The sequence below is a fragment of the Mustela putorius genome, unplaced genomic scaffold (genome assembly GCF_011764305.1).
Source record: "Mustela putorius furo isolate JIRA1106 unplaced genomic scaffold, ASM1176430v1.1 tig00000738_pilon_pilon_pilon, whole genome shotgun sequence".
NCBI classification, from domain to species: Eukaryota; Metazoa; Chordata; class Mammalia; order Carnivora; family Mustelidae; genus Mustela; species Mustela putorius.
The window spans coordinates 7325136-7392965 of NW_025421463.1; the positions used below are offsets into that span (position 1 = coordinate 7325136).

The 67830-nt window shown below is 56.1% G+C and overlaps 2 protein-coding genes and 1 long non-coding RNA gene across 7 annotated transcripts in view; all 3 read left to right on the top strand.

The window, feature by feature from the left end:
- The first annotated feature begins 4712 nt into the window (after positions 1 to 4712).
- Positions 4713 to 30758, top strand: CARD10 (caspase recruitment domain family member 10). 4 transcript variants are annotated; one of them, XM_045083899.1, is made up of 21 exons: positions 4713 to 4817; positions 5776 to 6027; positions 6874 to 7011; positions 8838 to 9163; positions 12735 to 12932; positions 13918 to 14073; positions 14729 to 14854; positions 15893 to 16084; positions 17266 to 17400; positions 17917 to 18032; positions 18890 to 18918; positions 19397 to 19520; positions 24574 to 24733; positions 25167 to 25278; positions 25727 to 25970; positions 26154 to 26223; positions 27469 to 27571; positions 28603 to 28761; positions 28870 to 28985; positions 29470 to 29585; positions 29764 to 30758. In XM_045083899.1, exons 2-21 carry the CDS (start codon positions 5793 to 5795, stop codon positions 29996 to 29998), a joined length of 3090 nt encoding a protein of 1029 aa, XP_044939834.1. In that variant the 5' UTR covers positions 4713 to 4817; positions 5776 to 5792; the 3' UTR covers positions 29999 to 30758. The 4 variants fall into 4 exon arrangements, with proteins under 4 accessions (XP_044939834.1, XP_044939835.1, XP_044939832.1 ...); XM_045083900.1 differs by lacking the exon at positions 4713 to 4817 and adding an exon at positions 5007 to 5120; XM_045083897.1 differs by lacking the exon at positions 4713 to 4817 and adding an exon at positions 5373 to 5599.
- A 2764-nt stretch (positions 30759 to 33522) lies between these two features.
- Positions 33523 to 49016, top strand: MFNG (MFNG O-fucosylpeptide 3-beta-N-acetylglucosaminyltransferase). Of its 2 annotated transcripts, none has more exons than XM_045083901.1 (8): positions 33523 to 34023; positions 39119 to 39167; positions 39535 to 39637; positions 40042 to 40195; positions 43074 to 43159; positions 44965 to 45130; positions 46907 to 46992; positions 48792 to 49016. In XM_045083901.1, exons 1-8 carry the CDS (start codon positions 33769 to 33771, stop codon positions 48946 to 48948), a joined length of 1056 nt encoding a protein of 351 aa, XP_044939836.1. In that variant the 5' UTR covers positions 33523 to 33768; the 3' UTR covers positions 48949 to 49016. The 2 variants fall into 2 exon arrangements, with proteins under 2 accessions (XP_044939836.1, XP_004743237.1); XM_004743180.3 differs by having other exon boundaries at positions 33524 to 34023; positions 48079 to 49016.
- A 13483-nt stretch (positions 49017 to 62499) lies between these two features.
- LOC106004899 overlaps positions 62500 to 67830 on the top strand; it is a 13885-nt gene continuing 8554 nt past the window's right edge. The window contains exon 1 of the long non-coding RNA XR_001177966.2: positions 62500 to 62940. This is a non-coding gene — a long non-coding RNA (uncharacterized LOC106004899). The remainder of the gene's footprint in view (positions 62941 to 67830) is intronic.

Sequence of the window (67830 nt, forward strand, 5' to 3'; positions counted from 1 at the left end):
GCTTTGTTGGAGTTTATGACACTTACGTTTTGTGGGTTTTTCCCCCCCATTCTAACTTCTTCCCTTGTTTCGTTTTAATTCTATAGTGAGATGGATTTCGTGCTCGCCCTGGTCCCCACGGCTTCCCCATTTCTGAGATCATTACTCTAGGGTCTTCTCCTACGTGGCTCCTTGTCCTTGCCGGCAACCTTTCCAAGAAAGCCTCAGACATGCCTAATGTTTATTATTTTTCATCTTATCATACAGAATCACCCCCATAAAAGTAGCGATACATAACACAGGGTCAACCAAGTCCAACATAGACACCGCGTTCCCTAGCGCTCGCTTTCACTTCATTTGTCTTAGAAACGGGAGGAAGACCGAGCTCGAAAAAGTGGTTTCCACTTCACCTCCAAGAGGCTGGCTTAAATTAAACTGATCTCAGCATGTGCCGCGGAGGGTGTGGAGCAGGAGGGTACCGTGGTGCTGGCATGGGGAAGGCTGACTGCCTGGCAGATCACCAAGGCCCCGCAGGGACCCACCCCCTGATCGGGCCAGCTCCCTCTTGGAGGATGAATCCAACAGAAATGCCCGATGTGTTTATCAGAAGTGCTCCCTGGGACCCCTGGGTGGCTCAGTCAGTTAAGCCGCTGCCTTTGGCTCAGGTCATGATCCCAGAGTCCTGGGATCAAGTCCCACATTGGGCTCCTTGCTCAGTGGGGAGCCTGCTCTCTCGGCCTGCTTGTGCTCTCTCTCTCTCTGACAAATAAATAAATAAAATCTTAAAAAAAAAAAAAAAAAAGAAGTGCTCTCACATGTTCACAGCAGTGGTGAACTCCAACAGGAACTCCCCGATGCCCACCCCACAGGGCTGGTCACGTAACAGAACAACACTCAGGACGGAGAATGGGCAGACTACAGGCACAGGTACTCCCGTGAAAGACCCCAGAGACCAAAGGGCACCTGCTGTGTGGGTCCCTTCACGGGAAGAGCACAATTGCTGAAACTCAATCCATGGGGATCCAGGATGGGAGAGTCACTGCCTCTGGAGGGGGTCTTGACTAGGCGTGGAGAACGGTCGCCCGGGTGTGCGCATATGTAGAAATCAGTTGAGCTCTCGCTTAAGATCTGTGCAACTTCCTGTGTTTTAGACAGGGGTAAAAATGTTTGCGGAGCCTTAAAGAAAGGCTTGGGGCACAAGGTCACCCTCCCCCACGCCTCAGAGACTGAATCTGCGGAGTACGGGCTTCCTGGCTAACACCTTGATCCAGCCCCAGCCGTCTGCTGGGACGGAATAAGTCTCCCCAACATGTCTGGCGGAACTCTGTCACTCCTCCATCCAGAGGCGCCGTCTATGCCCTGTCCCCCGTCCCTGCCAAACCTGGGCGAGCTTGTGACTGCTTTGACCAGTGGAGGGTGACCAAAGTGACCCTGGCTGACTTCCAGGGCCAGATCATAAAGTGGGATGGCTTCCCCTGACTCTCTTTTTGACGTGTGTTTTTGAAACCGCCGTGTGGGAAGCTGGCTGTCCCGCTGCCACCACGCCCTGGAGATAGACCGTGCCATGAGCCCACGGAAAGAGAGAGGGGCCAGAGGAGCTGCGGCTGTCTAGCCTGCGCCTCCCTTTCACGTGTCCCAACGGATGCCATGGGAACAGAGACCAGCTACTCCACTGCCAAGTCACAAAGCCAAATAAAGTGGTGGTGGTTGTTTCATGGTGCTGCTTGGGCTGAGTTGATATGCACCAACAGGCAACCAGAACACCTCCTAACTTCCTTCCCCAGGGCTCCCTCCAGGCCCTCTCTGCTTGCCTCCTGCCAGCTGCGCCCAGGTACATTCAGTTCCCTCCTGCGGGAGCGGGCCAGGTCCCCCTGTCTGCAAGCAGAAATCTCTTCCAATATCCCAGGCTCAGCTTCCGCCCTGCCTCCTCCAGGAAGCCTTCCTGTCTGCAGTTGGGCAGTGCCCACAAGCAAGCTGATGGTGATAATGGGGGAGGCAGGAAGTATTTGGGAAATCTCTGTACCTTCCAGTCAGTTTTATTGGGAACCTAAAACTGCTCTAAAAAATAAAAGCCTATTAAAAAAAAGAAAAAAGCAAGCTGACTCCAAAAGTAGATTATGTCTGCGTTAAATTTCCAGATTTCTGACTTCCCAGGTGGGTGCCCTTGGGCAACTTACTTAGCCTCAGTCTTCTCATCCATGGAATGGGGTGGTAGTAGTGGCTAATTCCCAGGTCTGTGGTGAGGATTAATCTGTGGATAGCCCTCAGAATGACCCCAGCATACAGGAAGCATTTCCACAGTGTTGGTGAGCCTTATTATTGCCCCAAGCCCTGGGGTCCTGTCAGTTCTGAGCTCTGGGAGCTTACTTGGTTTGTGAGATGCATGGGACCCTAATACGTATTATTCATTCGCTCATTCATTTACTCGCCGTTTATTACTGCTGTACCCGCTGTGTGTCAGGCACCGAGCTAGGCTCTGCAGATGCCGGGATGCGGGCGTGGACACCACATTTGCCCTTAGGGGCTTGCATTCTATTAGGGTTGGATGTGGACAGATGCACTGAAGAACTGACAGATTTTCACAAGAGCCCCAAAGGGCAAAAGAAGGAGGGGGAGCCAAGAGAAGTAACGGGAGGGTCTCCTTTCTGCAAAACAGACAAGGAAACTGCTCTGAGGGGGGAACCTATGAGCAGAGAATTAAAGGGTAGACAGGAGCCAGTCACGAGGAAAAGGGAGGGAGGAACATTCCAGATAGACTAGGGCAGAGGTTCCTTTGGGGTCCAAGTGTGCCGGCACTGAAGCCAGGACGAATGTGGAGGTAGGGTGGCCAGGACCGGGGTAGAACCTGCTGGTCGTGGGCCTTCCCAGCAGACAGAGCCCTTGTGGATTCCAGCAGCCGGTAGTAGGCTGAACACCTATTACGTGCCAGGCACTGCGTGTGTTAACTCATTTCATCTCAGAATAGTCCTATCTGATTAGTACTCTTTTTTTTTTTAAAGATTTTATTTGTTTATTTGACAGATAGAGATTGCAAGTAGGCAGTGAGGCAGGCAGAGAGAGAAGAGGAAGCAGGCTCCCTGCTGAGCAGTGAGCCTGATGTGTGGCTCGATCCCAGAACCCCGGGATCATGACCCGAGCGGAAGGCAGAGGCTTTAACCCACTGAGCCACCCAGGCGCCCCCGATTGGTACTCTTATCCTTCCCATTTCACAGATAAAGAGACTGAGGCACCTGGAGAGGGCTTTGAATGCAGGCAGTCTGGTTCCAGAGCCTGTGCCAGGTCACAGTTGCACATTTTGTTCAGACTGGCCCCACTGCATGGGTGGGGGAGACTAAGTCAAGAGAGGAGTTTCCAGCTCCCCGAAGTCCAGTACCGATTGAGGGGCAGAGTAGGGATTTCAACCTGGTTTCCTTGTCCACACCAAGACTGCTCATTCTCACAAGAGGGTAGTTGAAGTCAACAGTTTCCTGGTTGGGGGTGGGCGGTCAGCCCGTGGCCTCACCGGAGCTTCGGCTTCCTCACTTGTCCTTGAAGAGTGGCTGGCGTCCCCCCTGGGCTTGTGTGAGAGGTAATGAGTCCAGAATCCAGCACAGGGTCAGAACTCCCTCTGCAAAGCCAGTGGGGTGATTAGTCACCATCCTTCTGGGCAGGACCGCCCACTCACCTCATCTCTACCCCTGGGGGGTTCTGAGTCATGGAGACTTGGTGAGTGGGACCGATGGCTTGGAATGGTGCGAGTTTGAGCAAGTGAGAGGAATGAAGGACACTTTGGGAATGTAAAGTGAGATTTCCTACCCCGGGGCCTTTGCACTGTCTGTTCCTTCTGCAGGACCGCCCTTCGCTGTCTTGCCTCTTCCTGAGTTTTAGTTTTTAATGTCCCTGGGCAGAGTTGAGGATTCCCTACTCTTAGGGCCGCAAGCAATTTGCTCTAAGGTGGCTGGTTCTGGGCACGGAGCAGTGTTGCTCCAAGAGACTGGGAAGGCAACCATGCTGGCAGGCGGCAGGGAGCTCATATAGGGCAGGGCAGACCCCCAACCCTCCAGGCTTAGCACGACACCAACAATATCGCCCATGTGGCTCTGCGTGTTTTAGCTATTTTCTCATCTGGAAAATGGGGCTAATAGGAGAAGCCCCACGAACCCTAACAAATGGGTTTGTTGATTTAAGGAGCTATATATTCTGGAAAACGATTGTACATAATATGTCACATACATAATAAGCGCTCAAAACTGTTTGCTATTGTTGTCATTTTGGCCAACTCAGTGCCAAGCACTTTAGTGAAGTCATTTAACGGGTTTATTGTCTCCACTCTTAGGCCCGCCCAGACTGATGACCTCACTGGAGGGGCAGGGCTAGGATTTGGCCCCACCTGATCCCCCCCTCCCAGCAGACACCATCGGCAATTTCTAATGCGCAGAGAGATAAGTATCGCCTGTGCCAGTAGATATGGGTATAGACTTTATCATGGTAAGTGACCATGAGTTTCCCAAGGGGGAAGAGGGGAGAGTATGGACGCAGCGTTTCTCAAACTTACTTGGCTTTGACCACAGAACTATTCCCAAGCATTTCTGGATTCAGCTGCTCCTCTGGAGGAACCCCTTTGTGAAGCATGGGGCCCCTGGCCCCATGTTCTTCAATGAGAATTTATGTAAGGTGGGAGTTAGTAGTGGTGGCCTTACAGTTCAGGCTCCCATCTCTGAGGCGGTGACCTCTGTCCTTTTTTGCCCATCCAGAGGCTGCCCTGAAACTTGAGGGAAGTTGACAGAGTTGGAAGTCTATTTGGGAACACCGAGGTCCAAGAGGACAAGCACTTGCCCAGTCGCCCAGATCAGGAGCAGGTCAGAGGCGTGGCTGGGATCAGGATCGAGTGTTCTCGGGCGGTGCTCCCACACCGAGGGCGCCAGTGGCCCCACAACCCAGCTGGGCCATGGACGTGCTTTAGATGTGGGCGGCCGCTGGGGTTCTGTAAGCACGGGAGCCTTCGCCCCACGCTTCCCGGTCAGATCACGGAGCAGATAGGACCGAAACTGGGTGTGGGGCTCTGCACAGAGCCGCTGCGCTGTGTGCGTCGTCGAGCGGGATCCCGGTGCCGTGGGAGCTCCGTGTGAGGACGCCGAGTGCCGGCGGGACGCGCGTGCCGGGTGCGCTGCGTGCGGGCGGGACGCGGGCCCGTGCGGCCGCGGTGCAGACTGCGGCGCTGGGGGCAGCCGACGCCGGGTGCCGAGTGGCGGCGGGGTTGGCAGGGGGGAGGTGAGTCCCGGCGCGGGCCGGGGAGAGCGTGCGTGGCCCGCCCCCGCCCCGCCCGGAGGCCGCGCAGGTGTGGGCGGGCCGCCTGGACCCCGCGGGGGCCGGGGCCCGGAGCGCCGGCGGGAAACAGGAAGCGGGGGGGAGGCGCGCGGCCGGAGGGCCGAGAGGCAGGGCGTGCGGGCGGACGTGCGGGTGGCTGGCGGGGCCGGACGTTCGGCCCGGGCCGGGGCGGCGATGTGGGGGGGCCCGGGCAGCCCCCGCGGCCGCGGGGACGGAGGCGGAGCCCGGGGCGCCGCGGACACCGCCCCCCTGCGCCGGCGGAGCCGCCGCCCGAGCGCGGACCCGGGAGCCCGCGGCGGCTGCGGCGTGCGGGGTGAGTCCCGGGGGGCGCGGGGCGCGAGGGCCCGGCGAGGAGGGTGAGGCGCGGGGCGGGGGCTCCGGCGACGACAGGCGGCGGGTCCCGCGGGCGCCGTCCGGAGGAGGGGATCGGCCGGCCCACCCCCGCCCCTGGGCGACCCGCCTGACCCCGCGCGCGCCTCTGGCCCGCAGAGCCCGAGGACGCGGCCATGCCAGGCGGGGCCGAGGCTGGGGAGGCCGAGGAGGAGGCTGGGGCCGGCTCCGGGTCCGAGGCGGAGGAGGACGCTCTGTGGGAGCGAATCGAGGGCGTCCGGCACCGGCTGACTCGCGCCCTGAACCCGGCCAAGCTGACGCCCTATCTGCGCCAGTGCCGGGTCATCGACGAGCAGGACGAGGAGGAGGTGCTGAGCACCTACCGTTTCCCGTGCCGTGTCAACCGCACCGGTGAGCCTCGGGGGGCGCGCGGGGTCGGGCCTTACCGGGGCTGAGCGCCGCGCACGGAGCCTTGGCGCTCGAGGCCCGGGGTTCTGGTGCCCACCATCCCGCCTCTCGCTGAACCACCGTTGTGATCCAGCGGGTGTGTGGTGCCCACTCGGACATCTGGGGTTTATCTCTCTTGGACTTTCCTCCCACTTCCTGGGCCCACTTTAGAGCCGGGAGGTGGATGTGGTTGCGGGTGCCGGCTAGATCTGGGACCTCCTGCCATCCTTCCTGAGCTCTTTGATCTCCTGGGTCCTCTCTGCCCTCTTCCTCTGTGTGGCACACATTTCCTTGGAGAGCCGCTTTTCCTTAAGTGCTCAGAGCCATCAGACTTGGTGAGGGTGCCCTCTCCCACAGGGTGTGTCTTTGAACTAGAGCGAGCTGGCAGAGGGATGAGGGTTTAGTGGTGGAATTTCAGGCATTGACCGCTGGGAGAAATAATAGTATTTTCCTTTGTGTTTGGGGTAGAGGGGGCTCTATGTGTGCCACTGAAAAGGCAGGGAGTATTTGCTGGCCCCAGATCTGTGTGTGTGTGGGGGGGGAGCAGGCTGGGGGTTGGGGAGCCCTAGAGCTCCTAGGGCAAGTGCCCTAGCAGGAGGGTCCTGGCTTTCCTGGCTGTGGCAGATAGGCACTGCCCACTGATGTGTTGAGACAAGCCCCTGTGTGTGTCACTGGCTCAAAAGTCTGGGCAAATAAAAAGTCTGAGGAATGTGGGCTCTGGAGTATGGCGTGGGAAAGGGGGAGGAAGTAGCTAGGTCCTGGGGAAAGCCCTGAACTTGACCCTGGGGCACTCCCCCTGCCCCTCCCCAGGGCGCCTAATGGACATCTTGCGCTGCCGTGGCAAGAGGGGTTATGAGGCCTTCTTGGAATCGCTGGAGTTCTACTACCCTGAACACTTCACGCTGCTCACAGGCCAGGAACCTGCCCAGCGCTGCTCCATGATCCTTGGTGAGTCCCCAGTAGGTGCTGGCCTCGGGCAACCATGCAGAGGTTCCTTACCCCAGCCCTGTCGTGGAGGCGCTTCCATAATCCCTGTTGAACAGATGGCGAAACAGAGGCATGGAGAGACTGAAAGCAGTTTGCCCAATTTAGTCTGAGTTCAGAGCCTGCACACTTAACATGGCCCTTTCCCCCTAAAACTGTTTTCGGACGCGCGTGTGTCAGGCCTACAAGGGTTTACAGTTTCCTGTGTAAGTAATTCTGACACTCTGGGTGACTTTAAAAGATCTTTACTTCTTCCTTCAGCTCTGTTCTGCTGGTGACAGTTTGGTGAGTCTCTTTTTTCTTTGCATTTGCACACACACAAACATACACACTCACAGGTGTAACTACTTGAGTTACTCCGTTTTTCACTTTTCCTGAAAACTGATTTTAGTAATTCTAGCACATCTGGTGCATTTATTTGAAATGACTGGAGATGTTCCTTAGTGAAGGGCCGTAAGTCATTCAACGAACCCTCTGTTCATGGAAATCCAGGTTGTTTCTCATTTTGTAACATTTACCGGTGATGCTGGGAACATCTTTGTATGTGTATGTTTGTGCAAATGGGTGTCTTGGGAGGAGAGGTTCTGGGAAGTAAGATTTCTCAAAGACTATACGTATTTGAAGTGTTAAATCAGCGTTCATCCCATCAACAGGGTATGAGTGCCCATTTTGCTGTACCCTCGTGAATCCTGGGGATCATTTAAAAATGTTTTTTATAGTTTCCTATGTCAAAAATACCTTATTTTAAATTTGTACTCTTATTGAGAGATGTAGTTTACGGCTTAGGAGTGAGTAAACTTTGGGCAAATGACTTGACCTTCCTGGGCTTCAGTTTTTTTGTCTTTCAAGTGGTTGTAATAACAGTACCCTATGCTCTTGTCATGAGGTTAAGTAAATTATTATATTTACTTAGTACAAAGAAGGAAGCCAAATGTTCATAGCTACTGTTACTAAAATTATAATTGTCATTATTATTGTTGGTGAGTTGTAGTGTCCTTTTCTTTGTTTATTAACCAACTTTGTTTTGAAACTTGCTCATTAGTTTTTGTCCATATGTTTAGTTGGTTTCTTTTCTTTTTGATTTGTAGGAGCTCTTTGTATATGTGGCTCCAAATCCTTTGTTATATTTGTCATATTTTCTCCTGCTATGCTTTTTACATTTGAACTTTTTTTGTTTGAACTTTCATTGTTTAGAAGTTTACAAAATTTTTATATGGATTTGTCTGTTTTTTTTTTTCTCTTATAGCTCTTATTGATTTGTAGGAGCTGTTTACATATTGTGGCTTTGAGTCATTTGTTATGTTTGTTACACTTTCTCCTGTTCTGCTTATCTTTTAACTTTTTGTTACATCTTTTCTTACATGGTTCAGAAGTTAAACTTTTTTTTTTTTAAAGATTTTATTTATTTATTTGACAGAGAGAAATCACAAGTAGACAGAGAGGCAGGCAGAGAGAGAGAGAGGGAAGCAGGCTCCCTGCCGAGCAGAGAGCCCGATGCGGGACTCGATCCGAGGACCCTGAGATCATGACCTGAGCCAAAGGCAGCTGCTTAACCCACTGAGCCACCCAGGCGCCCCTAAAATTTTTTTTATATGGGTTTGTTCATCTTTTTTCTTATAGGTTCTAGATTTTGTACTTTGATTAGGAAGGCCTTCTCCACTCCAGAATGATAAAACTGCATTCCAAAATTTCCACCTAGTGTTTTTATGGTCTGGGTTTTTCTGTGTGGGCCCCTGTCCCCCTGGATTTTACCTGCTTGACCTGACGTTTCTCTCCCCTGTCCCTGGCAGATGAGGAGGGGCCGGAAGGCCTGACCCAGTTCCTGATGACAGAGGTGCGCCGGCTGCGGGAGGCTCGTAAGAGCCAGCTGCAGCGGGAGCAGCAATTGCAGGCTCGGGGCCGGGTGCTGGAGGAGGAGCGGGCAGGACTGGAGCAGCGGCTGCGGGAGCAGCAGCAGACGCAGGAGCGCTGCCAGAGGCTGCGGGAGGACTGGGAGGCGGGCAGCCTGGAGCTGCTGCGGCTCAAGGACGAGAACTACATGATTGCCATGCGCCTGGCACAGCTCAGCGAGGAGAAGAACTCTGCTGTGCTGCGCAGCCGGGACTTGCAGCTGGCGGTAGGCCCCGGGGAGGGGAGTGGGGTAGAGTGGGGAAGCTGGGGAAAGACCACCTTTGCAAAAACTGACCTTTCCTGTGGTAGCCGGCCTGTGTCCCGTGAGCCACTGTCTGCCAGCCCTCAGACCATGGCACAGGTCCCTTCTGTGTCCTGTGCCTCAGTTTCCTCATCTGTAACATGGGAATGTTGGTAGCACTGATTTTATTGAGTTATGATGGTGGTTCTCAGTGGAGGGTGACTTTGCTCACCCCCAGCAACATTTGGCAGCGTCTGGAGACGTGTTCCGTCATCACAGCGAGAGCGTGCCCTTGGCCTCTTGTGGGTGGAGCTCCGGGGTGCTGCCGAGCAGCATGTAGTGGACGGGACAACCCCCACAGCCACACATTACCTAGCTCAAGATGTCACTAAGCGCCGAGGGGAAGCAGCAGCCTTGGTTAGTGCGGATTCCAGGAATTTAAGACCCAGAGTTTGAGACACACAATGGCCTGGCACCATTGGCTAAGCTCACACCAGTGTTGTCGACCGCTGTGGTTCAGTGCGGCTGTGTGCCACTCCCCCAGGTTATACACGCCGTGTCGTGCTGTCCTGCTGAGGCACCAAGCACCAGATTTCATTCTGAAACATAGGCACCAGGGCTGGGATTGTGGGGGCGCTGGCTCGAGGTCCCAGAGCTGGGAAGTGACACACCCTGGCTTGGCACCCGAGCTGGCCTCTGCCCGGTGACGCTCTTCTGCCTGCTGCCGTCCAGGGGCCATCTCACCTGCTCCCTCCTGGCGGCAAATGCACCTGTGCCTTGTCTAGGCTGAGAAGCCGAGCCTTGCCTCTGTGGCGCTTTTACTGGGACTTAGCACGGGGCTAAAGCTGGTGTGTTACTGCTGCAGAGACTCGTCCCAAGGGTGTAGTAAGCAAATGCTAGTCCAGGATTTAGTAGTGCCAGTGGCTCTCTCCAGCGATACGGTATGGGGTCTACCAGCGGGGGGATAGGGGGATGCTGATGGTGTGATTTGAAGCCCCCTGTTGCTGGGGTGCTGCGTGTGTGGCGGGTTCCCCAGGACGATGGGTGGCATGCATGATGCTGTAAGTGCCAGAGCCTGTGGCCGCGCGTGCTGGTGGGTTGATGTTTGGGGAGGAGTGAATCCTGATCGGGGCATTGAGGCCACTCGTTGAAGAGTTGCCGGGTGTGCGTGTAGGTGGTCGATGCGAGGGTGTGAGGGGACAGACTGCTCAGTGTTTGGCCTGCGATGGGGCTGCCTGAGGCCTGCAGAATGGCTGCAGATGGAGCCAAGGGTGGCCCCGACAAGGCTTCCCTCCCTGTGCCTTAGTTGCCGTTTCGTCCTTGCGGGAGGTTGCGGAAGAGGCTGCTAGACCCGCGGTGCCATGCCTCCCGTCTCATGCACGGTTCTCTGTGTCTGCCCAGCACCAGCTCTCCCGGACTTCTACAGCAGCTCCACCGGGCCAGGCTGGGGCTGGGGGCACCCTGGGAACGCCCCTGATTCTGGTTGAGGAAACAGGCCCAGAGAGGTTGGTTGGAGCACTTTCCCCTGGTTCTAAGAGTGAAGGATTTCTGACTTTGCTGTCAGCTGCCACTGGGGGTGGCGGAGGGTCCCCCATTCTTCACCGTGTCTGCTTTTCCTGGAATGGGTGCGGGGGTTTGCTGTGAGGATTTCCTGGAAGAAAGGGGTCTGCTACTCAGAGCGGATCGGGGGGCGGCCACCGGCCCGGGGAGGGGCATGGCTTATTTCGTCTTTGGCTTGGGTGTAGTTGTGAGTTGGGGCCCTGGAAGTGGCAGCTGTGTGTGTGTATGTATGTATGTGTGTGTGTGTGTGTGTGTGTGAGTGTGTTTACAGCTGTCTGGGGTCTCCAGGGGTGGGGTAAGGGGATGAAGAAGAGGTGTTGGGGGTGTCTCTGTGTATCTCCGGATTAGCAGCGCATTTGTTTGTAGGTCCCCCCCCTTGGGCGGGGTCATCTGCCCCTGGGCGGTTAGTGACTGCTTTCCTCTACTTTAGGGGCTAGAGGGCAAGGAATGAACTTCGATCAGTAGATAGGATTTTCTTTGAAGGCAGCCTGCGTCAATTTGCCTTAACTTTCTGGAGCTTTCCTGCCACGAAGTTGAGAGAGGTGTCTCAGGTGGAAATGAACAGAACAGCCAACAGCGCCTGTCTTGGCCGCTTGGGTCCCCTCCCGCCACGGGCAGGTGTGTGGTGGCTGTGATTTAATACTGTGTTTTATAAGGTGCAAATTTAATGAGCTCTTATTTCTGAGCAACATAAACTCCAGGCCCAAACGCTGTAATTTTGTGCTCAGTGAGTGTGTACGTCCACGTTTCCTGGTGTTTGGGCGGGGGCGGGGGGAGACTCCCAAGTGGCCTGTCCTCTGAGCTCATCGGGGGCGCCTGCTGGCCGCGGGGCAGGCCCGGAGGGCCGTGGTGTGTGGTTGTGATTCGCTGGAGAGGGTGTGACTACACTTGCCCTTGTAACTAGCCGCTGTCTTTCTCTGGCAGTTCACAAAGCATGTTTTGTGAGGGGAAAGGAATGTGAGAGTCATGAATTTCTTTCTGAGTCCTTTGTGGAGGAGGAGTGGAGCTGCCTGACCCAGCATCCAGACCCACGTGCGTGTGTGTGTGCGCGTGTGTGTATGTGCGCGTGTGTGCGTGTATGCGGCCATGCCCGGCTCTGAGGGGTGCGGGGCTACCCGCCATTTCCTGGAGAGCGCAGGGCCCTCCTAGGACACCAGACGTCCGCGCGCCTGTGCCAAGTGCCGGAGGTCCTTGCGTCCTTATCCCGACAGTGACTTCATTTTGTGGCCTGGCACCTGCTGCTGCCCTTGTCACTGCCCAGACACCTCAGATCCCACCTGGGAAGTAGCTCTGGCTGAGTGCTCTCCTCACCCAGCAGGCAGGCCAGGCCCGCATGTCGCCATTGGCCAGGCCACTGTGCGGCTGCCCACCCATCCTCTTGGGCCGGCTTCCGACTGTGCACACTCAGCTGGTGATAGGTTGGGGTTCTGGGGTTTTAGCAAAGACTGTGAAGATAGCCACTGTCCCATCCCTGGCAGTCCAAAAGCCAGCCTGTGACTGTTTGAAGGCGTCTACCTGTCGACCGTGTTGTTGCATTTTTGCAGTGACTTCAGGAGCGAGGGTGTGGAGCAGGAGCATGGAAGGGGGCGCCCATCTAATGGGTGAGGAGACTGAGGCACAGAGGGGGCTATGACTTGCCCAAGGTCATGGTGAAGTAGAGGCAGAGCTAGGCCCAGACCCTGGCTCTCCCTGTGCCTGGTGTAGCCTGGCTCCTCTGTCGCATGGGGCCCTGGGGCTGGATCACCTGTGCTCCAGCTGTGGGACAGGAGAGCCTGTTTGGGGGGGGGGGGTCGCTACACCTGCCCCCGAGTCCTTGAAGCGTGGTCATTGCCCAGCCTGTCCCTTCTCCATAGACCCGCCCAGGGAGGGCTCCTCCTGCTCAGGGAACCCGGATGGCAGTGGGAGCGGAGAGGGCGCTCTCTCTCCCCGTGGCCTTGCTGGTGGCCCTTCCCTGGGCCGTGTCCCTCCTGGGGCTGATCCGAGTGTTGGGCCGCAGGTAGATCAGCTGAAGCTGCAGGTGAGCCGGCTGGAGGAGGAGTGCGCCCTGCTGCGGAGGGCCAGGGGGCCGCCCCCCGGGGCTGAGGACAAGGAGAAGGACAAGGAGCCGGACGGCGTGGAACTGGTGTCCGAGCTGCGGGCCGAGAACCAGCGGCTGGCTGCGTCCCTGCGGGAGCTTCAGGAAGGCCTGCAGCAGGTGCGAGGGGCGGGAGGGTCGGACCACGGGGCCCGGAGGGTGAGGATTCCAGAGTGGGGGCCCTGAGTGGAGGGTCCTTAGTGCTCGGCTCTCCCTGGGTGTTTGCTCTGGGGTCTGGGAGTGGCCCCGGGAAGTGTCCAAACATCCCAAAACGGTGCACCTGATTTCGTGTGTGAGCATTTTTCTGGGGATTGGCCTGCAGCTTTCCTCAGATTGGTAGAGTCTGTGATCCTGGAAAGGATCAGACTCCAGAGGTCTGGGTGACTCTGGGACTTGCTTGGGAGCCAGGCCTCTCTTGTCTTTCAAGGTTGGGGTGCCCAGGGGCGGCTGGGTGGCTCAGTGGGTTAAAGCCTCTGCCTTCGGCTCGGGTCATGATCCCAGGGTCCTGGGATCGAGCCCCTCATTGGGCTCTCTGCTCCGTGGAGAGCCTGCTTCCTCCTCTCTCTCTGCCTGCCTCTCTGCCTACTTGTGATCTCTCTTTGTCAAATAAATAAATACAATGTTTAAAAAAAAAAGGTTGGGGTGCCTGGTTGGGGTGTGGATCTGGGGGCTGTATCTCAGGCCCATGTCTACCTGCCTGGGCCAGGCTCAGCCCCTGTGAAGACCCCTTGTCAGTGGGCTGGGGACAGACTTTGAAAATAGGGCCCATCTGCTGCCTTGGGCTGTGGGTGGGGGCTGGAGCAAGAGCGAACGGGCCTGGTTCTTGTTCAGGAATAAAATCCGGGCCAACTTGTGTAAGCACGCCCTCATACACTTACTTCATTTCCATCCCAGATGTTCCCTGGAGGGTGTGCAGGGCTTTGGGCCGCACCCATTCTGCAGACGGGGGAAGTGGAGGTCCAGAGAGGTCAAGGCTCTTGGCCAAGGTGGCAGAGCGAGTGGGGCGGGGCTGAGGGCGGAGGGCTGTGTGTCCCCCTCTCTCCTGTCCCAGTCATGGTGGGCCCTGCACGAGAGGCTGAGGCGGCCTCTGAACTGTGACCCTCAGGAAGCGAGCAGGCTGGGGGCCCCGGGCTCAGAGCGTATCCTCCTGGACATCCTGGAGCATGACTGGCGGGAGGCTCAGGACAGCAGGCAGGAGCTGTGCCAGAAGCTGGATGCTGTCCAGGGGGAGCTGCAGTGGGCCGAGGAGCTGCGGGACAAGGTAATGTTGCCCTCGTGCCCTCCCCCACCACCCTGCCTTGTCTCGGCCTTGTCCCCTCGGTCCTCCTTGCTCACAGCCTGGCTCCTGGGCAGGGGAGGGGGCTGGGCCTCAGCGCTGGGCTGCAGCCCACCTTCTCTGAGTGTCCGCTGTGTGCCAGGCACCTGGGCTAAGAAACGTGCATTCGTTTGTTCTCGAATGTTGAGAACAGCCGCCAACAAAACAAAGGTTTCTGGCCCTGTAGAGGGCAAATCCCAGCAGGGGAGACCCACAGTCCTCTGTGTGCATGATCCCGAGTCCGTTACTGTACGCCGCAGAGGGTCAGCGCCGCCGCAGAGGGTCAGCGCCGGGCAAGAAGCCGCGCGGCAGGGCAGATCCCTGTTTAGATGGGATGCGGCCAGGGTTGGGGGGGGGGGGGGGGGGGAGACTTCGTTGTTGGGATTCTCCCTGTTTGACAGGGTACGCCACTGGGGCCCGGGGAGGGGAAATCAGTCTGCGGGCCAGGCCACCCAGCGGGGGAGGTGGGCTCTTGTGCTTGAGGCTCTGATCTCTCTCCCTGGACCCGCTGGGCACCTGCCGGTGAGCTCAGGAGGTGAGCTGGGGCTGGTCTCCGCCCTGAGGTCTGACGGGGCCCGCCCCACCCCGCCCCACCCCGCAGTACCTGCAGGAGATGGAGGACCTGCGGCTGAAGCACCGCACGCTGCAGAAGGACTGCGACCTGTACAAGCACCGCATGGCCACGGTCCTGGCCCAGCTGGAGGAGCTCGAGAAGGAGCGGGACCAGGTGGGGCCGGCCGCTGGTTCTCGTGGGGGGGGGGCGGTGAGGGGGGGAGGAAGGCAGAGAAGTGGGGCTGGGGTTGAAGCTGGAGACTTTCCCGGGGCAGGGCAAGGAGGCTCGCAGAAGCACAGACTCTCGCCCATAAGCCCTCAAGAGCCATCAGCCCTGGCCCCTGAACACAGCTGCCTCACCCGAGCTCCCTGTTCAGGAGAGCTGGTCCCGCACTCGTCGTTTTCGACCCCTTGTTCCGTTTGTGTCAAAGACGAGGCCCACATGGGGAGGCGTTGGAAATGTTTGCCAGGGAAGAAATTCCCGAGAAAATCCTGGGCCCTGGATCCCATGGCCTTCATCTCCCGAGGCCACAGGGAGGCTCTCTCCTCCTGGCCCCGCTCCTTCCTTGTGGAGGGCTCCCCACGTAGGGCAGGGCGCAGGGCAGGTTTTGTCCTTACCCCAAGTTTTGAATCCCACTGGAGGAGTTGAAGTCTGCATTAGAAGGAGCCTGGGGCCCCCTGGTGGGCGTGGTGAAAGTACAGGTGCCCCCCTACCCCACCCTGTGGTCTGGAGCCGGCCCAGGACCTTGCACCCCTCTGGTGCCCCCACTCCCTCTGAGGCATTGGGGGGCAGGGTACGGCCATGGTTCAGCTCCCAGGGATCCCAGTCTTCACGGTGGGGACAAGTGCTTTGGGTGCGGGGTGCTGGGTTTGAATCCCAACTCATCCACTAGCCCAGATGCTGTGAGTAAAGCCCGGGGCACGTGGTGGGTTTCCTCGAAGACGCTGAAGTTGCCCTTGGGAGACAGTAAGAGCCCAGACTCGGCCCCTCCACCGCCTAGTTTGAACCCCAGTTCTGTCCCTTCTGGGTGGGCTGGTCTGGAAAGTGAGAATAAAGACAACGTCCACCTTGGAAAGTTCGTGGGAAGGTTAAGCAAGCTGATCTTTAGCCCCGGGCTTACTGTATATTAGCTGCTGGTCTTGTCCCCCATCTCCCGCCACCCTCCCCGTGGGCGAGTGCGGCCCCTTCACTCTCCCCGCCCGCTCTCCCTAGGCCATCCAGAGCCGTGACCGGATCCAGCTGCAGTACTCCCAGAGCCTCATCGAGAAGGACCAGTACCGCAAGCAGGTGCGGGGCCTGGAGGCTGAGCGGGACGAGCTGCTGACCTCGCTCACCAGCCTGGAGGGCGCCAAGGCCCTGCTGGAGGCACAACTGCAGCGGGTCCAGGGTGGCCCCTGCCTCAAGGTGAGCAGGGTCAGGCTACGGGGGTGCTGGTGGGAAAGCTGGGGTCCTGGCTGGAGTTCTTGGCCGGGTTGGGAACATGCGGGACCTGATGGGAGACCTCAGCCCTGGGGGTGGGCCTCCACAGGACCCCAGTGGGAACCCTTGGCTGAGCTCGGGAGGAAATATGTGAGTTTCTGGCTGGGGCCCTCCGCCTGGGGCCCTAGCCGTCTGGGTCAAGAACTTGCTGGTCTGGGAGGGAGCTCTTGGGCAGGACAGAGAATATGCAGGTCTGGTGGAGCTTTCTGCGGGGTTGGGTGTGGGTTGGTACATCAGGGAGTGGGAAAGGGGTATGTGTGTCTCCAAGTCTCTGGGGTTGTTCCCGGGGCACTAGGAATAGTGGAGTTTGTTTTTGTGTACACTTGGAGAAGTACAGCTTCATGAGGGCCTGAAAGCCCTTCAGAGACCAGCTAGGCCAAGTCCCTCATTGTATGGGGCTCAGAGGGTATGAGGGCTTGCCCAAGGTCACACAGCCAGCCAGTACCCTTTCAACCAGATACTAGTCCTCAGACCTTTGTCGCAGCTCTGCCATTTCCTGTCTTGGGTTTGCTTAAAGATGTTCCCTTGGCCTTGTGTTTAATGCATGGAGCCTGGAGGAATAGAACAAAGGAAGCATAGATCTGTCCCTTCTTACTTAAAATTCTCAGTGGCTTTTTTGCTTCGGGAAAAACAGAGCCCCTTATCAGACCCTAGAGACCTGAAATGTGGGCCCCTTCCTCCTCTACCCTTGTTCTCTGGGTCACATCGCTTCATTTCTGGATGGTGTCACAGTCCTGCCCCAGGGCCTTTGTGCGTACCATTCCCTCTGCCTAGACAATCCTCCTCAACTTTATTAGCTTAACATCTACTTACCCTTGAGTCCTCAGTTCAAACCACACTTTCTCTGGAGGCATTTCATTACCCCCAGGTAGGGTGGGCCCTTTGAATGCCTTCCTCACCCTGGGCACCTTCTTTCCCTGCTCTCTTGGCAGTTTGGGGTTATTTCCTTAGTCAGCCTGCTTGTTTACAGTCTGTCTGTGAGCTCCCACGAGGGCAGGGATCCAGCTGTCTCATTCTCTGCTGTGTCCCTGTTCCCAGCATTCAGTAAATGACTGGCTGACCCTTGCCCCGCCCTGCTCACCTCCTCTCCCCGCTTCCTCTCTCAGGCCTGTGCCTCCTCCCATTCCCTGTGCTCCAACCTCAGCAGCACCTGGAGCCTCAGCGATCTCCCCCCGCTGCTGGGAGGCCCGGAAGCAGCCGGGGAGGTGGCTGTCATGGGGGGATCCGAGCCCCACACCTCGGTAAGACAACTGCCCTCCCTGTGCGTGGACGCTAAGAGTGTTCACTTCATGTAATTACTAACATGGGGAGTGCTGTCCAGTTTGCCAGCAGTCCTGTTTCACACGTGTGGACGTGGAGGCCCCTGAAGGCCAAGTGTCTTTTTTTTTTTTTTTTAAAGATTTTATTTATTTATTTGACAGACAGAGATCACAAGTAGGCAGAGAGGCAGGCAGAGAGAGAGAGGAGGAAGCAGGCTCCCTGTTGAGCAGAGAGCCCGATGTGGGGCTCGATCCCAGGACCCTGGGATCATGACCTGAGCCGAAGGCAGAGGCTTTAACCCACTGAGCCACCCAGGCGCCCCAAGGCCAAGTGTCTTATTCAAGCTTGTCCAGAGCCAGCTCGGTGCTGGGCCCGGGTGCTGGGACCCCCGACATACTCTGGCAGAGCCCCCCCCCCGGGCCCCACTTGTCACCTATGGAATGGGCACAAAGTAGGCATCGTGGAGGTGACCTACACCCTGTTGTGGCCCTTGGCAGGAGGAGGCCACTGACAGCGAGAAGGAGATCAACCGGCTCTCCATCCTGCCCTTCCCCCCAAGCGCTGGCTCCATCCTCCGCCGGCAGCGTGAGGAGGACCCTGCACCCCCAAAGAGGTAAACAGGATGGGGAGAAATCAGTCGAGGTTCAGGGAGGTGCTGCTGCTTTTTCTCAGAACAGCCGTCTCCCAGAATCCCTAGCGCCAGCGCCGGTGTCAGGGCTGGGCCCGAGCCTCCCCTGACTGCTCTTCAATGGCTGGGGTGCTGGGGACGTAGGTCTCAGGGGTCACAGCCGTGACCCAGGCCTGGGGCTGAGACGAGGCCAAAAGGCCCCTGCTGAGCACCGTGGCAAGAAAGCCCCTGGAGGGCGAGCCTCAGTGATACTAAACCCTGGGGGAAGCCTAGGTCGCTTAGGACTAGGGGATGAGGAGAATGTTCCAGGGGGCCAGGAGCCTCAGGCAGGAGAACCAAGCCCCACGTTCAGTTGGGAACGCAAACGGGGTCCCGAAAATTCAGGCTGTGTCTGCTGGTGGCAAGACCGAGGGCAGGGGTGGTATATAGCTTTTTCCGGGTAAGTTGCTCTTGATTTGTTCCCTCATGGATGCTGGGCATGGGGGGCTGTGATCGACATGGGCTTGACTGATAGGCATCTGGGCGACACGAATGACAAAGGCAGAGAGTAGGGGTGAGTCGAGGGGGTGAGAGGTCAGGGGAGGCTTCCAGGAGGGGGTGGCGTTCCAGGCCAGGCCAGGGAACATTCTAGGGGATGGACATGGGGCAGGCGGAGGTCATGACGTTAGCTTCTTGCCCTGTGAATTTAGGGGGGCCGGTTGGCACAACTGCCCTGTGCTTGGGACCCCTGCCTTGGCTGTAGCTGCAGGGGGTGCAGGACCCCTCCGGGGCCAGGGCGCATGGAGGAGGGAGTGGGGCAGAGTGCCCCCGTGCCTCAGCTCCCTCCTTTCCCCCCCAACCAGGTCCTTCAGCAGCATGTCAGACATCACAGGTAATGACCCTCGGGGACTCCGTGGAGAGGGCTCATCTTGGGGGAAGGCGGTGGCTTTCCAGCCCACCTGAGGCCTGCACTGCCAGCTCTGCCCTTGGCCCCCCTTCCCAAGGCCCCACTGTGCCCAGGCCAGGCAGGGAGGCTACTTGGGAGGACCCTGTGGAGTTGGGCCACACGCTGCTCCCCCAGAGCCTGGGCCTACTCCTCTCTCCCACGCCTGGCTGTGCTGTACATGGGTTCCTTGGTTCCAGCCCACCATCCGTCCTCTCCCAGGGAACCGAAGGGTCACCCTGGCCAGCCTGGGCCCAGCCCTGAGCCCCACGGGTCCAGTGTGCTTCTGGGGCCTCAAACCTGCCAAGGTCCTGGGCAGTCCCCAAGCTCAAGGGGCTCACCCCCTTCTCATGATCCCTGGCTTGCCCTTGTTTCTTGGCTTGGCACCCCAGAACCTCACTCTCCGCCCCACCCCCCCCCCAACCAGGGAGTGTGACGCTTAAGCCCTGGTCTCCTGGCCTCTCCTCGTCCTCGTCCTCCGACAGCGTGTGGCCTTTGGGGAAGCCAGACGGCCCCCTGGCCAGAGGCTGTGGCCTTGATCTCATCAACAGGTATTATGGCTGCCTGGGTGGTGGAGCTGGGCTGGGGGTGGGGTGTGGGGGTATGGATGGGGTGGTGGGGGTTCAGTGTGGGGTGGGGTGGTGGTGGTGGGAGGGTCAGGCTCCTGCAGCAGGGCGGCAGTGGGGGGTGGGAGGGAGTAGCAGCTCAGCCTCAGTCTCCCGTAGCTGTAGAATATTTGGGCTTTTCACAGAGACCTGGGATGCACATCTTGTCCCTGCCTCTCATCCTTTGGGTGACCTGGACTGGTCACTTCTCTCTCGGGGCCTCCGTTGCCTCTGCTGGAGGTGGTCCGTGATCTCTTCTGCATGTGGGTGTTTGGGGGTCTAGGACCCGTGTCGGGAGAGCACCCTGCTTTGCTCAGAAAATGGTTAACTGCTTTGCTCAGAAAATGGTTAACTGTTACTTATCCCCCTGGTTCTGAGCTCCCAGCAGAGTGTCGCGCTGTGGGTGGGCCACCCTGGGAGCCCTGCCGCTGGGCTGGCCGCAACTTGCGGCGGGAGTCACAAAACAGATGGGTTCAGCATGCATGGCGGGCCAAGTGCTTTGTCGGTGTTGGGTGAAGGGTGACCTCCTGAGTTAGGCTCGCTGGTGGGTCTCAGGAGGGTGAGTGATGGAGGAGGCCGCGCTGAGAGTGTGGCCTTCAAACTCAGGTAGGGAGGGCGGCTGGGGAAGAACAGAGGCCAGAGGCTGTCCAGGGAGGGAGGGCCCTGCGCTTGGCTGTGATGGGAGCCCAAGGGGGAGGGGCAGGGACAGGCTCGGTGAGTCAGGCTGGTGGTGTGAGTCAGGCGGGAAAGTGTGGACTTCGGCTTGCACGCTCCGGGAAACCGTGGCGAAGGTTCGGCTGTTACTGCCGGCTGCCTCGCAGCATCCTCTCCGTTCAGGGAGGTGGGTGTTGTTATGATTATCCCTGTTTTCTAGAAGAGCAAACTGCGACTCAGAGAGGTTAAGGCGCTTGCCTGAGGTCCTACAGCTGGGAAGTGCTGGGGCCAAGGTCCACAGTGACCGGACCAGATTTGGGTCTGGGGCAGCACCGAACGTCAGAGCTGGACTGTGGGAATGCTGGCCGCGCAAGAAATGGGGCCAGAGCAGGATCAGGAGCCTGAAGCAGCTGGGCCAGGCCCTCGTCCAGGCCCCCGCCCCCACTCTGGTCCTCCGGCAGCAGGCCCAGGACTACATTGTTTCTCCCTTCGCAGGACATGCTTCTGGGGGAAGGGGTGGAGGTGCCTCCCTTCCTGCCTGCCTCCCTTCCTGCAGCTCGGCCTGCAGCAGGGGTCCTGGCTGCTGTCCAGGGGGCACCGGGGGCAGGAGGTTCTGGCCCCGCCCCTGCCAGGGGCCCGGGATCCCAGGGGCCACCTCTGCAGTTCTGGTGGGGGACCAGAGCACAGATCAGAGTGGGGCTGGGGTGGGGGACTGAGAGAGAAGGATGTGGATAGATGGGTGGGGAGGGAGGGGGGAGCCCAGACCGGTGGGCGGGGTGCTGCCCACGTGTGTGTGCGTCCCGGGCTGGTGGTACCGCGCAGAGCATGGTGGGAAGAACGGACACTGAGGTTCTGTCACCAGCTCCAGAGGGATATTGGGCAAGTCTCTATATTTCCCACGGCTTCAGTTTCCGGCTCTGTAAAGTGGGGTTGGCGTAGGGCCCCAGGGTCCCCATGAGAGTGGAACAGTGCTGCTCGGTCCCCACAGGAACCCTGCAGGGCCGGGACATTTAGTCCCATTATACAGATGAGAACATTGAGGCCCAGGGAGAGTCAGGAATTTGTCCCAAGGCCACTAGGTGGTGGAATTGGGGATTCTGTCATACCTCGCTTCTGGCTAAGCTGCTTTCAGCTCGTGGTTGTGCTCCGTGCTCACTGTGTGCTGGGCCTCTGCAACCTCCAGGTCTCCTAGGAGGAGACCCCTTCTGGGCTCCTAGGGCCTCAGGCCAGGGCAGCGGGTGCAGCGTGAAGGCTGGGTGGACACCTGGGCAGGCGGGGAGATAGCAAGAAAGATCCAGAGAGTGTAAGTGGGGCGCTGAGTGGGGCGAGCACTGGGCGAGGGTCGCTGGGTGTCAGGGTAGGGCTCGTTGGCAGGCCCACTGCTCACGTGGACCCCGAAGCTCTGGCACTGTCTGCCCCTGCCCAGAGATGTTATTGGTCTAGTTCACCACCCGCAGGCCTGGCCACCCTTGTCAAGTCAAGTTATAACTGCCCCGTGCCTCAGTTTCCCTCTTCTTTACATGAGGGCTCACAGACGGTTCCCATGGAGCTATCATGAGGATTTTTTTAAAAAGATTTTATTTACTTTTTTGACAGACAAAGATCACAAGTAGACAGAGAGGCAGGCACAGAGAGAGGCGGGGGGGAGAGGGGCAGGCTCCCTGCTGAGCAGAGAGCCCGATTCGGGGCTCGATCTCAGGACACTGGGATCATGACCTGAGCCGAAGGCAGAGGCTTTAACCTACTGAACCACCCAGGCGCCCTTATTGGGAGGATTAAATGAGGTCATTTATGTGACAGGCTTGAGTCTGAGGGTCATAGGTCCCTGGCCTGGAGCAGAGCAGTCATGTGCACTGCCTGGAGGAATTCCCACCGTGCATAGGGCAGGGGAGCACTCTTCCAGGCTGCTCCGCCCATCACTGCTTAGAGTGGGCAGAGCGAAGCACTGGCCCAGTTTCTCTCTATGACCCGACTCCTGACCAGACACTGGGGAAAGGGCCTGGGATATGGGGACCCCCATCCTTCCTACCACTCACAGGCAGGGTTGGGGTCAGTCCGACTGTGTTGCTAGAGACCCAGGAATCCAGAGGCTGGAGGAGGCAGCCCCATCCCCCGTCCCCATGTACTTGTCTGCTGAGGCCTGGTGCCGAAAGGGACCCAGTTTGGACCTGGCTGCAGGGACCTCCCCGGTGGATTCTCCCCTTTTCCCCAGTGAAGTCACTTAGTCCCTCGGGGAGTTGGGCAAGGGTGTTCTGAAGGAGGTGGTGCCAGAGCCGGGTTGGTGGGAAGAGCCTGAAAACCTAGGGTTTCTGGGAGGGATTGTGGGGGTGGGGTGGGGTGCCAGGGTGGGGGTGGGGCAAGCAGGTGGGATGAGAAGGGCTGAGTGCAGGCTGCTGGGTGGGCTCTCCACTGGGGAAGCCGTGATGCTTGGTTGTCTGTGGGCCTGGAACAGGTGGGGAAAGTGGGGGCCACACCTGAGGACAGTAGGTGTCCAAGTCTTCCTGGGCTCTCAGTGTTACCCGGCTACATTCTGAGTGCTCCGAGTTTGAGTCACTGAGTCCCACCGTGAGGTGGGTGGATGCCGCTGGGGCTGCTGAGGACCAGAGGCTAAGCGCCCAGGCCGCCTGGCCCCAGAATCCCTGCTGCTGCCCCTTCCCTCAGACTCCCCTGACGGCACTCCACAGTGACAGACACCCAGTACACATTCCCAAACAATGGTTGGATTTACTCCACGCACGTTTTCTGTGCCACTCCAATCAGAAATGACCTTGGCCATGACCTTGTGAGTTTCACAACCCTCAGGGGGGCTGGGCCTGCAGCTGGGTGTTCCCTGGAGCCCTCTGGTTTACACTCTCCCTGCATCTCTGTATTAGTTTGACTACCACCCCTGTGGTGGGAGGCGGCGCCAGCACTATCCCCGCTCTGTGGCTGTGGGGACAGAATCAAGCAGCCAGCTCACTCGTCCAAATCTGGGGCCCAGTGAATGCTGGGCGTCGGCGGGACTGTGTGTCTCCAGCTGTGGGGCAGCCTAGCCAGGCCCAGCCTGGACCTCCCATCTGGCTGGGCCACATTGACAGCAGCCAGGACAGTCCTGGGGCTGAGGGGCCCATGAAGGCAGCGTGGATGCCTCTGGCCCCCATGTCCAGCCGTAGCCCCTCGGGGTTGGCTCTTTGTTTTGACTTGAGGGGGTGGAAGCCAAGAAAGACTGAATGTCAAAGTTCCTCATCAGAGTTCTCCACGCTTCGTAGGTGCTGATGGGGTTAAAGTCCTTGCAGCCTTGCTCACCGCATGCTGGCAGCAGGGGGCAGTGTGGCTCCGTGCACTGCAGTTGCAGGGGCGGGTGGGGAGGCCGGGCACACTCTGGCCTCTCCTCTTCCCCCATGCTCTGGCCTGGGGTGGGGTGGGGGGTGCAGCTCACAGAAGGGAATTCCAGGCAGTTGTCTCTGAGCTGGCCACTGGGCCCAACCAGTTCTATCCAGGGACAGGAAGAGCGCCGCTAGGATGGGAATCTGGGTGAATCTTTGTCTTAACTGTCAGCGGTTTCCACTGCCCACAAGGGGAAGGCCAGACGCTTTCATTCTGTGCCCTCCGCAGGCCGGCTCCAGCCAGCCTTTTCTGGGAGCTGTTTCCCATGATGTCAAATTAGTTAATTAGGACAAGGAGCTTAGCGTGGCGTCTGGCACACGGGGAGAACTCAGTAAGCGTTCGGTGCCGCTATCGATACTGTTGTTACTGAATCCTTCCCCACATTCTGTGTTCTGTCCTCTACACCTCTGCCCCTGCCAGCCCTTCGGCCTGGAACACCACCTCCTCTCTGTCTATTCCTGAAGCGCCTCTCTTCTCCACCACCGTGTAGCCCTGAGGTCTCTTCCTCCGGGAAGTTCTCCTCTGTGCTCCCACAGCCGGCTGTAGCCATCTTTGGTCTGTGTTGTGTTCTCACGGTGACCTTCCTCCCTCAACTGTGGGCGTAACAAACTTGTCGTCTGCCATGTGCCAGACACTGGGTTTGGTGTTAGGGAGCTGGAGCCGAGCCAGCTAGCAGCCTGGTTCCGAGGGGATTTTCCCCGACAGGTGCCGAGCTTGTGGTTCGGTCCTGCAGGAAGAGCTCTGCCTCACCATGTGCAGGGGTCTGGGAGGGAGAGGTTGCTTCGGAGCTGAGCTTTTGCAGGCAGAGCAGAGGCAGAGAAGAGGGGGAAGGGCGTTCTAGCCACACAGCAGTGGCAGCGGCCCCCGGGTGGGAGTCATGTCACATTTTGGGGATAGCAGTGATGGTTTTCCCAAGAACGTTGAACTGAGCGTTTATACTGACTGAACTCAAATTCCCCTCTCCTTTTTCTCTTCCCAGGTCTCTGGCCATCCGGGTGTCTTGCAGGAGTCCCCCGGGGGGTCCTGAGTCCCATGACAAGGGCCCAGATGGCCTGTCGTTCCTTGGGGACAGCTGGTCTGGGGCGGTCGTGCGGAGGGTGCTCTCTGGACCAGGGTCCGCCAGGGTGGAGTCCAGAGAGGTGAGATCCCGCCCCTCTGAGTTGGGGGTGGAGCCAACACATTAGCTGGGCCTGGAGCTCTCTGATTGGTGAATGTGGGTCACCAAATGTTGGGGGGGAGGTGTTGACCAAAGCAGTGGGAGGCTCAGAGATGGCACTGCTGGTTGTCTTACCTCAACCAGCAGAAAATTAAATCCGATCCGGCAGGGGCTGGGAGGTGGGGCAGACTGACAACACCTGGACGGATGTCCACCCTTGAATACGGGAGAGACGGGATATGCCAGCCTGGGTGGGGCGTCCCGTTGATGGGAGACGGATCTGATTGGATAGGCATCCTGACAGATGGGGGCATCAGAATTATGGAACATGTCATCCCCACCCCAGTCTTCCTCCAGCCCCAGAGCTGTGTTGCCCTGGGAAGCTCACTTCCTTCCCTGCCTGGGTTTTCTCTCAGCCAAGGACCGAGGCTGCTGGCCTGGAGGGCACAAGCCTGGAAGGTGAGGTCCCGCAGAGAACCTTGCCCTGGAACCAGGTGTCCACGCTCCCCTTCCTGATGGACTTCAAGGGTAAGTCTGGCCTGGGCAGGGAGGAACTGGGGATTCCGGGTCCTAGAAGGAGGGAGCCCAAGGGAGGGCTTGTCCAGCCCATTGTGTAGGTGGGACAACCAAGGCACAAGAGAGAGAGAGAGAGAAAGACTTTGCTGCTTGACTCTTGGCAATGCTTTTCCCTCCCGAACTGCTGTCCCGCTTGCTGGTTGTCCATCTCATCCTCAGTAAGAGCTTACCGTGAAAGGAGCACTCGACAGGAGTCCAGAGACCTGGGTTCAAGTCCTGGCTCTGTTCCTAGTGGGCTTGGTGGCCTTGGGCAGACCCCTGCCCTCTCTGGCCTCAGACTCTGGCTCTAGAAAGAGGAAGAATAGGGTTGTGGAAGCGCAGGCCTCGGAAGGGGTGTCTGTGTCCCGAGGCTGCTCTCTGACTTTATCCTTCTCTTGCTCTCCTTGCTGCCCGCGTTCAGCCTGTCAGTCCTTCCACGAGGCCCTGGATGCCTGGACAAAGGGGCTGAGCACCGAGCCCTTCTATATTCGAGCCAACCTCTCCCTGCCCGAGCGAGCGGACCCTCATGCCCTATGTGTGAAAGCCCAGGAGATCCTGCGTCTGGTGGACCCGGCGTACAAGCGGCGGCCAGAGTGGTTCTGCACCCGGGTTGACCCCCTGACGCTGCGGGACCTCGACCGGGGCACTGTGCCCAATTACCAGAGGTGACACGGAACTAAGAGTCTGGGGACAGGTTCCGCAGGGAGCCAGGAGCTGGCTGGGAGACTTTTTTCCCCTCTCCCTGCAAACCCCTGGCATTCCTCCGGGACAGGATGAGGGGGCTGGAGGGGAGGGGCTCCCTTTCTCCCTACAAATGCATTACACGTGCCTCCTATTTTCCCCCACAGAGCCCAGCAGCTCCTAGAAGTTCAGGAGAAGGGCCTGTTCTCCAGCCGCCACCGAGGGTCCCGAAGTAACGTAAGTGGTGCTGGGTGGCCTGGCAAGGGCCTGGGGTGAGGGGCTGCCAGGGATGGGGTCCCAAAGGGTGAGGCCGGGCTCCGTTCTCTGGCAGCCCTGCGGGGAGGAGGAGAGGGAGGCCCCCACCTCTCTCCTCCCCCTGGATGTGGCTGGGGTCTGCTGGGTTCCAGGCAAATGGAGGAATGGCTCACTGACCAGGGGCGCTGGGCGGATGAAGAGAGGTGGTGGGTGCCCGGTGCTCAGGGGCCGGCCTGGCCACTGGGAGCACTTGACAGAGCAGCAGTCACACCCCTTTTCCTGGTCCCTGGATAAGGGCCAGGCTGGGTGAGCCTCCTGGCATCCGTAGGGGCAAAGTGAGGCTCAGAGAAGTAAAAATAACTCGAGGCTGTGGGGCTCGCAGAGATGAGAACTCAGGCTCTGGAGCCAGGCTGTCCAGGCACGAGTCCCAGCTCTGCCACTTGCCAGCCGCACCGCCTTGGACCAGCACCTGACCCACCCTTGAGGCTCTGTTTCCTCATCTGCAAAGTGGGGGGTATGTTGCCTGCCTCGTGGGCTTCAGTGAGCTCTTGACATCTGGGCCTCAGTGTTTGTCACATGGAAGTCACCAGACCCCTGGTGGCTCTTGGTGTGATTGGTGCTGTCATCGTTATTATTAGTACTTTTTAAGATTTTATTTATTTATTTGACAGAGAGAGAGATCACAAATAGGCAGAGGCGGGGGCGGGGAGCAGGCTTCCCACTGAGCAGGGGGCCTGTTGCAGGGCTTGATCCCAGGACTCGGGGATCATGACCTGAGCCAAAGGCAGAGGCTTTAACCCACTGAGCCACCCAGGTACCCCTGGTGCTGTCATTATTGACCTTCTTTTTCTCCTTACACAAGGTCACATTGCTCATTCATTGAAAGAGTCCCAAAGTTTGTCTCTTATGTGACATTAGTTTCCTTGGGTCGCTGGGCCTCGGTTTCCCCATCTGTAAAGTGGGGGGTGGACCTCAGGTGCCTCTGACAAGCTTGCTTCCCTGAGCCCACAGGGATGGTGGCCCTCACCTGCTGGGGTGGGGTGGGGCGCTCTGCACTGGGCGGGGAGACGGCCTGGTGGGGAGGGGGCTCTCCTGCTGACCCAAGCGCTTCCGCAGAGCATGGACAGCAGGGGCAGCCCGGCCCCCGGGGTCCCGTCCCTCCTCTCCTCCCTGAGGGTGGGACAGAGCTGGCTCTCAGGGGCTCCTCTTCCTCTGTCCCCTCCCCAGCTGAAGAAGCGAGCCCTGGACCAGCTCCGGCTGGTGAAGCCCAAACACGGGGGAAGCTCGTCAGGGGATTCTCCAGAGCCGCTTCTGCCGGAGCCCTGCTCAGGTGAGCACACGTGGCCATGGCACACCCCGTGCGGCTTGTAAGAGTGTCTGTCTGGGAGGCCTGGGCCCCCGGTGGTCCTTTTGGCCTGAGAGAGCCTGCTGTGGAGCTTCCCATGGGGAGCTGGGTGTCCAGGGGCCTGAGAGGCTTCTGGTGGCAGGGTAGGGGGGAGGTGGGCCACCAGGGTGGAGGGAGCTGGTTGAAGGGGGCATCTGTGTGCACGTGGGATTGTGGGTCTGTGCGACTTTGGGGCACACGTGAGCACGGCATTGTTCTTGTCAGGCGAAGTGGGCGGAACTGCGCCTCTCATGGCTGTGTGCTGGCGGGCGCCACCAAGACCCCAGAGTGGGTTTCTGGAGGCAGTAGGGGAGGCCTCGGGTCAGATCAGGGAGAAGGGCTTGGGGGAGCCCAAATGGGCAAGAGGATGGTGGTTTGGGAAGACTCTCTGGAAGGGAGATGGTCTGAGGTGGGATTTTCAGGGATGAAGAGGAGTTTGTTTCAGGCACAAGGCACAGCCATGCAAAGGCACTGAGGTATGGCTGTGTGTGGTGTGTGTGCAGGCCATTGAGTACAGCAAGCATATACCAAACGCCAGCTCTGTTGCGAATTGTGCTTGGACCAGGGGACACCGTGGCACCTCCCCTGGGGGCATACTGCCTCGTGGGGACCAGGGGACACCGTGGCACCTCCCCTGGGGGCATACTGCCTCGTGGGGGCGGGCGGGGGCAGCTGCAAAGTCATGTGGAGGCCTTGTGATTGGAGGCAGCTGGACCAGGTGTTGTTGCCCCCTGTCTGGGCGCTGGCAGGGCTGGGTCACCTGGTGGAGGATGTGGCCTTCTTCCTGAGGGTCGTGGGAAATCACTGGCACATTGAAGTGTGTGTGTGCACGTGCGCACACACGTATGAGGAGCAGCAACAGGGCTCAGGAAGGGAAAGAAGAGGTGATGGGGTTTTGGGTATGGGCGCGGCTGGCCACCCTGAGAAGGAGGACCCTGTGGGCAGCCTCGTCTCTTCCGTACACCACCCCACTGCAGAGCCTGAGCGAAGCCTCAGACCCTACAGCCTGGTGCGGCCACTGCTGGTATCTGCCCTGCGGCCTGTCGTGCTGCTGCCCGAGTGCCTGGCGTCCCGGCTCATCCGTGACCTGCTTGACCTGCCCAACTCCCGGCTGGACTTCCAAGTGTGCCCAGCGGGTGAGCCTGTGCCCGGGGAAGGGGTGGGGAGGGCAGAGCAGGGCTGGGCGGCAATTCAGGGCAGCCCAGCCCACTGGCCCCTCCTCCCTGCCTCTTGCTGCTCTGCAGAAAGCCTCTCTGGGGAGGAACAGTGCTCATCCGCAGCGCCTGGAGCCCCCAAGGCCCAGCCTGCCACCCCTGGGCTGGGCAGCAGGCTCCGTGCCATCCAGGAGTCTGTCGGGAAGGTAGGTGCTGGGGTGGGGGGCTACCTCTCTGGGCTGGGGGGGCTAGAGTCTGAGCACAGGCCTGTGCTGCTCCCTGCCCTTCCCTGCCCTTCCACGGGCCTGTTGCCTCACCTGTGAACAGGATGGCTGGGCTGGTCACATGTGGGTCAGCCTTGACGTGTTTGGCTGGTCCATCTCCCCTGTCTGTCCCATCTCAGATTCACTGCTACCTGGAGGGCTGGCCAGGGACTGCCAGGCACGGGGGTGGTGGTGGGGTTCACTCCATCCCACTGATGGCAAGGGTGAGGTCTGGAGTAGGGGTGAGACTGACTTCTCCAGGCCTCTCGCCTTCCCTTGCGGGTCTTACCTTATTGCCAAGGCCATAAGAGGGGGCCTTGTGGAGGGGGAAGGGGGCCCCCATGGGGGGCTGTGCCCCAGGGGCCCCGTGGAGGCAGGGAGGTTCGAGTCTCTGGGCTGGAGTAAAATATAGCCTTGGTCTCCGGAGAAGAAGCACTGCCTGCTGGAGCTGGGCGCACGGGGCGTGCGGGAGCTGGTCCAGAATGAGATCTACCCCATTGTCATCCACGTGGAGGTGACAGAGAAGAATGTCCGGGAAGTCAGGTAAGGAAGGCTGGGGTGAGTAGGACCAGCCTTTTCCTTCTCTTTGGATGTCTGTGTCTCTCTGTGTCTCCCTGCCTCTGTCCGTCCTCTCTCCGGCTCCCCACCCCCTGCTGTGTCTCTGCGTCTGCGGCCGTCCTTGTCCCCGGCTCTGACCACGGCCCACCCGCTCTCTCGGCAGGGGTCTGCTGGGCCGGCCTGGCTGCCGGGACTCGGAGCTGCTGCGGCAGTGCCATCGCTCGGAGCAGGTGCTGTGGGGGCTGCCCTGCTCCTGGGTGCAGGTGCCGGCGCACGCGTGGGGACACTCCGAGGAGCTGGCCAAGGTGGTGCGCGGCCGCATCCTGCAGGAGCAGGCCCGGCTCGTGTGGGTGGAGCGCGGCAGCGGCGGTGGCTGGGGCGGCAGCAGCGAGGCCTGAGGGGCCCCTTCCGATGCCTGCGGCTTCCTCACATGCCTGCGAAGCCCCCGACGGGGCCCCAGGAGTCTGCAGTGGAGCTGGGTTCTCCCCATCCTGAGCCTAACTAGACCCTTGGACTTGCAGACGTGGGGCCCCCGGCTCTGGGCTCTCCCCCATCCCGGGAGCCGTTGGGGTAGAGCTCCCACCACCCCTGTACTTGCTGCTCTGGGCCTTCCGTGTGCCCCCCCCCGTCTCTGTGATGCCACTCGCGGGTCTCACGCGCGCGTCTGTGTCCTTGTCCTTCTTGCTCCCCAGAAGCATCTGAGCTCTCACTCCTGTGCACTGGTTTACAAACCCAGGTTCTCACGGCAGGCACCTGAGGTCTTCTGGGTTCTCGTTCCCTTCTGTCTGAGGAACCCCAAGCCCGTTCCACGAGCCCCTGCCCCCCCCCCGACCCCACTCACACTCCTCCTTATGTATACCTCCACACATGGGCACCGTGGCCTCCCTGGCCCGCCGTGCCCCTCACGTTTTCTCGTCTCCTGTGTATCGGTGGTTCTCTCCTGTGTAAATGTCAGACCCCGGCCCGTGACCTTGGGCATTAACAGTCGTGTGTTCCCGGGAGCACGCCGAGGACCATGTTCTCACAGCGCCATCTCTGCAGGGACAGCAGGGAGAAGGTGGCTGCTCCGTCACCAGAATGTATGGCCTGTTGATTTTTAACGGGCCCTTTTCACTCAGAATCTGCATGTTATGGAACATTAAACGGTTTGTTATAGAAGCTGGTGGCGTTTTGCTTGCCTGCCTCCCCTGCTGCAGGGCCCCCTCTCCACTCCCCGGACTTGTCCCACCCCCAGATCAGGCTGATACCACCTCTCAGGCTCCCCCATCCCCCTGATTACTCATGGGAAGGGTCAGATTTCGTTCCTGGCTCATCCCAGAGCCGCCCGCCATCTGCTGGCATCACCTTACCTGCCCCTGAATGACCGAAAAAGGGCCCCACAGATGGGCCACCTCCACGCTCAGCTCAGCCTGTGTCCGATCATCAAAAGAGCATCCCCTGGAGAGGGGACACTGAGGCTAGCAGGGTATGGTCTTGGCTTAAAGCACCCGGTTACCAAGTCCAGGGGACCCAGAGTAAACCGTCTGTGCACATTCAGGTCCTAAGACTGTTCTGCCAGCGAGAGGACAGTGCAGACAAGATCACTGCAGGGGTGCTGCTTCAGCTCAGGGTCTGGGATTCCTTCAAGAAGTATTTATCAGGCCGATATGCCTAAGTGCTGTCCTCGGTCATCCTCTACTGCCCTCAGTCACAGTGATGAACTTGGGTCAGCCTGTGCAGGTTTTGGGAGAGTGGGTTACTAGGTGGAGGGAATCTCCAGAGTGAAGCCGCAGAGACAGAAAATGGGTTGAATTTGGCCCCCTGGGGAGTGGTGGGAGATGAGGCTGGGAAGTCCAAGTTCAGGGTTGGGGGCTGCCTATATCTTAGTGTCTTTTGAGGTCTGGCTCAGATACCATCTCCATGAAGCCTACTTGATTCTGCCAGACCTTGGGACTTCTTAGCCATGCCATGGGCTGCCTTGTGGCAGGATGGTGGATCTCTGAAGGTGGCTGTGGGCCCGTGCCCCGGGAGCAGGTGGGGAGGGCTGGCGGCAGCGGCGGCGGGGCTGCCCAGGTTTGGCCTCCGGGGCCAGAGTACTAGTCCCCACCTCTCCACTCCTGGGTGTGGAGACTGGGTAATGCCCATTTGGGTAAATGAACCTCCCCACTTTTCGCTGTGTGCATGGACCAGTGCTTGGTCTATGGAATATGAGTCTGGGTGACATTGTGGGACATCAGTGAGGCAGCTGCCTTTGTCTGGTCCCATGGTAGGTATGCTTTTACTGGGAGGCCCTCAACCCCTTAATCCTCACCACATCTTAAGTTTGTCTTCATTTGTCAAATGGTGAAATTGAAATTCAGAAAGGTAAAGTAACTTGCCCAAAGCCACACAGCTAGTAAGTAGCCCAGTCAGTATTTGAACCCTGGTCCATGTGGCATGAATCCTAGGATCAGCTCTTGGATATGCCATTCTGAGGGGATGGGCCATGAGTGGGCTTGGCACGGGGTTGGCCCATAGGAAGGTGATTCAAAAGGGTTGGTTCTACTTTCCTCTCCCTCCGCAGACCTAGTGCAGGCTTGGACCATGGAAGGCCCAGTGCAATCCACCAGCCATCTGGTATCTTCTTGTGTTTTTCTGGTACTTTCTTGCATTTAATGAATATTTCTTGAGCTCCTATTATGTGCTTAGGCAGTGGGGATTCAGTGAATAAAAAAGCCCCTTACTGCCCTGATATACACACGAGAAAGACAGACAATAGACAAGTGAAATATACAGTGTATTGGAAGATAAAAAGTGCTGTGGAGAGAACATAGCAGAAAAAGGGGCAGGCCTGGGGGCGGCAGGGGGGTGGTGCTAGGGAGGAGTGGGGAGAAGATACTGCAATTTTAAAAAAATGGCCTGGGAAGTCCTTATGGAGAACATATTTGTGTAGATCTGAAGGAGTGAAGGAGTGAGATGTGCAAACTTCTAGGGAAAGGCCCAGGCAGGAACAGCATGTGCAAAGGTCCTGAAGTGGGTATGTGCCTGGACTAGCCAGAAGTTCAGTGGGTCTGGAGTGGAGGAAGCAAGGGAAGAGTAGGAGGAGGAGGGGTTGGAGGGAACGGGGAGCCAGTTCACACAGGACCTGTTGGCTGCTGTATGATCTTGGGATTTTGTTCTGAGGGAGATGAGAGATGCAGGGTTCTAACAGAGGAAGGATGAGATGTGAGTGGCCTTGTGTCCAACCAGGTGGAGGCGCTGGCTGGAGAATGCCCTTGGTCGCCACCTGGTTGGGAGAGAGGCAGCAATAAAGACTGCTGAGTGAGATGGGGGGGGGGGGGTGGCGGTGAGCCACAGCAGAACAGGCACTCCTTGGGGTTTCCAGTGGGCCACGGGAGGCCCAGAGACCTGGGTTCCACTGGCTCTGTGGCTGAGCTGCTGGGTCATCTTCGATCGTTCCGTGCCTTATATGCTCAGCTCTCAGTTGGGACTAGCAATGCTTGAGCTGTTGTCAAGAGCCAAGGAGCAGAGCCAACTACTACTGTGGGCGCTCCGGAGGTTGGGAGGGGGGCATCAGGGAAGGCTTTCTAGAGGCAGGGACCCTTGAGCTGAGCCTTAACGTCCAAAAAGTATGAAGCTGGGTGAAAGGAACACGGGTGACAATGGGGAGGATGGGGGAGGGCATCCAGGAGGAGGTACAGTGTGAGCAAAAGCTGAGAGGCTGGAGAGCAGGACACCAAAAAACAATGCGTGTTGAATGAGCTAAGCGACAGCCTCTGGGGAGTGGGGAGGCTGGAAGGCCCCTCCCTTCCATGGGGCACGGAGGGTTTGGTGTTGTCCCCACCCCCATTGCAGCAGCTGGCTGGCGGCCGGGGCTGGGGCTGTCCCTTCAGTGGAGCCTTCTCTGGCCACCTCTGGGGCTCCCCAGGGCCGGCCCCGCCCCTCGGACTGCGCGGGGGAGGCAGGGGCGGGGCCAGGCGTCCCAGAGCCCGGCGGGAGCTCGTCGGAAGCAGGTGGGGAGGGCCGGTGGCGGCGGCGGGGCTGCCGGGGCTTGGCCTCCGGGGCCAGAGCACTAGTCCCCACCTCTCCCCTCCTCACCTGCCCCTCATGCCTACCAGACTTTTGCCTTGGCTGGGGCCCCCGACGAACCAGCCTTGCCTCCCTGTCCGGCGGGGATTCGGGGGCTGAGCTGTCTGGGGTCCCAGGGCCAATGCAGTGCCGCCTCCTCCGGGGCCTGGCGGGAGCCCTCTTCACCCTTCTGTGCATGGGGCTCCTCTCCCTACGGTACCACTCGAGCCTGTCCCCACAGGGCGTGCAGGAGACCCCCAGGCTGAGCCCGCCAAGCCCTCTGTCCCGTGAGCTGCGGCTGCAGGATGTCTTCATTGCAGTCAAGACGACCCGAGCCTTCCACCGCTCCCGCCTGGAGCTGCTGCTCGACACGTGGGTCTCCAGGACCAGGGAACAGGTGACAAGTGGGCAACTCTGGGCCCCAGGAGTGGGCCCTGGCCTGAGGGATGCCCGGAGGCCTTTCTTTTGGGCTGAGGTCCCCGGTGGCCTCCAGGGAGAAGCCACCTGCCCACCTGCCCTATCTGGGCTTGTCTTCCCATTTCTCCCTCCTCCTGGGATCAGGGGCTCCTGCCGTCCTGCCTGTGCCCCTCTCTGGCCCTGGAGCCAGGTTCTCCTCAGGCCCCCTGCTCCCTGTCTTTCAGGGGCCAGCCCAGGTCCTGCCCCAGACTCCTGGGGGTCCCTCTTGTCCCTGGCTGTTCCAGCACCAGTTTGCTCCTGCCCACCTTGGCCCAGCCTGGCGATGGGGCCAGCGGGAGGTGCCGGGCGGCGGGGGTAGAGACCTCTGTGAGGTCTTGACTCTGCTGTGTGCCCCCGCAGTCCAGGCCCCGGCGGCTGTCCCACTGCTCTGGCTGTGCTGGGGTGGGGGGAACAGGCGCCGAGCCGCTGAGGAGGGCAAGGTCTGGGGGTCGCCTTTTGGGCGGAGAGGGGCGGGGAGGGGGGCATCCTTTCAGAATTCCTGACAGCCCTGGGCCCTGTGCGGCGGCTGCCCAGGGCGTGCCCAGCACAGCTGAGTCTCATCTCCTGTGCTCCTTTCCTGTGGGGCAGTTTGGGACGGAGTGGGGAGGTCTGCTGTGAGGGGGTGGACAAGCGAGGGAAGGATGGCGGGGAGAGGTTAGAGGTGTGCCCAGCATGTGAGTATGTGTGTGTGTGTGTGCATGTGTGTGTGTGTGTGTGTGTGTGTGTGTGTGTGTATGCGCCTCTGCATGGAGCCTGGTATCCGCCTTAGACGGGCCATGACAAGACGTGTGTGGATGGATGACAGGGGTGTGTGACTTGTGTCTTTCTGGGGACAAGCTGAGTCCCTCTGGTTCTTGCCCTCCCCAGACCCAGTGCCCTCCCCAAGCCAAGTCAGTGATTTAGGGAACCATCTCTGGGGAAGGTGAAGGCTTTACACAAACACACACAAACGCACACACACACACACACAGCTTTACACACACACTACTACGGTGACTGGCTCAGTGGGAGGAAGTGACTAGGCCTTTGGGGGGGACTGGAGGCTCCTGGGAGACCAAGGAGTAGGGAAAGTGATGTCTATAGGAGCCCAGGGCCTTCTGGGACGAGGGCACCCCACCCTCGATTTCCTGACCATGATGTTCTAGCACCCTATCTAACCTTTCCTCCAGTGGGACGCCAGCACCCAAGTTCTTCCCCGGGGCCCCCGCGCTGCTTCTCATCTTGGGGGAGATTCCGGTTTCTCCTGCGGAAGCCGCCGAGTCTGGCCCTCCCCGCAGACCTTCCTGTTTATGGTGCTGGGTCTGTGTACCCGGGAGCCTGCCTCACGTGATCTGAGGCCCCTTCCTGCCTTGTCTTGATCACCATGGTGGTGCCCTTGCCCCGGATGAGGAAACTGAGGCCAGAGAGGGGAAGTGCTTGTCAGCGACACCCCAAAGGCCTAGGGGCGCAGAGCCCAGGGGAACCCAGCCACCTCCTCCCGGCTGGGACCCTTCTTTCGTTACTAAGACCCAGGATCCCGAAGCTGCCTCATCACTCGGCTTACAAGAGAGGGTCCTTGGGCCCCCAGCCTGGGTGGGCCTGGCAGGACCAGGTCAGCAAAGGAGAGGAAGCAGCCACCCACTCTGTGTCTCGAGCTCAATCCCACATGCCAGCTAGGCGGGCAGCGGGAGGAGCTGTCAGCGGCTCAGTACCCCAGGGGCTGCCCATCAGATGCCTCGCTCCCTTTCACCCCTACAACAGCCACGAGTGGGAGGGATTGAGGTGGAAGATGAATTCACTTAGTTGCACAACCCCCACCCCAGCATAAAGGGGCAGAGTCGAGAAAACTTGTCCTTTATGCAGAGTTGAGAACAGGAAGGATGCTCGCATTGAGGAAGAGGAAGGGAAACAGGGAGACACATTCTTACCGCACCGCACCTCGCACCTCGTCTGGGGCCCCTTTGTCTCTATCCTTTGGCTCATCTCTCTCTGCGACCTTGGCCGAGGCCCTCCCCTTTTCAGCCCTCAGTTTCCCCATCTGCACAGGACAGGAGGGTCTCGGAGCCTCTCTTAGCTCTGCCATCAGGAGCGGGCCTGAGCTGGTTAACTCCAGGGCTGGGCGCCTGCCCCAACTGGTTAAGGGCAGCCGGGTGGCAGGTGGGCCTTTGTTGCGGCAGGCTGGGGCTCGTGTGGCCTTTGTCCCAGGCAGAGGGGGCGGGCTGGGGGAGGCCCGTTTTGCGATCAGTGGGGAGAACTTTCCCTTCCCCGCAGGCCCCTCGAGTGCAGTGGGTTGGGGGTGGGGCCACAGTGCCTGCCTCACATCTTCCAGCAGATGGCCCCCAGCCCCCCTCCCCTGACCCCAGCGGGCTGCCTGGCCTTTTGTTTTCCTGTGAGGTTTTAACCATTGTCAGAGTCTCCTCAAACAAATTAAATGCAACCCTTGGCTCAGAGGAAACTCTGCCCACTACTCTGTGCCAATCTCAGGGTTCCCGGGGACCGGAACGCCAGCCTCACACGCCCCGCCCAGCCCTTAGCCCTGCTGCAGGAACCCCCCACTTCCCCACTGATTCGGGCTCATTCATCCATCAGCAAATATGCCCTGGCCCATTTGGCTGGCCCATGCTCCAAACTCCAGAGAGTTCCAACGTCTGATGGCTGTTTGGTGGCAAAAGTGCCAGGGAGCAGGGCAAGAAAGGCCTGAATTCTTTCCTTGGCTCCCCAGGGGGCTGTGTTGAAAACAGACTTGGGGTGAGAGCAGGACAGAGTTGGGAGACCAGGGCAAAGGTGACTGCAGCAAAGCCGGCAGGAGAGGACCATGGAAGGGCTGGGCCACTGCTGGCCATGCTGGCTGCTGTGGAAAGCTGGCATCCTGGGTGAGGAAGAGAGGAGGCATGGTGACCCCAAGGTGCTGGGACCCAGCAAGATGGAGAGCACCCAGAGGGGCACAGGTCTGGGGGGAGCTGGGCCACTGAATCTGAGGCACCCAGGGAGAAACTGTGGTTGCCTTGGGGTTTGATGTCTTCTTGATGGGGCTGAATGCCGAGAGGCAGGATAGCGTTGCTGTGGCAGTGAATGGACAAAGAAGAGGGCCAGTGTCGGGCCACCAGCACTTTCTGCAGGGATATCCGGGGACCTCCAGTGTTATCTAAATCTGAAGGCGGGAGACATATTCCAGGGAGGGGCTGCTGAGGAGGTGGGTGCTGCCCAGGCCTCTCGGAGGTGAGCTGGGTGCCGGGACAGGGAGATAAAGCAGACCAGGCCAGTGCCCTTCAGAATCTCACTGTCTGGTGGGAGAGTCCAAAGGACAGATTTCTATAACTGAGGGGCTGCTGTTACTTACCATCAGGAGGAACAGGTCGCTGAGGGACACATGGGAGGGGTGTCAGGGAAGGCTTCCTGGAGGAAGCGGCGACTGAACTAGGACTTAGGGGACAAGAAATGGGCACAGCATGCACAAAGGCTCAGAGGAGCGTGCACGTGTGTGGCACATTTGGGGAACTGAAAAACCTTTGGGTTTAAGAGAGGGGTGGGGCAGGAAGTGGCGAGATAGGCTGCGTCAGGCCCAGGGGCTGGGTGGCCCCTCATGGCCACACTTAGGAGGTGGCCTTTATCCCAAGGGCAGTAGGGAGCCACAGAAGGCGCTAGGCGGGGTGGTGAATATGGGTATTATCTGGTTCTGGTGCCGACAAGAGAACAGATCTGAAGATCTTGCACGAATCCATTGAAAGATAGTAAGTAGCTCAGAAGGCCCATGGTTATGGGCCCCGTGGAGACAGGACTTCTTCCTTTGTGCCCCTTCCTGTGCCCAACCCTGGCTTCTGGCCCCCGATGCCTCAGTTTACCCCAAGATAGGAAGCGGAGGCTGGCTTCACTGCCACCTCTTTCTTCTCCTTTCTCACATCATCTCCCTTCACCATCACAGCTACCCCTAGTCCCCATTTTCCAGCCAGGTAAACTGAGGCTCAAGGCAGGGGTCGACCTGATCTGAAGGGCTGGTTCCTGGAAACCAGGGAGAAGTTTGTGGCTGAGCAGGGAGGGGCATGCAGTTGGAGGCCCTGAGTCTGGAAGGAGGACAGGGCCAGCCCCGGAGTGGCTGAGGGCCTTTCAACAGGTGGGATGCTTTTTCCTTGGTCCTCCCTTGGAAAGAATTCAACATTGTCCAGGATCTGGGCAGGGCCCCCTGTGGGTCAGAGGAGGCTCTTGCTGTGCTTGGCAAATGAGAGGACTTGCTCAGGCAGGGAAAGGGACATGTACTGGGCAGGGCGTGGAATGGGGGTTAGACGGGTCCCCAGCTGTGTTCTGTCTGGCCCCAAGCGACCTCTAATTTGTCTCTCATTCAGTTTGTGTTCAATTTATCTAGGGCCTGAGCGGCCTCTCCCTGCCCGGGGTTGGGGGTGTTCTGAGACCTGTGGGTCTGAATCCCAGCTCAGCAGTTTCCAACTGTACAACCATAGTCTGTCCCTTAGCCATTTTGTGAGGAGAACAGCCTTGCCCTCTGTGAGGGGAACAGATTACCTAGCTTGAGGTTCAGGGAGGTCATCAGAGCTGGGGTTGGATCACGATGTAAAACTTCTGAGATGTGTAAGGACCTCGCACGTGCCCTGGGGCAGCCGGTGCGACTATGGAGAGACACGACCAACTCCCCAGGCTGGTGTGGTGCCCCAGGGCGTGGGTCTTCCCATGTAGAGTCTCTCTCCTGACAAAGTATCTTGGGTTGTGTAAATGTGGTGATGGAGGGGCCAAGTGGGACCGCAGCGTGTGTATGTGTGTGGGATAGAAGACGGTGTGACTCTGGGAGGGTCTCCATGGGCGCTGGTCTATAAGGGTGCTCGGGCAGGTGACACAGTGGCTGGTGCATGCTGGGAGGCTGTGTTGTGTGTCTTGTGGGGGTAGCTGAGAAAGTCATGGTGTCTGAAAGGAGTGTGTGATGATGTTGGTAGGGGTGTGTCTATCGCTGTTGGAGGGCACAGCTCTGGACCCGTGTTTCAGCAGGGGCGTGGCTGCGGGCTGCCCTTGGCCAACTTGGGTCCTGACTCCTCCCTCTTTCTCCTTCTTAGACGTTTGTCTTCACCGACAGCCCAGATGAAGGCCTCCAGGAGAGACTGGGTAACTCCAGATGGGGGTGGAGACTCCTCAGTTGTTTCCAGGGAAAGCTGGTGTGGCTGTCCCCTGGTCCCGGGTCCCCAGGAAACAGGGCTGCCCTCCTTGGCCATGTGGGGAGGGGAGCAGGCTTCTTTCCTGGAAGTGGGTGTGACACGAGGAGCGGCTGTCCTGGACAGTACCCTGGACCCCTGGGTCCCAGCCCAGCCTCCCATTCATTAGCTCTGGGGTCCTGGGAGGGTCAGTCCTCCCTGGCATCTGTTTCCTTGTGTGTAAAATGGGAATGGGTGTGGGTCTTGCTCCGCATCCTCACGGTGTGCAGGGCTGCAGGGAGGAGCTGGGCAGGGTCCCCTGACTTGTCCCCACTTTTCAGGGTCCCACCTCGTGGTCACCAACTGCTCTGCTGAGCACAGTCACCCTGCCCTGTCCTGCAAGATGGCTGCTGAGTTTGACACCTTCTTGGCCAGCAGGCTGCGGTGAGTGCACCTGGGTTTCTGAGGGCAAGTGTGACCTTTGCCTCGGTCTAGTTCCTGAATAGGGTGTTGTGACAAAAAAGTGAAGTCAGCTGGGTCCAATGAATTTAAGCATGTAAGGGCCTCCTGGGGTCTGTCTCTGGGCAGACGGTCTGGGTTCAAATCTTGCCATTTACAGACTGTGTGACCTTGGGCAGGTGTCTTAACCTTTCTGAGCCTCTGTCCCACCTGTTAAGCGGGCCCGCTTTCCTCAGGAGCTCACACAGGGCATGGGCCCTCGGTGTTAGCTACTCTCTCCCTGCCTAATTTTGCTGACTGACTTATTGGGGGGCGCAGGGGGAGTCTGGCTAGCTGGCAGCCCTTGGGGACCCTCCTCCAAGCTTCCCATCCCTTTTCTGTCCCCACAGGTGGTTCTGCCACGTGGATGACGACAACTATGTGAACCCAAGGGCACTGCTGAAGCTGCTGAAAGCCTTCCCACAGACTCGCGACGTCTACGTAGGCCGGCCCAGCCTGAACCGGCCTATCCGCGCTTCTGAGCCCAGGCCCCACAACCACACGGTGGGTCCCTTGGTCCCTTCCTTCCTCCTTCCTCCTTCATGCGTTGACCATGGAGCCACATGGGGGCGGGGACACCAGGGCGGAGCCATATGGGGGGCGGAGCCATGTGGGGGCGGGGCCAGGTGGGTTTTCTGGCTTTCCCATTTGGTCTCCTCGCTGTGTGTTTGGGTTGCTGACTTCACCACCGATCCTGTCTTCTCTGTGAAATGGGGAGGCTCAGATAATGCAGGTGAGGCGCAGACTCCGGCATGCAGCAGGGCCTCAGTCACTGAGGAGCAGCGGCTCCTTCTGGTCACACAGTGACAGGGATGTGGGGGTGGGGTTGAGGTGGGGTGGGGGGTGGGGGCGGTGAGCTGAGGCGCCGACTCCATGGCAGGGCTCCCAGCCCCTGGTATTGTCCCGCAGTTGTACAGACTGTTCAGATGCCGGAAACTGTTGGGCCCTGTGGTAAATTGCGCAGCCCCCCACCCCCTGAGCTCTCCCCGCCCCTCTGTACCCCTCCTTTGTCCGGACTTCACTGACTGGCAACTAAAGAGGTGACACCCGGCACAATGAGGTCCCCAGCACCAGCTTCAGCTCCAGATCTAGATGGACGTTAATGAGGGTTGTGAGATTTAGGAAACGAATAAGCCAAAAATCAGGATAACAGTTAAATTGGACTTTGAGCTGAACAGGGAAGAATTTTGTAGTGTAAGTACGGAGCGTGGTTCTCTCCTAGTCCCCAGGACCCACCAGGCTTCTGGCATTGGTGTGGCCCAGGCCCCTAGAGGGCTCCCTTGGCCTCAGGGAAAAAGCTAGTCAGGCGGTGCCCCTGCCTTGAGACCGCACATGGAGCAGGTGCTGGGCCCCGCAGTGGGGCTCTCTACCACCCCTGCTCCCCATCTGCTTCGTTAGGGAAACCAAGAGTAGGAAACACACAACCTTAATTAGCAGCAGCTAATCGGCCTCTGAGCCCTAATTAAATCCTCTTGGGCCCTGGGTGTGTGTGTGTAAGTCGACTCCAGGTGAGCGAGGGGTGCCCCCCCCCCCATGCTTGGCTGTAGGGGTTGAGAACGCCGTTCTGGAGCCTGGCTTCCTGGCTTCACACGCCAGCTCTGCCACCTCCTGGCTTCCCGACCTTTGCTCAAGTCACCCCACCCTTCTTTGCCTTAGTTTCCTCATCTGCAAAATGGGTGATAACCGTCCCCACCTAATAGGGTGGTTGTGAGAAGAAAAGGGAACAATTCAATGAGGTCACATACCCAAGTGCTTGGAATGGGATCTGGCATGTGATGACACTAGTGAGTGTCAGCAGTCGGTACCCAACCCAGCTCAGCCTTCATCTCGGTGCCTTCCTCCTGGGGAGGTTCAGCATCTGCTGGCGACACGCAGGTCCCAACCCCTCAATGGGCACTAATACCCTTGCACCCAGGTGGGATCCCTAGACTCTGCCCCAACGTGTCCTAGCCTGTTTGGATTCTGAGGTTCCCCCCAGGCTATGTGGTGTGGGGGGAGATAGCAAAAGCAGGTAGGATTTCTGGCTCAGGCTCAGTCCCAGCTCTGGGACCTGAGGCTGGTGACCTCCCTTCTCTGCACGTCAGTGCTCAGGGTTGGGTATGCCTACTGCTACTGCTGTTGTTCCTTTAATTATCTGGGAGGAGAAGCCCTGGACCCATAGGTTATTAAACAAGCATTCATTGAGCACCAACTGTATGTCAGGATCTTAAGAACCTGTTCATTCTGCTTAGAGGCCTGAACACCTCTGTCTAAGAGGATGTCATTTCCAGAAGCAGCTCATAGAGGTCTTTAGGAGGAGGACACAGGGATGGCTGAACTGGAGCAGGGGTGCTCAAAGGTGACAAATCTGAGGCCCAGAGAGGAGTGGTGGCTTTCTCTAGGTTACACAGCTGGGCAGTGGAGGAGGCTGAGGCCCCAGAATCAGGCTTCCCAGCTTCCTGCCCCGGGTTCTTCTCATTGCTGCATCGTAGGAGATAACCCAACCCCATGCAATGTGCATCCATTAAGCACCAACTGTGTACTTGGGAGAAGGTAACCATAGGGAGTTTGGTCAAGAGATAGGACAGCTGAAAGGGAGCAGGGTTTGCCAGAGCCTTAGAGAAATTCTTGAGTTGTGACTTCATGAGGCCTCCCAGAGAAGCAGGGCAGAGAGTGGTTTAAACTCCAAGGGAGGTTACAGGTTCCCGAGACTGAGATGTCAAGGGGTTTGCTGGCCTTGGGGGCTCACAGGCCTGCCCATCTTTCTCTCTTTACTCCGTGGGAAGCTTCATTCTCTCCTTGTGCAGAAAAGCTTTCTCAGTCCCTGGAGCTGGAAGTGATGAGGCCAGTCAGTGCAGGTGGCTTGGTATGGGGTATTTCAGGAGTACCGCTCCCAAGCCTGGTGACCCTGTAGAAAGCGTCTCTTCCTCCCAGCTAGCATAGGAGCTCAGGGAAGAACTCGGATTGGCTGGCCTAAGTCATGTGCCTGTCACTGGACCAATCACTGGGTCAGGGGTTGTGGCCTTGCGATCTACTCTTCCTGGGGCACCTGCCCCCCTCCTGGGACCCAGGGGAGCAGGTGCTGTATTTGGTGGCCCCTCCTGAGCCACTTGGGGTGAGGTGGGGGCATTCCTCTGGGGAAAGGGGTAAGGTGTGCTCTGTGGACAAATAGGTTATGTCTAATTGGTGACCCCATCACTCTTAATTAGCCATGTGACTAATGGGCCTCGGTATTCTTGTCTGTAAAATGGGCATGATGATGTCAAGCTGTAGCAAGACTTTAGGGAAAGGTGAAATAAAAAGGTTTTGAGTCATGCTGGTTGCCAGTGGAGGGGGGCCCAGCCGTGGCCCTCCCACCCCCAGGCTCATCCTACACCTTGGCCCTTCCCACCTCTCCCCCCAGAGGCTGGTACAGTTCTGGTTTGCCACCGGGGGTGCTGGCTTCTGCATCAGCCGTGAACTGGCTTTGAAGATGGCCCCGTGGGCCAGGTAAGCAAAGCCCCACAGGTGGGTGGTGGAGAGCAGGGCCTGGTGTATGGGGCGGTCCTTTGCTGCAGGAAGGGCTTGAGAGAGAGCTCAGGAGTAAACCTGCCTCTCATTCATGCTGTGTCACAGTTACACAGTTAGTGGAGAGAAAGCCACCTGCCATCCTGCCATCAGGGCACTCTGCCACACACAGGCAAGTTGTGTAATCCCTGGGAGCCTCAGTGCCCCCATCTGTAAAATGGACCTGATAATGTGATAGCTAATGGTTGGCGGGAGGCTGAACAATTGGGCTGGCACCCAGTCCCCCATGTCACAGGGGAGGTGAAGGCCAAGTGTAGAGGTGTTCAGAGGAAGGAAGAAGTAGGGTCTTCTGCTTGGGGCCAGGAGGAAGGCTTCCTGGAAGAGGTGGCCTTTGAACTGGGATAGCCCTAGAGGCCCCTGAGTGAAGGGGATCCTGGGGGTGGCCGAAGCCCCTAATATGGGATGAGGGTACTGATATTCTGGAGAGGAAGTAGTAAAGGCCTGGCCTCTTGAGGTCTGCGTGGACAGGCTGTTGTTATTTGCAACTATCGTTATTAGCTGTTGATTTTAGCAACAATATCCGTGTTACCCCCTTATATTGGGGGCCCATTCTGAGCCAGGCCTGCACTTCACTAAGGCATCAAGACTGACTGCTTGTCAGTCTTGTTTCCACAGCTAAGGAGACTGAGGCGTGAGAGGTTGGGCAAGTGATTGGTCCAAGGTCACCCAGGTCTGAGGTCACTCAGCTGCTGGGTTTGACTCCAAGGCCTGCCTGCTCCATCCAACCTGGATGGGAGGGGCCCTCCAGGGGGGGAACTCGGGCCCCGGTTGGGAGCTGTAATGCTATCGTAGGGCATGTCCAGAGCAGGTGTGTACACATGACCAGGGGTCCTTCCAGGGCCTGGTGCCCCCATCTGGGCTTCCGCCCACCTTTATGGTATATTTCTGTGAACTGGAAAAAGTATCCCCCCTTGGGCAGGTGCAGCCCTCGGGCACAACCTGGAATGAGAATGGAAGGCTGGCCCTGTGCCCCTCAGTCAGGCATTCTGTACAGAGGCGGGCCTTGGAGTCAAACCCAGCAGCTGAGTGACCTCAGACCTGGGTGACCTTGGACCAATCACTTGCCCAACCTGGCCCCAAGGGGTGTTCATGGGGTATGCAGTCCGGTGATGCCCTTCCCTGGGACACGGCCCCTTCCCTCCTCCACATCTGGCTCACTCCAGAGCATCCTGTAAGACTCCGTTTAAAGCCTGCCATTGTCATGATTAAATGAAAAGCAAAACAAAATTGTGCCACCTCCTCTGGGAAGCCCACCTTACACTCCCTGTGTCTCCCAAGCCTCATGCTTTCCTCTGCCTTCAGAGCCAGTCCGGCCCTGAAATGATGTGTTCCTCTGTCTCCCTTCAGAGTGGGGGCCCCTGTCATCTCTGTATCTACAGCCCCAGCATGGTCCCTGGCACACGGGTAGCTCCTGGAGTTCAGCAATGAATGAATGAGCGAATGCATGTAAAGAGAGGAAGGGATACATTTATAAAGGGCTTCTTCTTGCCATTCTTCCCCTTGAACTTCACAATAGCCCAGTGAGGGCAGGGCCATTATCACGCCCATTTCGCAGAAGAGGAAGCTGAGGGTCCCCTGGTTCATGGCTTGCCAGAAGTCACCCGGTGCCCAGGAGGCAGATGCTGGAGCTGGAGCTCTGCTCTTCCCATCTGTCCCTGGGAGGGAGGGCCTTCCGGGAGGCAGGGCGAGCTCTGTGTCACTCGCCACTGCACGGCTCTCTCTCTCAGTGGCTCCCGCTTCATGGAAACATCTGCCCTCATCCGGTTGCCCGACGACTGCACCGTGGGCTACATTGTCGAGTGCAAGCTAGGCGGCCGCCTGCAGCCCAGCCCCCTCTTCCACTCCCACTTGGAGACCCTCCAGCTGCTGGGGGCTGCCCAGCTCCCAGAGCAGGTGAGCTGGCCTTGGGGCGGTAGGGGAGGGATGCATGTCGGGGGGGGGGTATTCCCTACTGAGGGGGAAACTGAAGCCCAAGGTGGGAAAGGACCCTCAGATGGACCCACGTGACTCAGCCCTCTCCACCACCAGCCCTCAAGGGTTAGCGCTTATGATGCTCAAATTCTTTGGTCTGGTCCCCAGTGCCAGCTGCAGCGGCCTGCACGGACCAGGTGAAGCTTACCTTCAGGTTCACACCGCTCCCCTTCCCTGCCTTCACCACTCCCTCCTGTCCCTCTGTTCCTTCTTCAGTCTTCCAACCCCCAGCATCCCTCCAAAGGGGTCAGGCATGCCCTTTCCAACTCTGCCTGTTGGCTGTCCCGCCTTCATCAGAGCTTACCTGCCCGCTGCCCCCCTGCTTTTGTTCTAACCCAGATGTTGCTGGGAGAGAGCAGGTGCTTAGTGGGAAACCTCAGGCGTCATGTCTGGCTGGGGGAGGGGGACCCCATTCCGCCACCTGGCAAGCAACGACTCGACTCTACAGAGTTCCAGCTGGCTCTGCCTTGCGCCCGTGGCTGTCCTCCTCATGGGTGGCCAGTCTGGTAGGGGATCCTGGCTGGGAAGGTCCCTGAGATCCTCCACCCAACAGTGTGAGTCAGAACCCTTTGGTAACGAGGGACACAAATGCAACACAGACCATATGTTGGACATATAAAGGTTCATGAGCCCTGGAAGCCAGGGGCTGCTTGCTAGTTCTGGCTGAGTCTGCGTGCCCAGACTGCCCCACTCTGGCCTGTCTTCCCTGACATTGGGCTCACCCTGAGGGGGGGGTCACTCCTTGGGGGGCAAGATGGCAGCTCTAGGTTTCCACCCCACCCTGAGGAGGAGCGCTCCTTTTTCCGCCACATCCCAGGGCTGGTGCTCAGTGGTCTGGATGGCCTGAGCTGATGCCCACGGAAGGCTCGCTTGTGTCACAGGACGCGTCCCCTCCCAGAGCCAGGAGTTAGTGTGGATTCACCAGGCCTGGACCTGGGCTGTAGTGTTGGCCTCGGTAAGACCGGATGGGCTGAAGCCAGGAAAGGGACGCTGACTTTGGGCAGCCCAAACCAGGTACCCTAATGGCAGGGATTTCCAGAATACCCACCACGCCAGACACCGTGCGTGGTTTTATCTGCTTTAACTCTGCTTCCTTCCAACATTTGCGTGAGGGGAGCTCTAACATTCCCATTCTACAGGTGGACAAACCGAGGCCCAGAGAGCAGAACTAACCATGGCACAGTTAGCATTAGGCAGAGGGGGATTTGAACCCTGCCCGGGTGGCCCCTAAGCCCACAGTCTTTAACCACTGTGGTCGACTGCTTCACGACAAGGGGCATTAGCCCATGTCCTCATTGCGTGTGGAGTATCCCAAGGGTGGAGACGGAGTGCCGAGGCCCCACAGTGAGGCTCAAGAAGCCGCTGTCCGGGCATGGAATTTACTGGAAGGGTGCTTTCCCCTCTTGAGACTCAGTTTCCTAGTCTGTAGGCAAGGGATTTTTTCCGGCCTCTCAGGTAGGGCCACTGCTGGGGATGCAAATTAGGGATAGTGCCCCACAAGCTTGAAGTTCCTGCGGAGTGGGGTGGGCTCCTCGGTGAGGGCTAAAGGTGGGGTTTTAGGGACAGAGGCAGGCTCTCTGCGCCCCTCAGAGTGCCTTATGGGCTTTCCCTGCTTCTGCCCCAATACCGCCCCCTTGTGGTGTTCTCTGTGGGACACCCCACCAACCTTCATTTTCTTCTGGGCTTTTCTCTGCCCAGGTCACCCTCAGCTATGGCGTCTTTGAGGGGAAGCTCAATGTCATTAAGCTACAAGGCCCCTTCTCCCCCGAGGATGACCCTTCCAGGTGAGTCTAGGGGCGCAAACTATAGGATCGGAGCTGGGGGTCTGTGTCCGGGTATCCAAACATAGGGGAACCTGGAGGGAGGGAAGGCCTTGGAGGCTGACAGCACAGAGCTGGGAGTGCAGGGAGTGGATTTCAGTCTCTACTCTCCCCCAGAATTGCTGTGTGACCTTGGGTGAATACCTTGCTCTCTCTGGGCCTCAGTCTCCCCATTTGGAGCACAAGGAGGCTGGGTGTCATGGATCTGAAGGGCTCTCCCAGGCTTCTGGAATTCTTCAGGAGCTCCTGGAATACTGAAGTGTCTTCCCTGAGCAAAGGAGATGTTCTAAGGGAAGAACTTCAGGTCCTGATGGGAAAATTTTATTTGAGCTTTTGTAGGCTCTCTGTTTCTTTGATACTCTTCAGTGGTCCCTTTCAGTAGGTAGGGCAGAGGGCTCATGACTGTTTAAGGGGCCCTGCGGCCAGGGCTGCGTTGAATAAGTTAGACATTACACGGAGACAGAGTTCGGCTTAATATAGGAAAAAAATTTCACATTTCTAAGATGAAAGGAACCGCCTTCTCATGGGGTGAGCTCCTTGTCAGTGGAAGGGCACAGCTATAGCTAGACTATCAGGAGGTTTAAGAGCAGATGTGAAATTCTTTCTGAGCCTGAAGATTCTAGAATCCAAAGGTTTCTGCCTTGTAGGGCTGGAGCCGACTGGGGACTCAGATACATGGGACTGGATAGTCTGGCCTCAGCTGGGGTCTCATCGTGGCATCTCTGGTCTTTGGAGTCTCTCTAAACAGGTGGTTTCCATGAGCCCTGCCCCCCTCCCGGGGATATTTGGCGATGTCTGGAGACATTTTTTATTGTGATGACTCAGGAGGATTCTACTGGCTTCTCATGGGAAGAGGTCTAGGGTGCTATAAACATTCGACAAGGCACAGGGCACCCCACAACGAAGACTTATGTAGCCCTAAATTGTAAGGGTGCCGAGGAGGAAAAATCCTGTTCCAAATCACCTCTGTGACACGGGCTCCCCTAGGAGCCCGTGGAGTGAGTGTGCGAGTTGGGGTGACCGTCTTGTCCATTTCTGGTCTCTCCACAGGTTCCGTTCCCTCCACTGTCTCCTCTATCCAGATACTCCTTGGTGCCCACAACTGATGGCCAGATGAACCCTGAACAGCAAAATTTGGGCTGAGGCTTCTGGTTGTCCTTGGTCTCCCCAGGCAGCCCTGGGGTCTTGTGGCAAGCGCCTTTTGTGGGGGAGTCCCTGGCTGGGCCTCTGAGTGGTGGGTCAACCCAGGGTTGGATGGTGGCTGGCAGTGAAGGCGTGGCGTCCTAGGCCTCTGGGAGGTGGGCTGGACAGCCCAGAGAACAGGTGCACCAGGGGAGGGCCTGAGAGGCCCCAGGGGCTGGGCTTCTATGGGCCTTGGGTGGCTGAACTGAAAAAGCACAGAGAACCCCTGAACTGGGTTGGGGTTCAGGGTTCCTAACCTCCAGAGGATCACATGGGCCCTGGGGTGGGGTCTGGCCTCCACCCCCAGCTCTGGTCTCTGTCATTCCCCTGGGGTCAAGCACTGGGCCATCCATTCCGGGCTCCTCGGCTGGATCTCCAACCCCTGAGGGCGCCCAGCTGGAATAAGGACAGAGCCCGGGGCCCGGGGCAGGGACTGTCATTGCTGACCAGTGGCCAGCTCCTTGCTCCGACCCCTGGCAAACGGATCCCATTTCGTTTGGGGTATCAGCGTGCTCAGACCCAGATGGTGGGTGGTGATGGTTCCCAGCCCATCGTGACGGTCCTTTTGCTCACTTTCCCAGCCTCCCTTGCTCAGCGTGTCAGTGTGAAATAAGCAAGGCCAATGGAGAGGCTCCTGGGGAAGATTTTGCGGCCCTGTACCCATCTTCATGCTGTGAATGTGGGTGTGATGTCTGGATCTGGGGCAGTTGCCTTGTTACCGTGAAGGAAAGGCCTTGACCGTCATGCGCTCTTGTCCCTTTTGGCACCTGGTTCTGTAAGAAGATTAAACCCTTACTTGTTTCAAACTCTCTTGGTCTGGTCTTCTGTTACGTGCGTGGCCAGTGTGTTCCTGGCTGGGGCGGGCTCTTAGGTCAGCCTGTCCCAGTGGTGGTGGCATTGGTCTGGATCCCGGGCTAGATGTTCCTGTTCTGCATTTCCTGGTTGTATATGTGACCTTGAAGCATCCACTTTGTCTCCCTGGGTTCTTTGCCCATTTTATAGAGGTAGGAAGGAATCCCTTCTCTGTGGGTCGACAGCCGGGTGAAATGATAGAGTGTTCGCAAAGGGCTTAGCCCGGCCTGGCCTGGAGAAGGAAGGTTTCCGTGAGCAGTGAGTGCTCCTAGCACGTGCTGAGTCACGGAGAGCCAGTGTGTGTGAGGGCATGCGTGGCTGTTTGGTGTGGCGTGTCCCCTTTCCACACAGGTCTGTGCATAAGGACACACATGTGGTGAATGTATGTATGGGTGCCCACATCACACACACGTATGTACTACGTAGACACGTGTGACTGGGTGTGCGCCATGCGGTGCTAGTATGCTGCGGGCTACTTCTCCTATTCTCTGTCCCTGGAGCCTGGGTTGGGGGTAGCGAGAGAACTGGGAGAGGCAGAGTGGAGACGTAGCTGAGGGAGTCAGCCTCTGGGGCCAGAGAAAGGGGCAGTCTGACAGCCGGGATAGGAGGCGAATCGATCCAAGCGTGCTTAGGGTCACAGGTTGCAATGACCCACCTGAATGAAGGTACACAGTCATGGTGGACGTTCAGGAATGCCACAGCTGAAGTTGGGGACCGTAGGGATGGGACACCTCTTCTCCCCATGTGCCCTTCCCAGTGGCATGGGATGTTGGGGCCACCATGGAGATCTGGGCTGGGGGTAGGAAGGGGGACAGAGGAGAGATCCTGAGGGATAGTGGGGCTCTAAGCCAGGCAGCCAAGGCTGGGGGCTCATTGGAGCGGACCCCCTCCAGCCCCTGGAGGACCTTGTCCTTCATGTAACTCTGTCTGGGACAACTGGAACCACACAGCACCGGAGCCTTGGGCCTGGTTTTCAAAGGGGAGTTTGAGGCCGAGAGAGGGACTGCCATGTGTTTGTGGTCACACAGCAGGTCAAGTGCAGAGTCGGATTGCTTGGGCTCTTGCAAAGCCTCCTTTCTTTCTGGGCTAAGCTAAGGCTGGGTTTTTGGGACACGAATGGAGTAGGGATAGCCCTGGCCCTGCAGCCCTGGTGGGGGATGGACGGGTGTGCTCCACAGCTGTTGTCCTCTCCACCCCGTATGCGGAAGGCTGCCGGCCGGCCTGCTTTTAGAAACAGCAGCAGCAGATTTGCGGGTTGTTCCCAGATCCTGGGGGTCGGGTGGAGGGAACAGGACTCGGGCCATCTGCTGCCTCCATTGTCCCAGAATAGCTATGGTAGGGAGGGGGAGCAGAGTCAGCAAGGATCAGAATTGGGATGGAGGAAGGGGGGTGGGTGGGTGTCTGGATTTAACCCTTTGCATGTCTGTAGGGGAGAGGATAAAGCTGCCTGCACTCTGGACTGAGGTGACCCAAGTGGGCCCCACAGGCAGGGCTGGCAGAGGGGGAGAGGGACAAGGTTGGACCATGCTGTATTGGTCTTGAGGTGCCCCTTGGGCAGATATTATTCCCATTCGACAGATTAGGAGACTGAAGCACAGAGAGGGAAAAGGCCGTGGTCCAGGTCACAGGACTTAGAGGTAAGAGAATGAAGGCTTCAGGCAACTTGGTTCTGCAGTTGTCGCCTCAGCATGGGTTGACTCTGAAGGGTTAGGAGAGTTCTGCGCTCCTCTCCACCTCTGGCTCTATGTCCTTGGGCAGGTTACGTCACCATTCCCTGGCCCCACCAGTGAAAGAGACACGGTGACTCCTACGTTGAGTGCTGTGCGGCTCGGAGGTTGTTCTCTACAGAGATCTCCCGGAATAGGTATTACCTGCCAAATAAAGAGCCGCTCCCTGGCCTCTCTCAGAGGTAAAAGGGGGGGGGGCGGGCAGGGGGCTGCACTGGCCACCCCCTCCCCTCTACCATCTGGGGCTGGGCCACGGTCCGCCTCACCTGTGTCCCCGCAGCCAACCTCCTTGCTCACTGCTCGCAGGTACACTGGACCCCTTGATTCCCCTGGTGGAAGTCCAGCTGGTTTCCCCCAGATGGGTGATCAGCTTGGGGGAACCTGACCATGTTTAGTATCCCCCCAAAAGGGAAAACCTGACCTTCCGTGCTCTTGATGGAACGCAGTAGGAAGGACACAGCACTGCCCAGAAAGTCCGCTTGCCTGAGTCATTGACCCTAGGCAGGCCAACTTTCTGGATCTAAATACCAGTTTCACGAAATGTGAGAGGATAGTGAAACATGTTCAATGGCCCCGTGAGGGCTCAGCCCACCACGTCAACAGGGAGATCACTCTATAGGATGAAGAACATGGTTTCTTCAGCAAATAAGAGGGCATACACAAGGCAGGAAGGAAAGGACCGTTAGAGATTATAAGAGATTTGAGAGGCAGAGCAACCGAATGCAGTGCATGGACCTTGTTTAGACCCTGGTTCGAATAAATGGGCGAGAAAAGGTGTTTTTGAGAAAAGTGAGGAAATTTGACCATGGACTTTGTATTAGATGGTGTTAAGAAATTGTTAATTTGGGGGTACCTGGGTGGCTCTGTTGGTTACAAGTCTGCCTTCAGCTCAGGTCATGATATCAGGGTCCCAGGATCAAGCCCCAAATTGGGCTTCCTGCTCAATGGGGAGCCTGCTTCCTCCTCTCCCTCTGCCCTGCTTGTGTTCTCTCTCTCTGTCTCTCAAATAAATAAATGAAATCTGAAAAAAAAGAAATTATTAATTTTACTAGGTGTGATAATGATACTGAGATTCTCTTTGATTTTTTTAAAGTTTATTGATTTAAGTAGTGTCTATGCCCGAGGTGGGGCTTGAACTCATGACCCCAAGATCAAGAATTGCACGCTCTTCTGACTCAATCAGCCAGGCACCCCCAGGTTCTTTTTTTTTAATAAGAAATGTTCTCACATAAAAGAGAGATATTCTGAAATATTTATGGGTGAAATGATATAATGTCTGGAATTTTCTTTAAAAGGGAGCTTGAGGGGAGGAATGAAATAAGACTAGCAAAATACGGGTGGTTGTGGAAGCTGGGTGATGGACCCATGGGGGTTCATAATGCACTCTCTGTACTTTGAGGGTGTGTTTGAACATTTCCGTAATAAAAAATAAAATAATGAGGGTCTGTGGCTATTCCATTTGTTGGCTCTGGCCCTCCCCCTTCTCTTTCTCCCTCCCTTACCCCCTCCTCCATGTCCCACATTCAGGCCCAGATAACATCTGTTCTCATCAGACACCACAGTCTGGTTCCATTTTTCTGTTCTCCCCAAACAGCCAGAGAAAGGAGAGGCAGACCTTGACCGGAAGCTGGCCCTGCCTGAATGACATTTGGCCTATTGCCTGGCTTCCCCGAGGCCTACCCTGATTCTTTTGGTTCTGAGCACTTGTTCCTGCTGCTTTGTAACCCAGTGGCACTCTCCCTGTGCACAGTCATTGGACACATTCCTCCACCCACTTACCACCCCCTCCGTCGTCTGTCCAGTAAGAATTTACTGCTCACCTTCTCCGGGTCGGGGGAGAAGAACCTCACACAGAGAGGTTGCTTACACCGATGCAGGACCTAGCCTCAAGAGGGAGATCAAATCCCAGTCGGGACATATTAAAAACCTGGAGTATCTGGTAATGATGATGAAACAAGACCATGGTGTATAAGGAGGAAGGACTACAATCTGGGGAGCCTACAAGGCAGCAGGGGCAGGAAGATTTGATGTGGGTGTTGATGGATCTGGGTCTTGAGTCGTGAGGCCATCAGAAGGAGCAGCGTGTGTCATGCACTACCTTGCAGACAGGACTAGGGAGGCCCTAAGGAAAGGGACCAATGCTGGTTATGGTTATGGGTAATCCTGTTTTCTGTTGTCTACTTATCTCATCTCGCAGGATAAAGGTGAAGTCTGTGCCTAGCATGGTGTCCACGTAAAGCAGAGGGACCTCTTTTCCTCCTTCACTCTGACACTTCTTCCTGAATGACTTTGCAAATTTCTCCCAGAGCAGAGGCTCTGCTAGATGCATTTCCCTTCTCAGTACTGGGCACATAGCAGGCACATCATGAAGACTAGCGACCATTTAGATGAAGGAGTCAATTTTAGGCCAATATTAAGGTGGTTGCATTAAAATCTCGGGTGGCTGGTACGGAGGGATCCCAGAGCCCCATCTTAGATCCTCAGAATCCAAGCCTCCAAATAAAGGGCTAAGGAGTCTGTATGTTTTCCTGATTCCCCAGGAGGCTATAAATTGCTGCTGGGTTAGAGGACGAAGTGGGGTTGAGGTGAGTTCAGCACCACGGACAGAACCCTCCCTGCTGCCTCCATCTACTCTCCTCCCTGGGACCAGCTGGGGACAGGCATTCCGTGTGTGTGTGTGTGTGTGTGTGTGTGTGTGTGTGTGTGTCTAACCTGGTGCGGAAGGTCTAATCCTGATCTAAGCCTGGTCTAAGCCTGGTGTGGAAGAGGTGACACCTGTGGTGCTGACTCCCTTGTCTACCCAGCCCTCATCCTTGCTTCAAGAGTGAGTTTCAGGGCAGGCACCAGCCCTGCTGTGGGAGACAGCTCTGACTGCACAGGGAGGGGCCATATAATAAATATTCCCTCCATTTCTTTTATAAGTTGTAAATGACCCCCATACTGTGCAAGCAGCAGAGCATGGAGGCTGAGCTGGTGTGAACAAATTAATCCCCCAAATATGGTTTGAGCACCTACTGTGTTCAAGAGCTGTGCTGGTAGCCAAGGGGCACATAGGAATGAACAACGTATAGCCGCGACCCCAAGGATCTGACAGCTTGTCAGACATGGTTCACTGATTGTTAGAAAGGAGAGCAGCCTTGAAGATAACCAGACCCTAGTCAGCAAATGTGTGTACAGGAGAGGCAGACAGGAGAGTGAAATGAACAGACGACTAGTAGCAGAAGCTTCCTGGCGCTGAGATCTGATCCTGGCACAGACTAGCTGCATGGCCTTGTGCAGGCTGCACAGAAACCAGAGCCTCAGTTTCCTAATCTGAGAAATGGGAGTGATGACACCCTCCTCCCCCCCCCCCCCCATTACAGGGCACTTGGGCACAGGGCATCCAGCTCAGTGCCCACGACACAGCTCAAGTGCCACTCATTGTTCATAGACTCCAAATTTATGCCAGGCATGATGCCAGATACCATGAACTAGGTGGATGAGAGCTGTCACCCAAGGATCTTATACTGGGGTGTAGGGCAGAGGTGGTACTTCCTCTCTTCTTCCTGGTCCTTGGCTGGACTCTATTTTCAGCATCCCTTAAAGTGAGGACAACCATGTGACTGAATTCTGACTGATGGTTGTGCTGTACTTGTAAATACGCCCCCCCACCCCCACACAAGGGGATCTCTCTCTGTCCTCATCACTGGCTGGCTCGTAGGGACTGTGGGTTAGGGGAGGGCGGAGGACGGAGATGGAGAAACCCAGGACCCCGAATCTCCCCATGGAAGTCTGTCCACCAAATGGCTGTGCTGAATTGTTAGAAGAACCAGAAGCAAACTTGTGTTGGGCTGAGCTCCTGGGTTTGGGATGCTTGTGACAATGCTTACTGGATCCTGACAAATACAGCAAGGTACAATAAACAGGTAAACACACAAGCAGGAGTTCTAGAACATGATGGTGTGATGATGGACATACACAGGGAGGAAATGGTGGATGGTCTTTGGGTCACACATTATCCCTTTGCTTTTAACTTCTTCTAAGTTCAACTAATAAACCTTTAGCCCCTCAGTGGTCCGGGTCTGAAACTCTCTTCCTTTGGACATGTAACTTCCACCATTTTACATGGTATGTATACAGCTCATACCATGACCCTGCCTTCTGGATTTTATTTGACACACCTGCTGGCTAGGTTTGTCTTTCATTTGGCCTGCTGGGTTGGAAACCTGTCCTTTCTAGCTATGTTCCTCCCATATCCTCGCCTTCTGGGGTAAAGATCCTAACCTGGGTGTGTTCCTGCCAGCCATGTCTCTCCAGCCCACGGACCCTCCAGCTTTATTCAGTATTCAGGTGACAATATCTTTGCACCTTTCATGACTTTACAGAGGCTGGCTACAGACCATGAGAGAGGAAACACCCAATTTACCAGTCGGTTTGCAAGAGATTCATGTAGTCTGAATCTGTTTTATTTGTATCTGGTTATTTTAGAATTAAATCAAAATCAACTCGAATACATAAGTAAGATGTTTACTGTTCCATTTACTCATTGCTGCATAACAGCTGCTACCCCAAAACTTAGTGGCTGAAGACACCACCTATTTTGCTCATGAATCTGCAGTTTGGGCAGGATTCACGGGACAGTTTGTTTGTGCTCAACCAGGTATCAGCTGGGCAGCTCTGGGCTGGGGTCCGGGTCATCTGGAGGCTCTCTCACGGGTCTGAAACCTGGGTTGAGGAAGTCTCAAATTGCTGACATTGTTCTCTACCTCTAAGGGGTCTCTCTGGCCTGACTTTTCTGGGTAGCTGGACTTCTTACCTGTTGTCTCAGGACCCCCAGCCTAGGGGGTTAGGTAGAAGCTGGATTGCCTCTTATGACCTGGCCTAAGAGGGAATGAGCATCACTTCAACAGAAAACAGTAACCAAGGCTGACCCCTAATCAAAGAGGAAGAGTTTGACTCCCCATACCCCTTTTATTTATTTTTTAAAAAATATTTTATTTATTTTTTTGATGCAGAGAGAGAGAGAGGGAGAGAGAGAGAGACAGAGAGCAAGCACCACCAGGGGGACCAGCAGGCAGGGGAGAAGCAGGCCCCTGGCTGAGCAAGGAGCCTGGTGTGGGGTTCAATTCCAGGACACTGAGATCATGACCTAAGCTGAAGGCAGACCCTTAACCGACTGAGCCACCCAGGCAATGCCCGTGCCCCCTTTAAAAAGTATGTTATTAATTTTTAAAATCGTGTTAAAGCATATATAATAAACGGTGGCATATTAACCACTTTAAATGAACAACTTAGTGACATTAATCATATTCACCATGTTGGGCAGCCATTACTAAAGCTTTTTAAAAAGATTTATTTATTTATTTGAGAGAGAGGGAGAGAGAGCACGAGCGGGGGTGGGGGGAGGGGCAGAGGGAGAGAACTTCGAGCAGACTCTCCAGCGGAGGGTGCAGCCTGATGCAGGGCTTCCCGCGATTGATGAGATCATGACCTGAGCAGAACCAAGAGTCGGATGCTTAACTGCTGAGCCACCCAGGGGCCCCAGCAAAACTTTCTTGTAATGTTTAAGTATCATGCCCTCAAGTTTCCTCCATGCTGCTGGGAGCATCAGAGCTCTCTTCCCTTTTACAGCGTCAGACTATTTCTTCCTCTGCGTACGTCACTTTGTTGATTCACTCATCCATCCACAGACACGCAGGTGGCTTCCGTCTTTTGGCTCTTGTGAATAACGCCGCTGAGAACACAGCAGGTGTACAAATATCTGTTTGCATCCCTGCTTTCGGTTCTTTGGGGGAATATAGTGAGGGTGGAAATGCTGGATCATATGGTAATTCTATGTTTAATCTTCCCGAGGCACGGCAGTCCGTTCCCACAGCAGCTGCACCATTTTACATTCCCACCAGCCGTTCACAAGTGTTTCATTTTCTCCTCACCCTCCCCGCACTTGTTATTTTTCTTTCTTTCTTTTAAAAGAATAGTAGTCCTCCCAGTGGGCGTGAGGTGGTAGCTCCTTGTGGTTTTGATCTGCATTTCTCTAATGGTTACTGATGCTGCGCAGCTTCTCACCCGCCTGTTGGCTGTTTGTACCTCCTCTTTGGAGAAATGTCTTCTCAAGTTCTTTGCCCCATTTTTAATCGGGTTATTTTCTGTGGTTGATGGGCCCTCATTCTTTTTTACAGCCATGTAGTGTTTCAAAGAATAGCTCTCTTTTTTTTTTTCTTTAATTTATTAAACGGGTCCTCTACTGATGGACACTGACATGGTTCCTAGTCACAAGCTCTTCAAAGAAACGCTACAATGAATTTTCTTGTACATGTTATTATGTTCACATGCTGAGTGTTTTGAAGGATCATTTCCTAGCAGGAGGACGGGTGAATTAGAGAGAAGCTGCATTTATCATCTAGGTGGATACTCTCCAATTGCCCTTGAGAGAGGATGTAATGATTTATATTCTCTATAGCCCGAGTAGGAGAATAAGGCACAGCTTTAAAACTAACACATATGTTTTCGGCACTGTGCCAAAGATTTCTTCTTCCTTGGGGATGCTAATCTGACATTTCCTAATACCGATTAAAACATTGGCCCAACACTGCCCTGTGAAGGGATTTGCAACTTAATTGCATTTGTTCATAAAATGGAATTAATATCAAATCACTTGCCATCAACAAGACTAATTTTTGACCTTGTGCTATGACAAACCTACCCACATTTTATGTTTTACAGATCCATTCAAAGTTAAAAAAAAAAAGCCGTTATCTGAATACCATTAAGCTGATATAAAAAATCAGACTCAGAGCTCAATGCGTATGCCCATCTTTGAAAATAATACAGAATTTTATTTCTGTCACTTCTTTCCCAGAGGTATAGCCATGAAAATTCACAACTGAAAGTTCTTTGCTCTTATTAATAGTATCTAGCAAGATAACAACTCACATCAGCTATTAACTCAACCTGCACTTTCTAGTCTACATGTAGATTTAGAAGCAAACAGCAGGAGACCTGGATGGCTCAGTGGGTTAAGTCTCTGCCTTTGGCTCAGGTCATGATCTCAGAGTCCTGGGATCAAGCCCGAGCCCGAGCCCGAGCCCTCCATTGGGCTCTCTGCTTGGCAGGGAGCCTGCTTCCCTGCTTCATGACTCTCTGCCTACTTGTGATCTCCATTTGTCAGATAAATAAATAAACCCTTAAAAAAATGAGAGAGAAGCAAACAGCACCTCTTTACAAAGCCCACACCAAGCCACTTGCTCCTTCAACATCTACTCAAGAAAGCAAGTGAAAATTCCTAGGAGCAAACCAGGATCCAATTAAAACAGATAAATAGATTATGACTACATTAACCACTTTATGTTAATACATGTTCATAAGTAACTAGGCATAGTTTTCAATAAGGGACAATTTTTCGAGGGGGAGATAATTGTAATAAATGAAGAACCAACTTGTAAATAAACTCAGGACAGAAAATGCTCTATGTCCTGAACAGCAATTATTGTAATACTTGTATTAATGCATAGTGAAGACATATGGTAAGTAAAACATAATGTGCAAGACGGATAAATGGGAAATATTTAACCAATATGGTAAAATCATAGTAAATGCATGTCAACTTTATACCCTGTGCTACTTTGAAGTAGTTTATGCAAACATAAGCTCACTTCTCTTTCCTTGAATATCTTCAAGTTCATTCATTTCAGCCATTCACCCAGCATGAGGATGGATCCCAGGGCACCGAGCATGGCTTGCTTCCTCTGATGATGGCAGTTTCACGATCTCAAATGGTAGGGAAGCCAGGCTGCTCCTCATTTGGTGCCCACATTGAATGTCCAGGACACAGGGGCTTCTTCTCCAGCCCCCCTGACAGTCAGAGATACACACCTGCCCGGAGATGTTTTTTAAAGCTCTCCAGATGATTCCAACCTACAGCCACGTTTGGGACCTCCTGCTTTCTACAGCCAAGCCACAGGTGCCTGACCATCTCTTTGTTCATTCCTTTGGTAACACCAGCATTTATCACACACCTTCTTTGCTAGGTCCTGGGGAGACCAACACGTTATTTACACTCTGTTTTTCCTGGCATTGACGCTTTTGTACTTAAAGACATTTATCTTATTTAATTTTTTAAATTTTATTTTATTTATTTATTATTATTATTTTTTAAATTATTTTTATTTTTATTTTTTTAAAATTTTATTTAAAAAAAAAGATGTATTTATTAGAGAGAGAAAGGAACCGACAGAGAAGCAGAAGGAAAGGGAGAGAGAATCCCAAGTAGCTCCGTGCAGAGTGTGGAGTGCAGTGTGGGTCTCGATTTCACAATCCTGAGATCACGACCGGAGCCAAACCAAGAATTGGATGTTTAACTCACTGTGCCACCCAGATGCCCCAAGACATTTATTTTAAAAAGACACTTTGTAGAATCAAGTGGATGGGCCAGATATATTTTAAGTAACACACATTAAAAAAAGTATATCAGGGGTGCCTGGGTGGCTCAGTCAGTTAAGCGTCTGACTCCTGGTTTCGGCTCAGGTCATGATGTTAGAGTCATGAGATCAAGTCTCGGGTCTGGCTGCACTCAGAGCAGAGTCGGCTTGAAATTCTGTCTCCTTCTCCCTCTGTCCCTCCCACTCGTACTCTCTCTCTAAAATAAATAAACAAATCTTTAAAAAATAAGTATACCATTTTTAAACAAGTTACTAGTCTCTAAAAAGTACCTCTTGTATTCTAGTGACATTCACACCACCTTTTAGGAAATACGGAATTCATTCATTCATTCATTCATTCATTCTCTCATTCTTCTCATTCATCCATCCCACAGTGGACCCCACACAATACTGGGCACCCTCCCTGCCCTCTTGCTTGACTATGCCTGGTGTCCCTCCAGGAGCCTCCGCACTCCCTGATGCTGGAACAGGAACGAAGTCATTGTCAGCTTCTTCAGGGCTTGGGGCTTTGTGTTTCTCCCACAGGAGTCACTCTTCTCTTGGCCCGGGGCAGGCAGCCCTGGAGGCGAGTGAGTGGAGGGGGCTAGCCTGCTGCTCCACTGGTTGGAGTCCCGGTGGGCAGGGCACTCTATCACCACCAGGGGGCACTCCAGCACCACTGCTGGCCTCTTGCCCGGATCCCAGGCTCAGGGCAAGGTGGGCCAGGCAGGAAGGTTAGGATGCTTGGGGAGCTGCTGTGGGGGACCAGGCCTGCCTTGGGAAGAGCCTCCTCGGAGAAGGGGCGTGAAAATGGACCCCCGGCTCTCAGATTCTGAGAAAACCACTCCTCCATACACAGCATATCTACCAGGCTCAGCAAAACGTGACCAGCTGGGGACAGCAGCCATCAGTGAAATAATTCTGCCATTTGCTGTAGGGGAAGGTTACCCCCCCGTGCAGATCTGAGCCCATCACGAGCACCGGACAGCATGCCTGTGTACGTCAGCCCTTTGCTGATTATTTTCCGGGAGAAGAGAAGAACAGAAAACAGCACGGAGGGCCCCCGGGGACCTCACCTTGGGACGGGGGCCACCCTGATCCCCACCTTCAGCCAGGAACACGGGTCCTGTGGACTGGGCCTTCTGAAACCATTCTTCTCCGGTCTCCTGGGCCACAGTTTCCCCTTCCATAGAATGGGACTGAAATCATTTGGGAGCCGGCTGCTTCTCTGGGGTGCGTGGATGAGAAAGCTGCGGCAAACAGCAGAGAGCAGATTGAAACAAAAACGGGAGAAGCGCGAACGGAACTGGGCTTCCCCCCTCCCTGTGCCCCTCCCTGCGGTGGAATCTGTGCACATTTGTCATCTGTGTGAGTGTCTGTGCTTTACCATGCCTTGCTGGAGCTGGTAATTAGGAACCGTGGTGGCTCCTGCCTTGCCCTCCGCCGACTTTTCTCTAATTGTGCTAATCTCTGTTTTCATGCCACTTGCTGGAAAATGAGAAGAGCCGCCAGTGGCTCCCAAGGAGGAGAGATGAGGGCTGAGCCCCAGGGCAAGGGGAGGGGAAGGCGGCCCTGCTCCTCCATGTGCTTACGGGTGGCCCTGTTGTGCAGGGTTGGGGGGGGACAGTGGAGGATGCTGTCCCTGTTCCTGGATTCTTATAGTTCCAGGGCCAGGAGGGACATTAATGGGGGAAGTACGGGAGGGTGAGCAGTTTCCTGGGGCGCCCAGAGTGCTGGAAAAGGGGGTGGGGGGCAAGGGGACCCCTCCTAGGGAAAAGACGTGGGGGGCTCCCGTGGAGTGTCGGGGGGTGGGCGGAATGCCTGGCTGGGGTAGGAATGGGGGGCTTGGCGGGGGGGGGGGGTCAGAGAGAGACCCCGATGGCGGGGAAGGACCTGGTGTGAGCGAGCTCAGGGCTGTCGCTTTCTCCTGGACAGGACGCTTCTGTATGGCTTCTCCGGATTTGTCATACCTTTGGGAGGACAGTTCAGTGTGTGTCTCTGTCTAGTATGTTGTCTCTGACTGTGTGTCTGTGTAGGAGAGAGAGAGTGTATGGGTGTGTGAGAGAGAGAGAAGAGAGAGGAGGAGGGAGAGAGGGAGGGAGCGGGGTGGAGCGTTACCACTGGGGGCGGCTGGCTCTGGTGAATTCCACTTCCAGCCCTCAAGAGTTTCCCAGCTGAGCCTCTGGGCACCCTGAGTTGGGACCGAGGTGGCCGGTGCAGCTGGAGGCGGGGGTGGGGCTAGCCTACATAGCCGCTTAAGCCCGGACTGCTGGGGCAAAGCGATTAGTGGTGTGTTGTGTGTGTGTGCGTGCATGCGTGTGTGTGTGTGTGTGTGTGTGTGTGTGTAGGTGGGTGAGACTGAGCTCACAGCTCTTAGTGGCTGCAGGTTTCTCAACTGCCCTGAGAAGAGCCAAAAATTTGCCCGTGGCGTTTCCATCCCTTTCCTTGTGAGATTCACTCCCCGTTGCTGACCTGGATCCGCGCATTTACTCCAGGATGCTGGGCTCCTAAATTGCTTCTCTTCCTAAGGGTGCCTCGGCTCTAATGGTGGAATTTCTGTCCGCGTGGGGGTGGGGTGGGGATAGTTTGGGATGTAGGGAGCTTCCTGGCGCTGCCTTGGTGACATGGACAAATTGAGATTTCTGACCTTGTGTTTGACAAATGAGTCACCTGTAATCACACTTATTCTCCCTTGCATAAACCGAAGCAAGAGGAAAAGCTTCCAGCTGCACCACCTGTGCCCGGAGGCTCTTCAGAGGGTTAATTCTAATAAGAGCAGTGAGTGTGAAGTCAGGGGATGAAATGTTCCAGAACTGGTGAGTAAATTCAGTTTCCTACAACACACAGACCTAAAGAAAGAAAGTTCTCAGTGTGAATATGACGGCTGTGGCTGACGGTCAACAGCCCCTCCTAGTGTGTACCAGGCAGCCTGTAAGCCCTTCCCAGGTAGGCCTCCAGAATCCTCAGCTACTGGTGCCCATTTTTCAGATGAAGAAACTAAGACACAGGGAGAGCCAAGTGCGTGGAGCAGAAATTTGAACCCTGGCTGTCTGGTGCCTTTGCTGTGTCCCCAGCCGCTGTGTCATGCATTGTAGGACATTCATGGAGGGTGGTCACAGCATGGCTGAACTGTGCCCCTTCTTTTTTTTTTTTTTTTTTTTTTAAAGACTTTATTTATTTACTTGGCAGAGAGAGAGAGAGAGAGAGAGAGAGAGAGCACAAGCAGGGGGAGCTGTAGAGGGAGAGGGAGAAGCAAGCTCTTCTCTAAGCAGGGAGCCTGATTGTTGCCAGGCTCGATCCCAGGACCTGGGATCATGACCCAAGAGGAAGGCAGATACCCAACCGACTGAGCCCCCCAGGCACCCCAAAAGTACCCCCCTTGCAGGAGAACTGCAAACCTTAGTTTCACCAGGGAGCTTCTTGCCAACTCTTCCATGTCATGTGGCCAAGACGGAGGAGGAGAAGCTCAGAGGAGAGTTTTACCCCACCTGGCTAGTGTTCTGTTGTTTGCTCTTTGCAATTTGTAAATATTCTGGGGTCCCCTTTGTCTCTACAACAGGCATGCTGTCCAGATCGGTACCCTGCAGGCTTCGCGGCCCTTGTGTGAAGAGCTCTAGCTGCAGTGATCTGCTCAGAGCGCCCCGGACGCCATGCTGCGGGGTCTGCTGCGGGTCATGGCCAAGGCTGATCCACAGTGTCTGGGAGCTGGGATTTGAACACTGGTCTTTGGGGCATCATGGCTGCCCGAGACGGAGGTAGGGTGTCTGGGAGTGTAAGAGGTGAGGGTTTCACAATAATTGCAACCTCACAAAGCTTTCATGTATCAGGTCAGATTGTCTCCCATTGTGGATAACAGAGATGAGAAGTAATGGTGGCTTGAACCAGATTAAGGCTTATTTCTCTTTCACACAAAGGATGTCAGGAGGTAGGAGAGTCCAGGGCTGATGGGGGGCTCAACAGCTTTGTCAGAGACCCAGGCTCCTTCTTTTTCTTAGTCCCACCAACTTTAGCATGTGGCTTCCATCCTCAAAGTCACCTCATGTTCCAAGGTGGCTGCTGGATCTCCATCATCACATCTACTTTCTGGGGTGGTAGGTATAGACCAGCTGAATGTTTCCCTCTGTCCCAACCTAACAATTTATGCTTGCCCTCATTTGCCTTGCCTTGCTGCAAGGGAGGCTGGGAAATGGAATCTTTCAGCTGGGCACATTGCCATATGAGTTTGTAGTTACTAAGGAAAATGGGAGATGGGGCATGATAAGTGTACTCTGCAGTCTCTGGCCCAGAGTACTGTAGCATCCTATGCACCTAAAAGCGAAGGCTGTTGCTTTTTCCAGGTGCTATGACTGTTTTAGACCAAACAGCTAGAGAGGGTTAGGGGAAGGATCCCTAGCGGTGAGTGCCAGCACACAGGCCCATAGGGGTGTGCTAGTTTGGGGTTTTATCTTCCCCTTAGTGTCCTGGAGTAGTTCCAACATTGGGGGAGGGGTCCTGCTGGACAACCACGGCAGGGTTGGGGGGAGAGAGGAGGAGGCTGCCAAGTAGGGGGCTCTGTGTCTTGCAGGTATGTTCTGGAAGGAACCGTGATGACGGCGGTGGTGGTAGAGTTTGGCACTAGGTTGGAGGTCTGGGTGGTCCCTCTGGAGGGCAGAATGGGGTAGCTTGGAGTCTTGAAGATGTGGGTGACCAGAAGATGGTAGCTTGTCTAGGAAGACCTCTTGACACTCCTGTAGGCCCAGCCCCAGGGGGCCCAGGTCCAGTGACCAAGTTCATGCACACAACCCCCTCATTCTGCCAGGCCCTGGGAGGGGGTCTCAAGGGTTGTGACAATCCAAGGGAACGTTTCACTGCCCAAGGCATCTTCACCTCCTTATCACACTGATTCTCCCCACAGACTGGTAGAGATTCTTTCCTTTTTACAGATAGGGAAACTGAGGCTGAGAGTGGGTAAAATAAAGGCTCAAAGTTACACTGTGGCAGAGCTGGGCTGGGGCCCACATTCTTTGAATCTCAAAGGGGAGAAGGGATGGTCTGAACACACGTTGCAGATGTAGCGTCTTTTCACTTCATTTTTACTCTAACTTTTATAATTTACACACAGGAAAGGAAAGTGTAGATTTTAAGTGTATACTTCAATGAATTTTACCTGTTTGTCAAACATTCCCAGCACCCCAGAAGGTTCCTTATGTCCCTTCCTAGTCACTAACCTTTCCTCTCCCAAAGGGCAACCACGATCTTGACCTCTATCACTAGAGATTAGTTTTGCCCATTCTTACCCTTCATGTAAACAGTCATGCAATGTATTCTTTTTCTTTTGGCTTCTCAGACTTAGCCTGCTTGTGAGATTCATCCTGCTTGGGGCATATATATATCTGTCGCTGGTTCTTTTTTATTGCTGAGTAATATTCCACTGTGGGTTATGCTACCATTTGTCTATTCGTTTTTTTAAAAAAGATTTTTATTTATTTATTTTAGAGAGAGAGAGAGAATGAGTGAGAGACAGAACACAAGCCAGGAGGAGAGGCAAAGGGAGAAGCAGACTGTCACTGAGCAGGAAGCCTGATATGGGGCTCAATTCCAGATCCCTGGGAAGGCAGATGCTTAACTGACTGAGCCACCCAGGACCCCCACCTATTCATTTATCTATTGGCGGACATCTGGGTTGTTTCCCGTTTAGAGCTGTAATGAACAAAGGTACAGTGAGCCTTTGTGTTCACATCTTTGTGTAGACATATGCTTTCACTTCTTTGGGGCAAGTACCTAGTTGTGGAACGGTTGGGTCAGGGAAGAGATATATATTTAACTTTGTAAGAAACTATCAAATAGTTGAATCATGGCCACTCTCACTGGCTGTGTATCTTTCCTATATTTGATATTTTCCAGTCTTTTCAATTGTAGCCATTCCTACGGATGTGAATGATAGCTTATCGTGGTTTTAATTTGCACATCTCTGATGGTTGATAATGTTGAGTGTCTTTTCATGTGCATATTGATTATTGCATATGGTCTTTCATGAAATGCCAGTTTGTGTCTTTTGCCTATTTAAAAAAAAAAGTGAGTTTTTTTCTTATTAATTTGCAGTTCTTTATATATGTTGGATACTAATCCTTTGTCAGATTTATGTATTGAAATATCTTTTCTGCATTTGTGAATTGGCTTTTCTTTCTCTTAATGGTATCTTTTGATGACTATAACTGTTAATTGTAACAAAGCACAATGTACCATTTTCCTCTTATGTTGTTTTGTGTTCCACTTAAGAAAGCTTTGCCCTCCCAGGTGGAGTCATTTTTAACACATGACTCCACCTGGCCTCACGCCATCTGTTTGCTCTCTTTGCAGCCTCATCTTCTACTAGAAGTGCCTCTCAGGAGTAGGGGGTGAGGAAGGCTGAGCTGGGATGAAAAATTTGATAAAATGCAGGGTTAAAAGCCTGGATTACTTGCCTCCCCAGGACAAGAGATTTGTGTGCCTCCCCAGGACAAGAGATTTGTATCCCTGACCCCTTCCTTTCCCCCCTTGTGGATTTGGGTTTATGCTGCCATGCAAGATTAAAACCAAAGAGATTAAAAGATTACCTCTGGCAGGGAAGGCAAATTCTGCCTCTGCTCCTGGAGTCAGCAGAGAAGGTGTTGGCGGGGAGGTGGAGTGCTAGTGATGGACCTTCTACTTCCTCCTCTTCTGGGGAGGCCTGGCCAGGTCCACCCTTACCTTTCCAGGTCTCAGTTCTCAAGTTGAAGAGCAGGTTGGGGAGCTGAGCTGGATAGTGAGCACCAACATAGGCTTTAGTGGGTTCACAAAGGGTGGCCTGCAGACCAGCCATCCCAGCATGGGATAGTAATGTGTTAGAAACACAAACATCAAGCCCCACCCACACCTGCTGAGGAAGAAGCCCCGGGGAGTGGGGAGGAGGGGCAGCAACCTGGATTTTTATTTTTTATTTTATTTTATTTTATTTTTTTTTAAGATTTTATTTATTTATTTGACAGAGATCACGAGTAGGCAGAGAGGCAGGCAGAGAGAGAGAGAGGAGGAAGCAGGCTCCTGCTGAGCAGACAGCCTGATGCGGGACTCGATCCCAGGACCCCAAGATCATGACCTGAGCCGAAGGCAGCGGCTTAACCCACTGAGCCACCCAGGCGCCCAGCAACCTGGATTTTTAAAAGCCCTCCTGGGCATTCTGATGCACACAAAGGTCTGTGTACGGGCACATTTAATTACGGTTAACAATTGCTAATTTTTAGAGCATCTAACTGTGTTCATCAGTGACTCTTCTAAAGAGTATATACCCACTCGCCTGTCATGGAGGTACTATTACTCACTCCACCTTACCCCAAAGGAAACTGAGACACAACTTGCCCAGGGTCACACAGCTACTTAAATGGCTGAGCCTGGATTTAGACTTAGGGAGGCTGGCTCCAGGCACTGAGCTTACTGACCACTGTTCTTATAGTTTTGAATTCCCAGCACTGTGCACCTTGGTCCCTCACTGAAGTCCACGGTCTTCATCAGCTGCTCCAAGGAGTGATCGCTCCAAAGGGCTGACTGCCTTGGGGACCCCTGGTTCTCAAGGTTCTTTCCCAACCTCCCCGCAGGGTCCGCTGAGTCTGCTTACACCACGCAGGACTGCTTCCCACTTCCTCTTCCTGCTTCCTGGGGAGGTGGTGGCTGGGAAACCCCTGGGCTGAGGGTGAGGGAAGTGGGTGTTTTGAGGTGACCCCAGCTACACTGTCAGCCGGACCCAGAGACAGAGGTCTACGGCATGCTGGGTGAAACGCATTCACGTCCTGGGTCATTTCTCTGTTCAGTATTTAGTGATCCCAACCAGAGAGAAGTAGAGGCCAGCAGAAAGCCAGAGGCACAGAGAAGGGGGTGAAGGAAGAAGAAATGTGTCCATTAATTTTATGATTCTTCCTATGAGCCCCCTCCTGTGCTAGGGATGGTCAAAAATACCTACCCTGATGTTGGAAAGTAATCAAGGAAGAGCCAGGGCCCAGATGGGGAGGCAGATTCATGGGGACCGTGCTGGGGAGCTGGAGTGAGCATGCTGGGTGGGAGAGGGCAATCTATCACTGTTCCCTGGGGGAGCAGGAAGGCTCCTCCCCACCAGCCTGGCCCCACTGGGGGGCAGGCTTGCCCTGCCCTTGGCCAGCTCACCAAGGCTCCTGCTCTCAGGGAGGGGTGGCATTCCTTGGGGTGGCTTGGGGGGCTCTAGCATTCGCCCCACTCAACTTTTCTGCCCCAGTTTTTTTGGATCTAGAGCCCCTTCGAACCTTTGGGTGGGGGCAAGGGCGGTCAGGGGAAGAGGAAGGACCCCCAGATAGAATCCAGGACAAGTCCCTTCTCTGCGACTCATCTTTGTCATATGCAAAATGAGGGCATCAGCCCAGCCAGACCAGCTGCAGGGGGTGGTCGTGGTGGTAAAAGGGTCTGTCTCAGGTGGTCAAGCTCTGTCCCACCTGAGACAGGTGTGAGGTTGGCCTCCCATGGCCTTGCTCCCAGACGTGTGCTGGGCTGTGCATGCGGAGGTGTGTGTCTGGCACACAGGGGTGGCCACAGCCCAGGGTCCCTGCGGACAGGCGTGTACCCCTCTACATCTACGTGATGGGTCCAAAGCTGTGGGGACACACGTGGTGCATGCGTGTGTG

What these genes read in the sequence shown, in the direction of transcription:
- CARD10 (XM_045083897.1), top strand. Translation starts at nt 5,461, where the DNA reads ATGTGGGGGGGCCCGGGCAGCCCCCGCGGCCGCGGGGACGGAGGCGGA. An exon ending in GTGCCGTGTCAACCGCACCG is followed by an intron (nt 6,028 to 6,873) that starts GTGAGCCTCGGG and finishes GCCCCTCCCCAG; the next exon opens with GGCGCCTAATGGACATCTTG. An exon ending in CAGCATGTCAGACATCACAG is followed by an intron (nt 18,919 to 19,396) that starts GTAATGACCCTC and finishes CCCCCCAACCAG; the next exon opens with GGAGTGTGACGCTTAAGCCC.
- MFNG (XM_045083901.1), top strand. Translation starts at nt 33,769, where the DNA reads ATGCAGTGCCGCCTCCTCCGGGGCCTGGCGGGAGCCCTCTTCACCCTT. An exon ending in CTGCCCAGCTCCCAGAGCAG is followed by an intron (nt 45,131 to 46,906) that starts GTGAGCTGGCCT and finishes TTCTCTGCCCAG; the next exon opens with GTCACCCTCAGCTATGGCGT. An exon ending in CCCGAGGATGACCCTTCCAG is followed by an intron (nt 46,993 to 48,791) that starts GTGAGTCTAGGG and finishes TCACTTTCCCAG; the next exon opens with CCTCCCTTGCTCAGCGTGTC.